The sequence below is a fragment of the Ascaphus truei genome, chromosome 2, assembly GCF_040206685.1.
Source record: "Ascaphus truei isolate aAscTru1 chromosome 2, aAscTru1.hap1, whole genome shotgun sequence".
NCBI classification, from domain to species: Eukaryota; Metazoa; Chordata; class Amphibia; order Anura; family Ascaphidae; genus Ascaphus; species Ascaphus truei.
Window position 1 is genome coordinate 463,292,050 of NC_134484.1, and position 66,623 is coordinate 463,358,672.

The 66,623-nt window shown below is 43.8% G+C and overlaps 1 protein-coding gene across 3 annotated transcripts; it reads left to right on the top strand.

Annotated features, from left to right (window-relative positions):
• Positions 1-34,328: 34,328 nt before the first annotated feature.
• Positions 34,329-59,700, top strand: LOC142487932 (cathelicidin-related peptide Oh-Cath-like). 3 transcript variants are annotated; one of them, XM_075588079.1, is made up of 4 exons: positions 34,329-34,783; positions 35,006-35,104; positions 36,460-36,537; positions 48,695-49,203. In XM_075588079.1, exons 1-4 carry the CDS (start codon positions 34,589-34,591, stop codon positions 48,791-48,793), a joined length of 471 nt encoding a protein of 156 aa, XP_075444194.1. In that variant the 5' UTR covers positions 34,329-34,588; the 3' UTR covers positions 48,794-49,203. The 3 variants fall into 3 exon arrangements, with proteins under 3 accessions (XP_075444194.1, XP_075444196.1, XP_075444195.1); XM_075588081.1 differs by lacking the exon at positions 48,695-49,203 and adding an exon at positions 59,173-59,700 and having other exon boundaries at positions 34,331-34,783; XM_075588080.1 differs by lacking the exon at positions 48,695-49,203 and adding an exon at positions 42,468-42,982 and having other exon boundaries at positions 34,334-34,783.
• The last annotated feature ends 6,923 nt before the right edge of the window (positions 59,701-66,623 follow it).

Below are 66,623 nucleotides of genomic sequence, written 5' to 3' on the forward strand. Positions count from 1 at the left end.
TTCTTCTCCTGAATCAATTTCAACATTTATTTGAACGTTTCTTTTAGAGGGGATATAAAATTGAGGATTTAAAACAGAAATAAACTAAAAGGAAATAATGTATGGGGAGTGTAGAAGATGGGTGTAGAGGTTGAAACTGAAGACTTATTGTAGAGGGATAAATATAGGTTTTTTATTAGCCGAATTTTAAACAACTTAAAATGCAGCTTATGTTCAGCATAAAGGAACAACAAAAAGAAACGCTTCTATCTGGAGTGCTAACTAACAGTGTTTTATTCCAATCTACAGGTTGGAGGGCTTAGCCCCTTACCAACGATAATATGCAAAGTCAGTGAGAGGTAACTTTACTTTCAGGGCCCTCGGCTTCCTCCTGGCTGCGGTAAAAGGGGAGGGAAAATCCAAGTGTGGCATGGTCTCAAGAGCGGTCCAGGGTGAGTACCTTCCTGGATCAGAGAGCCCTGAGACTGCTGTTATCTAGTCTTTAAATCCCTGCTAATGAGCCAGATGGAAGCTGGCTTATTGTCCCAGGCTCTGATTAATCAGAAACCTGCTGGACTCCGAAGCTACAGTAGATACTGTACATGCTTTCCCTGCAAAACTATCAGACAGGGAAAACAATCCTGTAACACTCCTCCCCTATTTGCAGGTAGCTAGGGCTACTTGTGGCCGAAGCACGTCACTACACTCCCTATCGAGGTTTCCTTATTTATTTCACAACACAATAGCTATAGTAATTATATTAAGTCAATTATACAGTACATAAACCTTGGGACTTATTACGTATGGATTCTAATTTCTAATTTGCGAAAATATGTTGTTATAGGTCCCAAATTCATGTTTAGATGAGCCCAAACCACTGCTAAGTACATATAACCAGGTTATGTGTGCAATAGGTTTTCTATCTTTGTAACAAAGGGAACTTTTAGATGTGGGAGCTGTAACGTTTGTTCCTTCATGAGGCCGCTGAACATTTATTTTTCTGATTCCCCTAAAATTTCGTACAAGACCAATACGTTCATTAAGTGCAATACTGAGTTTGTTATACGTCTGCTATCCTGCGATTGTGGGAAGTGGTATGTGGGCAGAACCTTAGGTTAATTAAAAATGGAGATACTGTATACAGAGAGAGAGACCAGTTTCTACACATTTTTCAACTTACATATTGGATAATACCAAGAATTTATTCTTTTTGGGGATTGAAAATATTGCAGATAAAAAATGGAGGAGGGGGGGGGTAGACAATATGTATGTTTTCAATCGTAGAGAAGCTTATTCCATTTAAGTTTTATGTACCCGTTCACCAAGTGGTTTAAATACCGATTGGAACTTGGGTCACTTTTTGAACGAAAAATATGTTGAATTAGTAATATGTTGAATTTGTAATATGGTCAATAATACTGTATATTAATCTTTTTGTGACTATGTTATATATGCTGTGAGAACCATTTGTTCATGTATTGTACTTTATGTGAAAGGAGGCTTTGGTTTTTGATATTCCCACTTGGAATGCACTTAATTATGTTGATTTTTTATTTCCTTTTTTTATTTATATCTTAAGTACAGTTTTTCATTTTATTACAATGTGTAGTCTATTGTTGTCCTAGATATGTTATGGTTATTGTAGAATTTTTCATATATTTATGTATTTTTATGAATTGTATGATTTTGTTATTTAATAAAATAAAATTATATATATATATATATATATATGTATTCCCCCTTACATACTCAAGTATAACATTCATTATCTAAGAATATCCTAGTTTTTTTTTTACTGTGGAGGTTACTATGATATCTATCTATCTATCTATCTATCTATCTATCTATCTATCTATCTATCTATCTATCGATCTATCGATCTATCGATCTATCGATCTATCGATCTATCTATCTATCTATCTATCTATCTATCTATCTATCTATCGATCTATCGATCTATCGATCTATCGATCTATCGATCTATCGATCTATCTATCTATCTATCTATCTATCTATCTATCTATCTATCTGTTTTTTGTATTGTGTGTGTGTGTGTGTGTGTATGTATATATATATATATCAATAGAAACACAGAAAAAACAGGCGCACTAATAGCGTAAAAAGGTATAACAATATTTATGGAGTAAAGGATTTAAAATGCACACTCACAAACATAGCTTAATAAAAAGCAATTTTGAGTATAACTCAGCCAGCCCGACACAGGAACCCGGTACCAGATGACTTCAGTGTCCGCTGTAGATTCACTGCAGCAGCCTCTATGGACGCCTCCGCAGGCCGGAGAGCACGAGGGACGCCACCTTCCTCTCAATCCGTCATCACACAGTGAGTTCTCAGCTCCAGGTATCGCGAGAACTCAGTGACGACAGTGGATACAGCCGGAACAAGTTCACATAAGTGTATCTAGTGGACGGCTGAGATAAATGTTTCCAAAGAAACAGCAAATGCTATGGCAAGCTTGTGAGTGAATAATTATTAAAATGGAACAGTACACCTCCACCAAACACTCTCTACGCGTTTCGTCTCAAAAGAGACTTCATCAGGAGTTGACAGCACAGGTGCGGAACATAGTTTTATAGTTAGATGAACCAATCAGAACATAGAAGACTACTAATTGCTAATCAGGTGCACAAGGTCAATGCCAGACTCAAATTAACCCCCATATGTTCCAGAACACATACGGGCCAAATAGACCAACAGTACTAGAGAAAGTGACCAAATAGACAGAAACAATTGATAACATACAATTTTACAAATAAATTAAAATGCATATAAATACTACAGCAAGATATAATATAGCATAATGTAATATATTATAGCATCATTGGCTTAGTATTGTACTAATGTAATAAACAGATGTTAGTACAGAAATATCAAAACTCCAAATAATTGGGGTCAATAAATCTCCACTAGATAGTACATATAAAGAGATAATTAAGATAATAAAAGATTCAGAGAGATCAGAGTACAAATGGAAAAAGGAGGGAAGGGGGGGAGGGAAAAAAAGAGGAAGGGGGAGGGGGAAAAAATTGGGGGGGAAAAAGGGGGGGGAGAAAAAAATGAAAAAAGGGGGGGGGAAATAAAAATGGGGTAAAAACAAATATTGGAAGGAATGGAACAATAGCACGGGGAAGGATTTTGGATCAATGGTGGTCACGCAAGCAAAGCTGGTACAGCCATATATACAATTTGTTTGTTTTAATATTTGTAGCATATCTAAACAACTGTCATAAAGGGACAATCAAACACATCATCTGAGACAGTGCGGTAATGCATGTGCCACCACAGAGGGAACGAGGTACCTCGCTCAACCCAGACTTCCGTGAAAGCACTGCACCCCACAACAGGCATGATGGGTGTAATTAGACTACTGTACTGATGTCTATTGTATCATTGAGACCCCCTGGACACAACGTACCAAGTACATATATCCAGTAGGTCTGCCTGAAATAACATTTTTCTTGATCCTATCACCATCCGAAAGGGAAGGTGAAATGGCCTCGATACCAAAGATGGACAGAGAGCAGGGATCCTTATTGTGTACACTATCAAAATGCCGTGATAAGCAGTGTGACTGAAGACCATGTTTCACATTTCTACCATGCTCGAGAAATCTGGTACTAACAGTCCTTGACGTGCAGCCCACATATTGTAGACCGCAACGACAGGGGACTATTATAAATCCAGAAAATATGGTAAATCTAATAGATATAAACAAAGAAGTAATAGTAGGGATTACACTAGACATAGATCAAGATCATATGAGAATACCATGAAAACTAGTTCCCAGGATAACTCTAAATCCAAGTGCATACCTGGAGACAAAGCTATGGCGATGTCAAAGGATCACTCACATGATCTTATAGCATCTACGATTAATTGCCCAGTCTCTAAAAGATTCTCTCCACTACAGAATCAAGAAGAGATATCTATTAATAGAGATTTGTTCACGGAACATCAGAAGGAAAGGGCAAAACCTAAAACAAAGTTAAATTTGGAATCAGATGATTTCACACCCAAAAATAAAACATCTTCTTCTGTTATTTCTATTTTAGAGAAAGGATATTAACACCCACCCATTGAAAAAGGGAAGAAATATCCCCTATGGGACAAACAGGAGTCAGCCCACAATCCACAAAGGAGAAAAAGAGATTCAGAGGGATCAGATGAGGAAAAAAGAGACAAAGAGAGAAGGAGAAAAGATTAATGGTGGCCGCGCCAGTGAAGTATGGTATCTATAATTTGTCGTCACATGAATTAACACCTTACCATGTCTCGCTTTTGGCGAAGGGACTTTCATTCTCACCGAGTAGCTTACCCAATCAGTTTGAGTTGTTTGTGGATCTTAACAGGTTCATACGCAAACTCACCCTGCTGAGACATTTTTCATACAAAGATAGGGAGTTACTTTATACTTCCAATGCCAATTTCAACACACAGGAACAGGAATGCATTTGTGCACATACCTCTATTCTTGCTGAGCCTGATGTATTAGATAATCTTACTACGAGTACACAGATTAATAACATGTATGATTAATTTGAATCACATAACTTTACCACACATTCTGAACCTGACTCTGTTGGGAGGCTGGCACATTCGAAGGCTCCCCAGCCTAGTCGCCTGAACCTATGTGGGGACATATCCCAGCATTTGGTTCAGGCTTCAGATCTGGCCCTGGACTTCAAGCACTCACCTTTCCATCCCATCTCCACATATTTCCCCTATCATTCTAAGGGAAACTTCATTGACACCTTCTACACCATCGTTCTAAAAGATCTTGAACAGTTATGTCAGACTAACACTCGTCTGACACACAGGAATCTGAGCGGGGGAGAAGAATTGGCTCTTAAAAACCTCAAAGAGAATACAGATATTGTGTTAAGACAAGCTGATAAAGGAGGGGCTATTGTCCTGCAGGACAGACAGGACTATGTGTGCGAAGCAGTTTGCCTTCTAATGGACAGTTCATCCTATCGTATACTGGATAAAGATCCGGTCAAAGATTTTCAGTTGGCCTTTCAAGAATTAATTCACAAAGCACTTAGTATGGGCATCATCACAAAAGCAGAGAGCACTTTTTTGTTTATTAGACACCCAAGAACACCTGTTTTTTATCATTTGCCCAAACTGCACAAAGACACCACACATCCCCGTGGTAGACCAATCATATCGGGGGTGGGGTCGATGACGTCGAACGTGTCCCAATATGTTGACTATTGTTTGCAACCATATGTGAAAATATTACCATCTTACATTAGGGACACGTTGCACGTCATTGATTCCACCTTCGAGATCATTTGAAAAGACACGTTCTGTTGGGCTACATGTGATATATGTTCTCTTTATACATGCATAGACCATACTAAGGGCTTAGAAGCCATCAATCACTTTTTACAATTAGATTTAAATTTGCATGTGTCACAAAAGGATTTTATTTTATCTTGTATTAAGTTTCTTTTGACACATAATTATTTCACGTTTGATGGCACTTTTTATTTGCAAACCTGTGGAACGGCCTTGGGTACCAGATTCGCTCCCAGCTATGCGAAACTCTTCATGGGGTTGTGGGAGAACATCCATGTTTGGGGTAATGCCCGGCTGGTGGCGGGTCTGGTATTCTATGGTCATTTCATTGACAATATTATTATAATTTGGGATGGTGAAAGGGGCCAGCTGAAAGACAATGATATAGGGTTAAAATTCACCCATTCTATACATCCAGATACGATGGTATTTTTAGATCTTGAGCTGTTCATTGATAGGTCGGACATGAGGATACATAGTAAAACACACTTCAAACCTGTCTCTACCAATGGGTACCTGCTGTACGGTAGCAAACACTATAAAAAGTGCCTTAATAACATTCCAAGAAGCCAATTCTTTAGGATCCGCCAGAATTGTTCTTTGAACTCGTATTTCTGTGCCCAAGGAGAGACTCTAAAGAATAAGTTTCTCCAAAAGGGTTATGACAGAACGGTGGTTCAGAGGGCATTTGATGATGTTAAATCTACTGATAGGAGTGCCCTACTTGAGAGGTCCAGGACCAGATCTGATCTTGCTGGCCTTGATTCAGTGGTGGACAGATCAAGCGGGAATCCTCTACATTCATTTCCTAAATTTATCACAAAGTACAACAAATTGGCCTACCAGGTTAAACATATTATCAATAGACATTAGAGCATTATCCTGAATGATCCTATTCTAGGCCCTAAGGTGCCACCACGAGCTCCAATTGTCTTTAGAAAAGCAAGGTGTCTGAAGACCATGATTGCCCCAAGTAGACTTAAGCCTATTATTGATCTACAATCTACAACATCCACCAATTTCCCCTCTGGTAGGAGCAGATGTATTACTTGTGGGCATATAAGTAAGATTCATTCTTTCAATCCTTTGCTAATGGTTCTGTACATGAGATAAAACATTATATAAATTGTTTGAGTACTTACATTATCTATCTCATTACCTGTCGTTGCGGTCTACAATATGTGGGCCGCACGTCAAGGACTGTTAGTACCAGATTTCTCGAGCATGGTAGAAATGTGAAACATGGTCTTCAGTCACACTGCTTATCACGGCATTTTGATAGTGTACACAATAAGGATCCCTGCTCTCTGTCCATCTTAGGTATCGAGGCCATTTCACCTTCCCTTTCGGATGGTGATAGGTTCAAGAAATTATGTGTCAGGGAGACCTATTGGATATATGTACTTGGTACGTTGTGTCCAGGGTGTCTCAGACATCAGTACAGTAGTCTAATGACACCCATCATGCCTGTTGTGGGGTGCAGTGCTTTCACAGAGGTCTGGGTTGAGCGAGGTACCTCGTTTCCTCCGTGGTGGCAAGTGCACTACCGCACTGTCTCAGATGATGTGTTTGATTGTCCCTTTATGACAGTGGTTTAGATATGCTACAAATATTAAAACAAACAAATTGTATATATGGCTGTACCAGCTTTGCCTGCGTGACCACCATTGATCCAAAATCCTTCCACGTGCTATTGTTCCATTCCTTCCAATATTTGTTTATACCCGATTTTTATTTCCCCCCCCCCCCCCTTTTTTTCGTTTTTCCCTCCCCCCCTTTTTTCCCCCCAATTTTTCATTTCCCCCTCCCCCTTCCTCTTTTTTTCCCTCCCCCCCTTCCCTCCTTTTTCCATTTGTACTCTCATCTCTCTGAATCTTTTAGTCATTATCTCTTTATATGTACTATCTAGTGAAGATTTATTGACCGCAATTATGTGAAGTTTTGATATTTCTGTACTAGCATCTGTTTATTACATTAGTACAATACTAAGCCAATGATGCTATAATATATTACATTATGCTATATTATATCTTGCTGTAGTATTTATATGCATTTTAATTTATTTGTTAAATTGTATGTTATCACTTGTATCTGTCTATTTGGTCACTTTCTCTAGTACTGTTGGTCTATTTGGCCCGTATGTGTTCTGGAACATATGGGGGTTAATTTGATCCTGGCATTGACCTTGTGCACCTGATTAGCAATTAGTAGTCTTCTATGTTCTGATTGGTTCATCTAACTATAAAACTATGTTCCGCACCTGTGCTGTCAACTCCTGATGAAGTCTCTTTTGAGACGAAACGCGTAGAGAGTGTTTGGTGGAGGTGTACTGTTCCATTTTCATAATTATTCACTCACAAGCTTGCCATAGCATTTGCTGTTTCTTTGGAAACATTTATCTCAGCCGTCCACTAGATACACTTATGTGAACTTGTTCCGGCTGTATCCTCTGAAGTCACTGAGTTCTCGCGATACCTGGAGCTGAGAACTCACTGTGTGACGCCGGATTGAGAGGAAGGTGGCGTCCCTCGTGCTCTCCGGGCTGCGGAGGTGTCCATAGAGGCTGCTGCAGTGAATCTACACCGGACACTGAAGTCATCTGGTACCGGGTTCCTGTGTCGGGCTGGCTGAGTTATACTCAAAATTGCTTTTTATTAAGCTATGTTTGTGAGTGTGCATTTTAAATCCATTACTCCATAAATATTGTTATACCTTTTTACGCTATGAGTGCGCCTGTTTTTTCAGTGTTTCTATAGATATCTTCAAGGAAGTGGGGTACCCTTCATTCGGGCTGCAGAAACTCTTTTGGATAGCAATTGGGGCATTTTTTAGGATTTGTATACGTTTTTTATATATATATTTTTCTGGACTTTTCATCTGATAATTTTTTTTTTTATTATTGTGCATGTATTATTATCTTTCCCCATTTTTGTACAGTATAGGTTTTTTTTCTTCATGTTGATGTGGTTATTCATATAATGGTTTAGGTTGGCGTCGTTTTTTCTTTCTGTTGTGCTATATATATATAGTTTTTTTAATTTATATATATATTATGTATGTTCTGCAAGCTGTAAGGGGTTAATTTTATGGGCTTGTATCCCCCACCCATGTTCCTCTATAATGGACAGAAGTAAGGTGGTGACTCATGGCCTTTGTAAGCCTATCATGGATAGGTATAGACCATGAGTCCTGTTCCTGCTCTGGAGGAGAGAGGAAGCAATAGAGCTATGAGACTCTCCCATGGCGAGATGAGTGTGCTCACCCCCAGCCTTTGGGTTGGGGAACATCTGATTCAGCCACAGATGCCCTATACTACCAGGGGCAAAGCACCATCAAGAGGTATGGAGCCTCTGAGACCTTGCATCGCTGTAAGAAGATCTGCAGTGGATGTCCCCAATAAAAATCTTGTTCATAATATACCTGTCTGATTATCAGTCCTCTGGAAGACGGAGAAATAGTGCAATATTGGGGGCTGATCACCGAACACCCTGGAGCCCACTACTGCTGGAGGCGCTAAGCACCATGAGAAGAGTTCAGAGAAGAACCTAAGCCTGTCCTGATCTCCCACCATCACAGATCAGACTCAGCTCTCCTGACCCTAACAGGAATTTGCACCACACACTAGATAACATAGGCTGTGTATCTCCCAGAGGGTGGGGGAAACAGTGCTACAGTACATATAGAAAGTCCTGGATTTGTAAGGAAGTGGTGGCATGACTTAAGGCCAAGGGGCCTCTCCCCTAGGGAGCAGTGATGTCACAACAGAAGGAGGGGTTATGTAAGATGTATGAAGAGGGAAGAGGAGAGGAGAGAAGAGGATAGAGGAGAGAAGAGGATGGAGGAGGAGGGAGGAGGAGAGAAGAGGATAGAGGAGAGAAGAGGATTGAGGGGGAGGGAGGAGGAGGAGGGAGGAGAAGGAGGCATGAGGATGGTGGATGAGGTTAATGTGAGTGGAGAAATCTGTCTGTGTCCCTAGTTGGGGATAAATATGAGATATTATCTAAATAAATAAATCTGTGGCGGTTAATTTCTCCCAAGAAGTTGCATGGTTGCTTATTGGGAATGGGAGAGGGGTTCAGCTCGAGGCATGGGCAAGTCCTGTAAATGAATTATTTGTATTGTGGATTCTAGGATTATTATCCATTGTATTGTAAATAGTAGGTGGTTTGGGGCACAGGTCCCAATAACAGTGCTCAATCCAATTCAGACTTGTTAACACTTGAATAGTTTAAATCAACATATCATGGTATAGAGGAAGCACATAAAGCCAAGAGGTAGAGCATTGAACCCAGTGTTGTGAAGTGCAGCAATGACACTATGTGATATGAAAGTCCGCGTGTTGGAGTAAATAAAGGGTTAGCATACCATCAATATGTATAACTCCGCCAAGCAGGCCATCTTTGCTGCAACACTGTTCCTGGTCATCAAGTTCCCATGTGAAGGAAAAATACAATACTCACAGGAAGCAGCTTCCTGTAGTGAGTGCAGCGCGCTCAGAGTTCATGTAGAAGAGAAATCCTGGGATTGCAGCGGTGCACAGCCAAGTAGGAGAGGGGACCAGCAAGGTGTGGGTTAAAATATATATTTATTATTGTTGCATAGTATCGGGGACAAACACTCTGACGCGTTTCGGACAAGGATTGTCCTTTATCAAAGAGCTGATCCACGTCATTCACCCTCACAGTCTTATAGAGCACTCCCCGCCCACCTATGTCATCGCGCTACGTGATTTTGGTGCAAAAATCGCCGAAGTATAACCTCATTGGTTGCAGTTCTCAGCGAATGGGACAGCATGATGCCATGGGTGTGTGTCAAGGGGTGGAGAGTGACGCGCTTCTCCCACCCGCACGCCAAACCCTCCGCTGACGCACATAGCAACGCTGCTTGGTGATATTCCCAAACAATAACATTGAACCTCCTGTCAGAGTGTACAGTAGGTTTCTGTGCGGTCTAACGGGTGGGCGGGATAGAAGGGGGGGAGGGGAAGGGGGAGAAAGAAAGGGGACCATGCAGAAGACTTGTGAGGAGGAATCAAAAAAGAATAAAATTAGCATGACAATACATACTAAGATGAACATATAGTAACATTTACATTAAAAACAATTTACCAATGATTTGCGAATCTGAAACTGAGATGGAGGTAATATATTCAGGTTGGGTGCAATATATACTCATATCATAATTTCCATTTAACCATATAATATACTGTATACTCTGACAGGAGGTTCAATGTTATTGTTTGGGAATATCACCAAGCAGCGTTGCTATGTACGTCAGCGGAGGGTTTGACGTGCGGGTGGGAGAAGCGCGTCACTCTCCTCCCCTTGACACACACCCATGGCATCAAGCTGTCCCATTCGCTGAGAGCTGCAACCAATGAGGTTATACTTCGGCGATTTTCGCGCCAAAATCACGTAGCGCGATGACGTAGGTGGGCGGGGAGTGCTCTATAAGACTGTGAGGGTGAATGACGCGGATCAGCTCTTTGATAAAGGACAATCCTTGTCCGAAACGCGTCAGAGTGTTTGTCACCGATACTATGCAACAATAATAAATATATATTTTAACCCACACCTTGCTGGTCCCCTCTCCTACTCGGCTGTGCACCGCTGCAATCTCAGGATTTCTCTTCTGTATTGTAAATAGGATTGTGTTCAGTTTGCCCACATTGAATAATTCTGTATGTGTATTATCTTGTCTTCTTGGGGCTGCCAGGATGATCAAGTGTCTTCTAGGCTGGCATTCTGCACCATGCGTCTGACATCATGCATTTTGATGCCCCATAGCCATCAACTGCATTGCCTTAGCAACTGCATTGCCTGCATTTACTGTATACTCACCTCTTCAAATAAACTAATTAGGATAGGTTGGCGAGACTGATCCCTCATTAATCCATGCTGGCTACTGTTAATAATTTTGTTATACAAAAGGTACTGTATTCTTAAATATTATCCATTATTAAACCTCTAGTACTTTCCCCACTATTGATGTCAGGCTTACCAGTCTGTAACTAACTGGTTGTTATCTAGCTCCCCTTTTTACTATAGAGACCACATCTTATTCACACCAATTTTATGGTAATGAACCTGTTTAAATGGAATCTATGAATATTATGGCTATGACTGAACTTGGCTCCTTAAGCACCTTAGGGTGCTTTTGCACTTCTTCCTGTGTTAACCATTTTTTTGTGCTTCCTTTTGCTGTAATATTTTTGCAATTGGTAAATACAGAGAACAATAATTTGTTTAAAACTTCTGCTTTATCCCAAATATTGTCCCTGCCCATCTCACACTGAAAGGGTCCTACTGTATATTTAACTTTGTGTAACTTTGTGTAACTTTGCAGTTCCCTATGTAATACTCTCCTGATAGTGATAAAGATGTAGTGGCTCAATAACAACCTACAGGGGGCTCCTGAGACTGTATGTGCAGAAAGTGCAAGTAAATAGAGAGCCGGGGACTGCAAACAGGAGGGGCAACATGACTTCATGCCAAGGGTCCATTCCAGAGAGGATGAGGTTAATTTTATTATGGGGGTGGTTAGTTCGGTTGTGTGGTAGGTGGGACAACAGGGCTAGTTTTGCGGATGGTATATAAAGGGGCGTACCTGAGAGTTGCGACATCTTTCATTTTGGTGCTGTCTTCAGGAGCAGTAACACTGGAAGCATGGTTGAGAGAAGGAGCACAAGAAGAAGTCATGGCCTGGTCAGTGGAGAGGCCTTTGGTGTGGGACAGATGGAAGTAGAAGGCGAGAGGAGAGCTGGAGTCTAGGATGGTGAGCCTGAGGGAGGAGGCATAAAGGAAATGCCCTGGCTGGCAGCGGAATTGGATCTGGGAGCTAAGGTATCAACCGGCCTGAGTTAAATCAGGTGCTACGGAGGTGCTAGGTGGCAGCTGAGATAACAGGAGAGCAGCAAGACTGGCAGTGGAGAAAGGGCCATTGGAGGCACAATGACGTTTATAGGAAAGACATGGAAAGAAGGGAAGGGGGGAGTGAGACAGTAGGGCTAGGAACTGTGGGCCTAAACAGGATATTATAGGCCCCTCTATTGCTATTTTGAGCCTGGGCGTGAAAAGTGGGGGTTTGTCCTGTGTCACCACCCAGGACAAGGCAGCAGAGGAGGAGGCTACTTGCAGCCGCAGGGCAGGTTTGGCAGAAGGGACTGCCAGAGAACTGCAATCACTCAGAGTCTGTGGATTCCACAGGTTTTCATCCAGCCAGGTATCCTGGGCATGGTACTATAGGAGATGGGGGTGGATGGGGTAGTGGGAGCGGGGGATGGGGTGTGGACTATGTGGAAATGCTGAGTGTTCAGAAGGCACTTTTAGTAAGGTTAGGCATCATGGGGGTTTGGAGTCAATCAATTTGCAATACATTCTTCAGTTTATCAAAGAAACTGACACCAGTATGCTTCTTAGTGAAGCCAGCAATACAAAAAGCAGTTTGCTTGTGAATGACTTTCAATCCCATGCTAATTGTCAGAGAGGAGGAGGATGATGATGAAGATGCTACTGAAGCTGATAATGACACACAGTTGGCGGTCACTGTCATGTTAGTTTGTTAAAATCACATAGCGTCTCTTTACATTTAAAAAATTCCATCAATCTAACCCAGAGGGGCTATTATACTGTATATAGGTATTGATCATGTCCCTCTTAGTTGTAAAGGGGGAAATATAATTAAAAAACTTTCCCAAAGAGAGACTATGTGGAGCCATAAACTCAGTACCCTTCAACCAATGGGTTTAAACATTGATATATATATTTTTAATTTAAAATGATTATATTGGTTGCACTAGTTATACATATTTTTTTTTTTTTTTGTAAGTTTCCAATCATTGTTCCTTTTTTGGGGTTTTCATCATATATTAATAATATATTTTTTATATTGATATTTTTTTATAGATTTTTAGATTTTCCCTGGACTTGTACATCTTCTATATGATTCCTCTTGTTGGTATCCTTTTAGATCTGGTTAATATTATTACATTAATTTCTGTAGTTACATGATTGTTTTGATGAGTTCAATATGTATTTTGATTACAATTTCCCACTGACCACTCGTTTCTTATGTATTCATGATTAACTTTTTGCTCTTATCAATGTAATTTCTTATTTTTAATTATTACATTTAGTTTTAGTATTTAGTTCTGCATCAAGACATTGGGGACATTTTAACCCCTTATTGATTCATATATCACTTTATTTTGTATGTCACTTTATTAATAATTGTCACTTATCATGAATATTCTGTACAGTGCACGTTTGTGCTTATTTTTTCTGTTGTGTAGTTTGACCATACAACTTTTCATGGCCTTTGTTACTGTACTTTGTACAATTGCAGATTGTCTGGCATTTATTGTTCTGCTTAGGGTAGAACACTTTCCAAACAGAAGAGATTAACTTGTTTGTCTTTCCTGAGAATGATAATGTGCTTCTCAGGGGAATGTGGTTGGCTGCTTTTCTCTTTCAAGTTTAGCATCCTCACCCATCCTCATCCACCCTCATCCACCCTCATCCACCCTCATCCACAATCTTCCTCCCTCCTCCTCCCTCCTCTTCCCTCCACTTCCCTCCACTTCCCTCCTCTTCCCTCCTCTTCTCTCCTCATCGCTGATCCATCATCATCCTCCATCCTCCATCATCCATCCTCATCCATCAAATTGTATCCTGGTTGCATCAGTGTCAGAAATACCACTACTTAGGAGTACTATGGTTATCTGCTTTAAACTCTTCCTAAGTTTCCATAAAATTCAAAGAAGAAGAAAAAGAACTCTGGTTACAGCCCTCGTATTAACCTCTAACAATCAATTAATGAACAGTGGAACAATAGTTGAATAAAGATGAGTGAGGTATAAGTAAATTAAAAAGAAACTTAAATACATAATAGATCAAATAAAAGTAGCAGCAATCTAATTGGCCACTAACAGGGAAAGTAACATTATTTATTTACAAATAAACAAGTAACACAAATGTATATTTAAAATTCAGTGAGAAGTCTGGCAAAATAAGGTGTTACTGTATTCTCTCATTCAGTAACAAAAGTATTAAAATATGGAGCCTATTGTAATTTCCTGGATTCAGAGAGACGTAGGTTTATTGGAAAATAATGATAATGTGAGATTTTCCCTAATAACTCTTAATTCGTTTTCAAAATGAATCCTGCAGGCTTTCATTAATTGCAGCATACTGAGAAGGATTAGACCAGCTGTCAGACTACTTAGAGAGAAGCTAGTGAGATATCAGCCACACAGCTATTCCTCTGCTGTGAATGATAGACAGGGCTTGTCTAGTGGAGAGCATATTCTGTTCGCCTACGTCCAAAGACCCGTCAGATATCTAGACTGTAATAATACTGCCAATTAGTCCCTAGTCTGTCTAGTTTAGTTTTTAAATACATCAATCAGATTTTGCAGTGAGCAGAGAGAAAGTGTCTGACTGGTTGTCAGGCTGCCTGTTACTGGAGCAGCTGACAGAATGACGTCAACCCCATAACGTGGCCTATTGTTCCGCTGTAATTTAATTGATTGTTAGAAGTTAATACGAGTGCAGTAAACAGAGTTAATTTCCTTGTTCTTTGAATTACATATTCTAATCCCTGTATGCAGCTTAACCTCCTGTTATATTTTGTGACTAGCTCAATAAGATCTGCTTTCAAGTGCTGCCTAAATCTATGTTTCCATGAAGACTGAGGTACAGGAAAAACATTTTCTTAGGGTGCTTATTCTTTGGTCTCTCAGACATGGAGCTGAGAGACCTGCACTCTATATCATCAGAGCCAGGAGAAGGTGATGGCTTGAGCACTCATTTGGGAACACTACTAATAGTAGTAGTAGTTCATCAGGCCCCTTTGTGGAGTATAATAGGATGTTTTTCTTCAGGCAAGTGGAAAGAGATATTTTTATAACGTCTTGGAGGGTCCTGCAATTCTCTTCGGTAAGACTAATCCATATTAGGAAAAAGTCACAAAAAAAGCTGCAGCTGAGTCAGAGTTCACAAGCGATACCTCAAACATTAAGTCAGTGTGTGTCGTAATTGTAATCTACAAATTTCCAAAAATCTGCAAAATCCATGAAATATCTGGTGATTATCTAAACAATTGCTATATTTGCCTAATGCTGAGACTATACTGTACAGTAAATAGGGCACCCACATCATATTTCTCTCATGGTCTGGCAATATTTTGCCGAACCCATACAAATTTGGAGACCTTATTAACCCTTTGAAGTTTGTTGAAATGTTTTGCAGGAAATCAAATTGGTAAAAAAAAACATGCTTGAAATGTAAATACAGGGGCCTTTTGTACATTTTTCACACATCTCTAACAAACACGATCCCTGCAAGCTCTAACCCCAACACCCACCACATCGTATCCTTCATATATTTGTGTCAAAAGGAGTGGCCAAATGTACACAACAAAAGACAAATATCCCAATGCCACATCAAATATGACAACACATACGGTCATACTGTATGAAAAAGAAAGTACGCCCTCTTTGAATTCCATGGTTTTACATATCAAGGCATAATAACCATAAGTTCCATAGCAGGTCTTAAAATGAGGTAAATACAACCTCCGATGAACAACAACACATGACATATTACACCGTGTCATGATTTATTTAACAAAAGTAAAGCCAAAATGGAGAAGCCATGTGTGAAAAACTAAGTACACCCTTACTGCTTCCATAGGAATTAAGATGCTAAGTAGCAGACAGGTGCTGCTAATCAAATTATTATTATTAATATTATTTCTAATGCACAATCATATTGTGCATTGCAGTACAATGGTTCAGAAGACTTTAACAATAAAATATCAAACATTAACATATATTGGTACAATAGATACAGTAAGGAGGGCTCTGCTCCAATGAGCTTACAATCTATTCGGAAGGGAGAGTAAAAACATAAGACACAAGAAGAGAAAAGGTTGGTGTATTTGCTGTTTGAAAGCGTTGGAGTTGGTAAAGAATTAAATGGGGGTTTACTGCTAGAGCTGTCAGAGCAATGTGTGAAGGGTGGAAAGGATTCATTATACATCTCTATCATTTTACCCAAATCCAGAACCAGGCAGCGGTAACATCATGAGCATCAGTGAACGGCAGCAAATGACTGACACCCTTTGGCCACCTTTGCTGCAACTCTGTGTTATTTCTAATACAATCTGAGGTGAAGTGAAGAAGGCTGTACCGGATGCCCTCCCCCCCTCCTCTTCTCTGCAGTTCGGAGCTGCAGGCTAAATGGATTGTGGAAGTTTAGGGGGAGACGTTGAGATTTCCAACAATCTGGACATCTTTAATAAATATTCTCTTTTGTTGTGAATAAATTAAGGATTCAGTTGAGAAGGGTATCAAGTTGAAACAAAATTTGAAGAGAGATGTGGACCCTGAGAGATTGAATGCATAACAACAATATAGTTCTCTTGCAGGCAGATATAGGATGAGGCCTAGTCATGCAGAACAAAGGAGATTTCTGTTTGATATTGATATATATTTTTTATACATGTGTTGTGTCAAGAATTGTATAATGTACAGTATGTCCATATTGTTCCTATTTTAGTTTAGTATCTGTTTTATCATACTTTTTTTAGGTATTCCCTTGTGATGGGTAAACAAGACCGGCTTTGCTATTGGTGGATGGCTTAATTTTTAAGTGTATAGTCCGATATAGTTGAACATCTCTTAAAGCAGCATTGTCCGTGAAAAAACGTTGAGTAGTCTTGTGGACCTTTTTAGGATTCGCAGCGAGACTACAAACAGACACGGGGAACCGCTGATGGTACACAGGGCTGGGAAGCAGCATTGACACATATATACAGTACAGTACGTGTAGTGATACTGCAGTTTATTATACTCTGAAAACTGCTCCCCTGCTGTATTCTTATTTTTTTCCACAAGACTCCCAAACATCCTAATTTAAAAAGAAATGTAGAGTATACAGTAACTGCATAAAGTACAGGGATTGTTACCTTACTGGATGTTTTAGGTTCATGACAATTGTTATTTTAATTTGACATGTATAAAGATGAAAGCTATAACATTGATTTAATCCATGGTTTTTAACATGTTTTGGATATTCTCGATTCTGAACCAGGTCCAGTTTTACAGGAACAACACTTTGTATGGTTCTTCTACTAACTCCATAAATGTGACATAAAAGGAAATATTATCTATTAAAAGGTTTCGAGGACAATGTTGTTTCAAGTTTCCATTTCATAACACTATTTAATGACCCCCTGTTTCCCTGTTTATAAATGACATCTATTGTACTGAAATGTTATAGGGTTTTTGAGGAACCCCATATGGCTTCATTTGTTACAGAATGTTTAGACAATTTGCAGTGATGTTTAAAAAGTAAAACCAGGTTATCATTTAGATTCTACTGCTGTATGATGACATCAAGTGGTCAAATATAGGAATTACACATAGATTAATTTACTTGGGGATGAGACTCATAGGGGCCTATTCACTAAACTGTGATAAAATAAGTGCATTACCGATTGACTTTGCATTGTTTTGTCGCGCTATAAAACATGTGGGTCAAAATGGTATTCACTAAGAAAAAACAAAAAATTTTAAAGTTCGGTAAAGAATGGCAGCATCGAACACTTGGTTTTTGTTTGTTTTTCTAAGTGTTATTGAACTATAAGTTTATCGATCGGCAACTGATTGTTAAAACTGCAGCCTAGAAGAGCTGCACAGAGATACTCCAATCTCACACCGAAAATAGTCAATCTGGACACCCCCGTATGTACTGTATTAAGTGAATGTGTTTTTATTGCTGGGCGTAGGTTCTCTTGGGCGCAGGTAAGGGATCCGGTTTGTATGCGTAAACAAGAAGAAAAACATACAGTATATAGTGTAATATGTGTAGCCCCCTGTAAACAGCCCGGGCTATACATATCTTTCTCCCACTGTGGTAAGTCCTGTTAAGGGCAGGCGCCAGTAGTAATAATGGGTTTTCCCCCTTCACGCCCTGCCTTGAGTGATAGATGCAGGCCCCTGACTCTGCTGCAGGCATGAGACAGAGGGGAGGTCCTGCTGACATCATGAGGGGTGGGGCTGACTCTATTTAGTAGCCAGTTCCTGTGAGTGACAGTAATTCCAGTCTGGTCTGTCCTGGGAGTTGGAGGTGACAGTCCAGTCTGTGCTGTCCTGGGAGTTGATGGAGAACAGGCCTATAACATTTGGAGAGTGAGCAGAGCTTAAGTGGACCAATGCCCCTCACCCTGATGAGGGGATGATGGGGAGAATCTATCCCCACCCAGAGGATACCCTCTGAGGTGGGCATTGGGGTATTGAGGCCCCCCCACAGACCATCCTGTCGGAGTACACACTTGGAGGGAAGGAGAGGAGGAAAGGCCTGTACAGATTGGAGGGTCTTGTGTACTGCTGCGGCTGTGTGCTGCCATTGCTGCTGTGTGGGAGCTACGAGAATAAAGAGACATTGCTGATTTTACCAGAGACTGTGTTGTGATTCTGGAGCATCCACCCTGGGATCAAGGTTATTTCTTCTTACCCCATATCCCTGGGAAGTTACCCTGGGAAGTCCTACCCCATATCCCTGGGAAGTTATAGAGGATGGAGGCACTGCACCACCACTAAAGAATGAGGCAACTACCCCAGACGCCTGGTCCTGTGTCCCCAACATCATCACGGGAAGCTCAGGCCCTCCCGTTACCGTCAGGTACGCACCACTCAAACACATGTAGCCAGCCCTCACACACCATAGATATAGCATATGTGTCTGGGGGGGAGGAATATGGGTTACATTTGGAGGCGCTGCTGAGATCCAGAACAGGACAGGCTTACAGCAAAGCAGAGCGGGAAGAGTGATGTGCACTCACCGTGCAAGCGCTGAAGAAAGTAGGGTATGCCAAACCGGGGGTAGTCAGGGGAACGTGGACCTCCGCTCCCACACAGTATGCCCTGGGTGCCCTAAGAGGGTGGCGTAAGATGGGTGCATAGCTATAGCTGTCCTAGTCCCTTGAGGCAGATAGTGTGATACTGCATCTCCATGCCCAGCTCTTACAGGCGATTGTGCAGTTTAAATATACATTTTGATACTTGTGTGCGGGAGCAGGGGGTCTCCTGAGTAGAGCCGCATTGATTTCATCCTCAGGGACCCACCACTTCCTGAGATACCCTGGTATGGGGTACCTGTATCCCCACCATTTTTAAATCCTCCACGTCACGTGACCGGGGGATTTAAATACTGCAGGCGATACCGGCACCCCATAATGGGGCCTGTAACTCAGGAAGTAGGGGGTCCCTAAGGCTGAAATCAATGCATTTCAGCTCAGGCGACCCCCTGCTCCTACACACTAGTATTAAAAAAAAAATACAAAATAAAAACCATTACTGTATCGGCTAGCCGCTAAGGTAATGAAGCTGCTTTAATGTAAATTTTACTAATAGGGTACAGGAGCAGGGGTCTCCTGAGCTGAAACACATTAATTTAAGCCTCAGGGAGCTCCTGCTTCCTGAGTTATAGATGCCGGTATCTCCTATGCAATTAAATCTTCCGGTCAAGTGACGTGGGAGATTAAAACATTGCGGGGATACCGGCACCCCATATCGGGGCCTATAACTCGGTAAGCAGGGGGTCCGCGATGCTGAAATCAATGCGGTTACAGCTAAGGAGACACCCTGCTATTGATATATGTGCAGGAGCACACTATTAGTATAAATCACATTAACGCAGCTTCATTAACTTAGCGGCTCGCCACTAAGGCAATGAAGGGGTTAAAGGGTTAGATTGTTTATTGGGGCAGAGGGGGTGAGTGAAGGAGGTACTTGGCCTAGGGTGGGTGGTTAGGCCTACCGGGAAGGTTGCAGGAGGAGTTAACCCCTTCATTACCATAGAGGTGGTAACCACTATGGTAATGAAGAGGTTAACCCCTCCCGCTACCCATCTGGTAAACCTAACCACCCACCCTGGGCCAAGTACCCCCTTCACTCAATTCGTCCACCCCCAATACACATTAAAATACCAACTACCTAGCAATACACAACCCTCCCACCCCCTGTACCCTCAACAACCCCTCCTCCCCCCTAACACATACAGTACAGTAATGGACAAAGTTACTATTATCCAGATATGGATACTAGTGCAATTGCACCTTAAAAATAAAACATTACCCAGACCGCATAAATTAAATAAAAGTTTGACTTATCCATGCAAGGATGAAGGCCACCCTCGTCTTCCTCCCCGTCCTTGTTTTCTGTTGGCAGGGACATAAAAAAAAATAAAAACGAATGGCCACAACCCCTTAATAACTGTAGCAGTTAGTAACCGTTATAGTAATTAAGGGGTTAATCCCCCTCCCTCGCTACCACCTGGGAGGCCTAACTACCCTCCCTGTGGCAACTACCCCCACCCTCTACCCATTGATTGGCACATGGCAGTGATATGAGCATGATTTGCCACTATGGCAGTCAATGGGCAACCTAAAAAAAACAAGCACCAAATATACACAAGAATTTTTAAAAAAAATCACCAAAATACATAGGAACTTTTAAAAAAATAAACAAGAAATAAAAAAAATCAACAAAAATACACAAGAATTAAAAAAATAAACATAAATACACAACAATAAAAAAAACAAGCACCAAAAATACATAACAATTAAATAAAAACAAAAATTTGCCAGAAAATGCATTGCTTGTAAAGCTTAACCCATGCAGCCAATCTACTCCGTGGGAATATTTCATTCCCCCTATCACGGGATTGCCACTACTTTGCAAACCTGGCAGAGGGGCTTCTCAGTCTGCTCTGGGCATGTGTCAACTTTGCACCTTGGCCGCATAGCATATGAGGCCCGTCCCCTCTACCTGGCGCAGCTCAGTCTGGGCAGAGCAGCCATTTGCCAGGGTGGCTTTGAAATTCTCTTTCTTGCTAACAAAAGGTTTAACACTCCCATATCCTGGACTGCCTTTGAAGCTTGCAGTAGCCACTCTGTCTCTGGCGTGTTAGATGAAAATCCACATATGCCTAACATGTTGGTACAATTAAAATAGGGGGACTTTAATTCATCCATTTTTAATATAACTCTATTAAAAATTGCGCAACATGATAGTTCCTGATTTTACCCGAACAGTGCTCACAGCAAATCTCACGGCGCTAGGAGCTTCCTAGCGAAGGTTAGCAAAAAGCCGCCTGCTATTCTGCTAGGTTTTAAAATCATTTTTCCTTTCACACGCTTACACGAAAACACTGCCACAGTTATACACATAATCTTAAAAATTATTTTTCTCTGAACCCTCCCTGGTTTTAGGGTTTGGGGGCATGTACTGGGGGACCTGAATTTAATTAATTCCTCTGCCTGGTCTTACTATTCTGGTCTGTGCTGAAGCAGGGAAATGTCCGCTGCTTAACACTCCTGGAATAATAAGACATACATATACAGTTTTATCACAGACACAGTGTTGCTGCCATGATTGGGTTGCAGAGCTGACATCACAATTCCCCAATATGGCTCAGGGGCACCCAGCCGGGCCAAATACCTTTATTTACTGGCCTGGGTACCCCTTCACCATCACAGCAAAGTATTAAAAACTCACATCAAGTAACAAATACATTGACACACCCGCGTAACACCACAACAAGATGCAGTGCGTGGTTGGTAGTCTTCTGACCGCCTAACATGGAATGTCCCACAAACGAGAATAGCAGCTGCTGTGTATTTGTTACTTGATGTGAGTTTTTAATATTTTGCTACTTCTTATTATATTTAAAACCAGAGACAGAACATGAAATACAGACAGAGCTCAGTGCACATCCAGTGAAACTTATACACGGTACAGTGCCTAAATATATAGAAATCTATTAAATAAAATGGTCTTTTAGTTTAACATTTTGGCCAAAGTGTTGTAAGCCTCTGAGCCACTACACGGCAGACCACATCTCAAGGGTCCCTAACACTAATATAAATTCTTAATAACCTGTGCATTACCAGGAAGAATGATTTATAATAAATCTGTCAAAATTAGTTGCATAGTTCTAAGTCTGATTGAAGCTTTTATTAACCTGTACATTACCTGGAAAAGCACTCTGTATTAGATTTGTCACAATCATACTGCAAGCAAGCAAGTTCCCCTGAGAGTGGGAAATGATATGGAGTGAGCTTTTAACCATTTCAATGTGGGAGGGGGTGAGCTTCAATTAGGTATGAGGTTGCCACGCTCCAATCAGCTAAGACCAGCTGAACAAGAATTGTAAAACATACAGGACACCTACAAGCTCATATTGAACCCCCAAAATAACCACAACATATATAAGCATATAAGTATATTGCCATGCTCAGTAGCACTCCTCTGTGACACTTATATGCTTATATAATATATGTTGTGGTTATTTTGGGGGTTCAATATGAGCTTGTAGGTGTCCTGTATGTTTTACTTCTTATTATAAACGATTTTTATACTTACCAGTCTCCTCGTTGCGCTCCTTCTTGTTTTCATTCTCTTTTGCCTCCTCCTCCTCTATCGATCTCTCCATGGGGTTACCCCAGGGCTCTATCTTGGGACCTCTTTTCTTTACACACTCTGAATGTCTCTCTGCTATATCATCCTGGATAGCCCTCCGCCAACTTAAACTTAACATGTCAACAACTGAGCTTATATTTCCTCCCAAACCTGGCCCTACTACCTCTGTTACATTACTCTTGGGAACACTATCATACACCTAGTATCACAAGTACACTGCATACTGTAGGTGTCATACTCATTCCTCTCTCACATTCAAAAGGTAGCTAAAACCTGTCATTTTTTCCTCCGCAATATTACAAAGATATGTCCTTTCCTCTGTTGTTCAACTTCTAAAACACTGACTCAGGCCCTCATTCTCAGCAGTCTTGACTACTGTAACCTCCTGCTGTCCGGCCTTCCTGCCTCTCACCTGTCTCCCCTACAATTTGTCTAAAACGCTGCTGCCAGAATCACTCTACTCTTTCCTAAATCTGTCTCAGCGTCTCGTCTGCTGAAATCCTTCTCCTGGCTTCCTATCAATCCCGTATGACATACTCAATTCTCATCCTCACATTTAAGGCTTTACACTCTTCTTCCCCTTCTAACATCTCAGGCCTAATTTCTACTATACACCATCCCAACTCTTGCATTCTGCTCCAGGATGTCTTCTCTATACCTCTTTTGTGCCTACAGCCCTCTCCCGCCTTAAACCTTTCACACTGACATCCCCACACCTCTGGAATGCCCTCCCCCTCAATATCCGACTATCATCTTCTCTATCCACTTTTAAGACCCATCTTAAAACCCACCTCCTTAACGAAGCATATAAATAACTCCATCGCTGATACTACTGATTGGTCTTCTTGTTACTCCCGTAACCGATGTTGGGCAACAGGAACTGTCCCTTGAACCTCGTGCGTACTCTGTTGTCGATACCCCTGGGCTTACGCCAGTTACGCTTAATCTTGACATAGCGATCTGACTGGTGGCGGATGAACTTCTTTGTTCCTCATATATCGGCCTTTGGCCCTTTGCAGATGCACTTACCCAAGCACCTTCCTACTGTCTCTGTAAATTATTCCTACTTACCAATTAGATTGTAGCTCTTTTGGGCAGGGACTCCTTGTCCTAAATGTTACTCTTCTGTCTGAAGCACTTCTTCCCATTATGTGTTATTTGTATTATTTGTTATTTATATGATTATGTCATGTGTATTACTACTGTGAAGGGCTATGTACATTAATGGCACTATATGAATAAAGATATACATACATACACACTGTACCACTATCTTTTTTTTGGCACTGTAAAAGGTCAGATTAGACAATTCTAGTGACATTGTTAAATTGTACATTATCTTGAATAGAAACACGAAGGAAGTACTTTGCAGGTGCAACATGGCATGGGTAAAGATACTAATCTACTGTACTCAATGCACCACCTGCCTTCCATACAGTATGCAATAATTGAATCATTAACATTCAAAACTCTCCCTCCCGTACAGATGTGGCCAGATTTACCGTTTCCTTTGCTGTTTTCTTTGCCGTTTTAATCAAAACCGTTGCACATTTTCAGTCATCTTTTTTCAAAAATAAAAAGTAGGAGTTCACTATAATGTATAATTTAGAAACTTTAATAAGCAGCCCTCTCGGTTGTGTTCTTGCGGCTCCAATCTCACACCGAAAATAGTCAATCTGGACACCCCTGTATGTACTGTATTAAGTGAATGTGTTTTTATTGCTGGGCGTAGGTTCTCTTGGGCGCAGGTAAGGGATCCGGTTTGTATGCGTAAACAAGAAGAAAAACATACAGTATATAGTGTAATATGTGTAGCCCCTGTAAACAGCACGGGCTATACATATCTTTCTCCTACTGTGGTAAGTCCTGTTAAGGGCAGGCGCCAGAAGTAATCATGGGTTTTCCCCCTTCACGCCCTGCCTTGAGTGATAGATGCAGGCCCCTGACTCTGCTGCAGGCATGAGACAGAGGGGAGGTCCTGCTGACATCATGAGGGGTGGGGCTGACTCTATTTAGTAGCCAGTTCCTGTGAGTGACAATAGTTCCAGTCTGGTCTGTCCTGGGAGTTGGAGGTGACAGTCCAGTCTGTGCTGTCCTGGGAGTTGAAGGAGCACAGGCCTATAACATTTGGAGAGTGAGCAGAGCTTAAGTGGACCAATACCCCTCACCCTGATGAGGGGGTGATGGGGAGAATCTATCCCCACCCAGAGGATACCCTCTGAGGTGGGCATTGGGGTATTGAGGCCCCCCCACAGACCATCCTGTTGGAGTACACATTTGGAGGGAAGGAGAGGAGGAAAGGCCTGTACAGATTGGAGGGTCTTGTGTACTGCTACGGCTGTGTGCTGCCATTGCTGCTGTGTGGGAGCTATGAGAATAAAGAGACATTGCTGATTTTACCAGAGACTGTGTTGTGATTCTGGAGCATCCACCCTGGGAACAGGGTTATTTCTTCTATAAGGGTGCTACCCCATATCCCTGGGAAGTTATAGAGGATGGAGGCACTGCACCACCACTAAAGAATGAGGCAACTACCCCAGACGCCTGGTCCTGTGTCCCCAACATCATCGCGGGAAGCTCAGGCCCTATAGTTAATGTCAGGTACGCACCACTCAAACACATGTAGCCAGCCCTCAAACACCATAGATATAGCATATGTGTCTGCAGGGGGGGGGGGGGGAATATGGGTTACATTTGGAGGCGCTGCTGAGATCCAGAACAGGACAGGCTTACAGCGAAGCAGAGCGGGAAGAGTGATGTGCACTCTCCGTGCAAGCGCTGAAGAAAGTAGGGCATGCCAAACCGGGGGTAGTCAGGGGAACGTGGACCTCCGCTCCCGCATAGTATGCCCTGGGTGCCCTAAGAGGGTGGCGTAAGATGGGTGCATAGCTATAGCTGTCCTAGTCCCTTGAGGCAGATAGTGTGAGGCAACTGGGGGGGTTAGCCTGCTAACATGTCCAGGGACCATGGCCCAGGGCCCGCACTATGAGTGACCAAAAGTAGGGACGCCCGTACTTAGGGAGATTCCCGGTACACTACCTAGCACCCACATAAAACGCACCACAGCGCATTTGCCGGAACAGTCACCGAGTACAGTGCACAGGGAAGGAGTTCTGCCTAGCCTGGGGTATGCCACCTCATACTAGTGGACAACAGAGAAAGCATGCAGAGAGAATCAGAAAGTGTCAGTGTGTACAGTCAGCGTCTAGGAATGTGTTACACCCTAGACACTGAGAGTAGTGCACATTTACATGTGGTGGGCTCATCGAAGATGGCAGCCGTCACTACATGTGCTCCGTGGAGCAAAGAAGAACTAAAATGGCATTTCCCGCCAATCCTGGAGCGCGCACATGAATCGTGCAAAGAGACTGTACGAGAAATGTGGCGGGAAATGTGCAGGGGTTTGGTGTCAAACCCAGATCCCCTGCAAGAGGAGCGGAGTGGCGCGAAAGCCGAAAGCCCACCCACCTGTGCTGTGACTGGCCCACAAACCAGGCCACGTCACACTGAAAGAAGGATTGTCCCGCCTCTGAATTCCACCAGAGGGAGGGGGCACAAGGAGAGCCAATCAGAAGCGTCCTCCCCAGCAAAAGGGAGGGACAGGAAGCAAGAGCGAGGAGCTTCACTTCTGCCTGGCATACCGAGGAGCAAGGAGCTGAAACATTGAACTGTTCCACCCCTGAGCTAAAGATGTCCGAAATGAGCACCACGATCTACCAGCTACAATGAGGCTTACTGGTAGTGGAGGTGGAGGGCCACGAGTACCTCCGGTGCCTGTGCGTCCACTGCGGGATACCCGGAGCGGTCCCAAGCACCAAGGCACGATGCCCTCAATGCGGCACGTTTTACCTGTGGCCTAACGAGCCATGGCCACTGATCGAGACCCCGCGGGGTGCCTCTCTGGGAACACTAACGGAGGTGCGGAGATGAAAGATAAGGCTGCCCTAGTTCCCCGTTGCAACCAAGCGGGAAGAACCAAGGCCCAGCCTGCTACAGAGCCGAGAGAACCGTCGGCGGAGAAGAGCGCGACCGCAGTGGGGGTACCGGAGCGAGACCGTTTCGTACCCATACCCACTGGTTGTATCGCCCAAGAACCTGATGACTCCCTTGCGGAGGATCCGATCGTGATATCCTCGGAGTAAGAGGTTGGCGTACCATCGGTGGCGATGCGCCTACCGGCGAACCACCCCAGCGGTAACAAAGAGGAGCAGACGAGTCCGGACACCTTCCGACGACGAGCGCTGGTGCGGCCTGAGGCCCGTAGAAGTCCCACGGCCGTAGTGACTCCCAGTGCGGCGGAGATGGCATCCGAGACGACTCCGGAGGACCCCAAGATCACCAAACAGCAGCGGAGCGGTAAGGAGACTCCACCACCCCCTTACTCCCGCCAGGCGAAGACAGCAACCGCGGAGGATCAGAAGGAGAGGCTTGCGGCTACTTGTCCGTCCGCGAACCGGATGCTCCACCACCACCACTTCCGGTCCTCGACGCACTTCTGGTGCGTGACCACGGAGCGGATGGAGATTCCGCCGGCACCGGCGATGACGTCACTTCCGGACCCGACGGGAAGAGAGGCCCGGGAGCGCTGTTCTCCCCACGGAGAGTAGCCATGGCCACTGCAATGGCCACCCTGAAGAGCCAAGGCCCATCAAGAGAAGCGCGAATTATGGCGGAGAAAGCACCCAAGAAAGCGTCCTTTGGTCGCGGTATTACCCGCTTGCTGGACACTAACTTGAACATTGCCCCAACCCCTAGCTCCATCGCCCCAGCCACTGCCCCTACCCCACCACAAGTGTTGTCACCGGGACCTAGCGGGGATAAATTGGGCAAGTACCCCAAATATTCCAGAGATTGGCGGGACTGGGAATTGAGCGATGAGGGGTCTGATGGGGAAATACCATATGCCAATGTGATACGTGTGCCTAACCCTGTGCCGTTTTCTCCTACAGCTAGGGGGAGAGCCCGAGGGTCCCACACTCCAGCAGAGGCTGGGTCTGTCAGTACGGTGGTTCACAAGATGAACCCTACCATTTACATCAATGCCAAAGGGAAGAGAGATTGCTCACACTCTACAGAGGCGGGGACGTCCGGTGTCTCATCCAAGCAGAATCAGAGGTAGAGAACACTGGCCATTCCACAGAGTACTAGCACCGTGACAAGTGGTGGGCACCCCTGTTCACTGGGTACCATGAAGGTATGGACCGTACGCAGTTCCTGATCATTAAGAACAACATAGTTGATTATTGGTGGGCGGCAGGTGCCTTTACTCCCCAGGAGGTGGAGGACAAGATAGATCACAGGTACCGGGAGATAGAGCAGAAACTCATTCAGCCAAAAGGCCTCAGTATATTGTATGACCAGATTGCTCCTATAGAACCAGAGTTTTGGGTACTGCCAAGCAGGGCGGGTCACCGTAAGCTCACTAAGTTGAGCCGAGCCGACAAAGCCATAGTGGCTAGGTACAGGCAGTCCCATGGAGTACACACTTGGAGGGAAGGAGAGGAGGAAAGGCCTGTACAGATTGGAGGGTCTTGTGTACTGCTGCGGCTGTGTGCTGCCATTGCTGCTGTGTGGGAGCTACGAGAATAAAGCGACATTGCTGATTTTACCAGAGACTGTGTTGTGATTCTGGAGCATCCACCCTGGGACCAGGGTTATTTCTTCTATAAGGGTCCTACCCCATATCCCTGGGAAGTTATAGAGGATGGAGGCGCTGCACCACCACTAAAGAATGAGGCAACTACCCCAGAAGCCTGGTCCTGTGTCCCCAACATCATCGCGGGAAGCTCAGGCCCTCCTGTTACCGTCTGGTAAGCACCACTCAAACACATGTAGCCAGCCCTCACACACCCTAGATATAGCATCTGTGTCTGTGGGGGGGGGGGGGAGGAATATGGGTTACATATGTTTCAAACATATATTGCACAATTCGGTTATGGCGTTTACACTCACATTTTAGCTATCTTGAGCTTTGTGCATACAACATGAATGGTGCAAACTAAATGGCCACTCTGCCTTATCCTTGCTTCAGGTCTGCTTATTTTCATTGTGATGATTCAAAGTGTACATGCAGATCTTTTCCTGTGTGCTTTTGTTTCATGGAAATTTTCTCCCTGAATGGAGTGCCCTCAAGGTAAGCAGTAGACAAAAGTGTCTGGCAATGTGAAATATGACTACCAATCTCCTTTGGGTTGGATGCCTAATGGGTCTTACCCTCACTTGAGCACCCCCAGGTAGATTATTGAATTCAAAAATGATTATATAAAAAATGAATCTTTTTATTAAATATATAAGGAAAAATAGTGGGACTGGATGTCCCCACAGGAGTAAACCAGTCCTGATCTAAGTGCTGTCGCTCAGGATCTTTGGAGGGGAGACATTCTCGTAGGTTGCAGCATCTTACACACACACAGCTGCTTTCTTTGAGTGTGTGCAGCTCCCCCTTGCCGGTTGTGGATTGATGACATCACTGTTGAAACTCCGTCGTGTCAAATCCCTCTCCTGCCCTTCACAGCGGAAAAATAGCAACCTACGCGTTTTGGGTCCCTAAGTGGGTCACTTCATATGGGGTAGTCTACCTTGAGGGCACTCCATTCAGGAAGAAACTGTACATGCAACAAAAGCACACAGGAAAAGACCTGCATGTACACTTTGTGATGATTCAATGAAAATAAGCAGACCGGAAGCAAGGATAAGGCAGAGTGGCCGTTTATTTCGCACCATTCATGTGGTTTGCACAAAGCTCAAGATAGCTCAAATGTGAGTGTAAACGCCATAGACCCCATCAACCGAATCGTGCCGTATATGTTTAAAACATATTACACTATTATATGTTTTTCTTCTTGTTTCTGCATGCGATCCGGATCCATTACCTGCGTCCAAGAGAACCTACGCCCTGCAATTTCCACAGAGGGTTTTTTGAGAGCAACACAGGTTTTTTAGGATGCAGGACATTGCACCAAATAATGAGACTTTGTTTTTGGACATTGCACCACTTAAGAGACTTTCATTTATTTTCGTACACTTTTTATCATATGTTTTTGGTTATCACTGGTTGACCCTTTAATTAAAATTTTAGAGGGACTGTATACTTTAGTGTTAGCGCATGTGTAAGCTATTTTCTTCCTAATTTATTTTTATGCAGCGTATATAGCTCTTGATATCATGCATGTACTGTATGCACAGTATTAATCTTATATGTTTTTACATAGCACACATGGGTAAGAAGATCAATACGCTGGCGAGGCAGTCGTGGCACTAGAAATGAGCCTTGCTCTTCCATTACTAACTACGGTGGTGCAGGGAGTAAAGGCTCCAGAACAACATAGAGTAAAACAGAATAATCTCCTGATTTCCGTGGTGAGGAAAGCCATCTCTGGATTACACCAGCTTCATGTTACCATATCTACAACGTACACGGCCAAATCTACAAAGTACCCGGGTATGCTGTGTAAAGTTTAATACTCTACATATGATATCATGAGTTGCATATGCTGCGTAAAAACAAATTAACTTAATACTTTACATATGTTATCATATCATACTTTACATATGTTATCATATCATACTTTACATATGGCATAAGTCGCGTGAAACTTGCACAGTAGATTTCTTCACTGAGCCGGAAGTTCATACAATTGTGGTTGACTTGCAACACTGTTATCCGGAGGTGCATTTTTCAAGTGAAAAACCGCCGCACGGAACATTATTTGAGATTTAAAAAAAAAAAAAAAAAAGTGCTTGGAAGAGGCTGTCCCAACTATGACCAAAATATTATCAATTGCATGTTTAATGGGTTTAATAAAAGTGACTGACAACTTGAAAAAAAAAAATATGTTACAAGAATAATAACTATTATACAAATATATAATACTATCGTACGTTATGCATTAAGTGCATACGCCTGAAACGTCTCGCCTGAGGTTGTGAACCATGTTAATTTGTCCCTTTTTAATTGGCAGATGACTTTTCAAGCATTAAGTCAATATTAATTGCAATTTTATTACATCTGTTTATTTGCTAAATTATCTAAAATCACACAATATGTTTGTGAACTACTTAAAAATGGCTAGATTTTACTAATGCTAATTTACTATTACTCTCCACTGAGCCTGCGCAACTGTGGGCAGACCCTACACTCCTAAAATGGCTGCCGCTAACATTCTGCGCATGTGCGAGTCCGCGCCTGCGCGAACACGCACAAGATGGGGGCGCCCTGTTGCTGAGGTCACAGGAAGCCCCCGGCAAAGCGCTCGCCCCCGCAGCAGCACACACGTAAGGGGAAAAGGAACCGGGAGACAGGGGGACCGGAGAGACCGTGGCTACATTAGTTTATGGGAATAAGTGGTGGTTTGCAGATATAGACAGCTTCATAGACAAATGTGCTGCAATACATGTGCTGGTGAACCGCAGAACAAACGTGGCATGTTCACTGCACAGTTCATTACAGGGGGGAATAGCACATCAGGATTAACACAGCGGGGGTCCCTGCTTCTTAATGGGACTCCTGCTGTTTGAATTCTACTGGGCAGCATCAGTCTAGAAGAGATGCGTAGTGAGAGTAGACATAATTAGTCACTCTACCTGCACACCTTAAGTAGCCTTGTGGATGGTTGTGCTGTCCTCACAAAATCTACCATGACACCGTCTTAGCACACGTGCGCTCACGGAGTCCCAGTAAGGAAACTAATGGCCGATCAGAATTACCACAGGGGACTCCTGCTGTGTGAATCCTACTAGACTGCACCAGTCCCTCTCCATGTGAGCCTCTAACAGGTGATCAGGCAGCTTTTGTTTTCTTTAAATAACACAGTATTGAAGCAGGGGGTCTCCGGAGCTGAACTGCATTAATTTAATCCTCAGGGACACCCTGATTTCCGAGTTACAGGCCCCGGTATGGGATGCTCATATCTCCGCCATGTTTAAATGTCCAGTGTCGCGTGACCGGGACATTTAAACAATGCAGAGAGATATCGGCACCCTATACTGGGGCCTGAAACTCAGGAAGCTGAAATGAATGCGGTTCAGCTCCGGAGACCCCCTGCTACAATACTTTGTTATTAAAATAAAACAAAAGCAGCTTCAATACCTTAGTGGCTGGCCCTAAGGCAATAAAGGGTTAAGCCAGAGTTCCTGGTTTATTGGTGGTATAAGGGGTGGGTGAAAGGGGTAGTTGCCCCAGGGTGGGTGGTTAGGCCTACCGGGAAGATTGTGGGAGCGCTTAACCCCCTTCATTACATTGGCGGTAGAATCCACTATGGCAATTACCCACCCGAGAGGCCTAACCTCCCCCCTCCCCAACACATACAGTACAATAATTAACAACATTTCTATAATCCAGATGTGGATAATAGCGCATTTGCCCATTAAAAATAAAACATTTCCCAGCCAGCATATAGTAAATAAAAGTTGTACATACCCCTGCCAGGATTAAGGCCATCCTCGTCCTCCTTGTCTTTAGGGGGCACCTACAGTAAAATAAAAAAAACTAACTAATAGCCACTAACTCTTTAATCAATTTAGTTGTAATTAACTGCTATGGTAATTAAGGGGTTAATCCCCTCCCACTACACACTCAGGTGGCCTAACAACCCTCCCCAGGGCAACTACTCCCACGCCCTTTACCCATTGATTGTGACAGTGGTATACCATAAATGGGCAAGATAGAAATGAAAAGAAGCACTAAATAAAATACATTACAGTTAAATAATAATAAAAAAATAACATTTGCCAATAGACTCATTGATTGTCACAGTGGTAGAAAATACCCACAATTTGGGCATGGATTGTCAGAATGGCAAGGACTGGGCAACCTAAAAATTAAAAAGAACCACAAAATAAAATACATGACATTTAACTAAAAACAAACATTTAAAAAAAAATGCATTGATTGCCAATGTGCTTATCTATACCCTCAAAGGGGCATAGATAAACACTTTGCCAGCCAATGGGCATCCTAAAAAAATACACAATTAAATAAAATACAATCAATGTGTTTCTAATCTTTGCCGGGATGATGATTCATCCTCATCATCCAACAGTGACACCAACTATTGCATGATGCAAAGAAGTCCATGATCCTCAGTAGATTGCAGAAGAGGACCCGGTGAGTAGTTATTTCTTCTTTCTTTTCTTCTTATCTTCATCCTTTTCTTCTTTCTTCTCCAACATGTGCAGGAGATGTTTATTCGACTGCTTCTTGGTGTAAAATGAGATGTTGCAGATCTTGTATAAGGCATTGTCATCACCTTTGACTGACAAATGGTACATCACCAATCCGAGATGTGCATGTGCCATGTGATGGCTTCCTTTTTTTAATGATGCGTCATCATCTAAAAGGGAGTGAAGCTAGCCAATCAGGTAGTATATGCTTCCCTCCCTTTAAGATGGCTTAACTTCAGCTACAAAAAAAATGGAAGCCATCACATGGTACATCCACCAATCGGATTGGTGGACGTACCATGTGATGCCTTTCTTTTTTGGAGTGATGTGACATCACCAAAAATGGAGAGAGTTATGCCACCTGATTGGCTGGCTTCCCTCCCTTTAAGACGGCACGTATCTTACAGACTGATGCGGCCTGGTAGGATTCACACAGCGGGAGTCCCATACAGAAGCAGGGACCTACCGCTCTGTTAATCCTGATGGGCCATTCCCCGCTGTCAAGAACTATGCCGCGGATGGTGAACTCTTGGCAAGCTGTGCACCAACACAGGCTCTGTGGCTGCTGATTGATAGAAGTGGCTGCATCTATCCCTGAGTATGGAAAATAAGGGGTAGACACAAACACTGTGGTCCCAGTGACCACTGCTAGCTCCAGTATAAAACTCAGGTGATAAATGCAGAATTCTACGTTCAGTAGAATAATTTTTTTTTTTATTTAGATGGGAAAAATAGCCTTAGTTTTGAAGGGTAGGTACTCACTTATTCTTGCTCTGTATTCATTTATTCCTCACAAGAAGAATTGGAGGGGATATCCAGCGTGTAAACCACAAGTAGATTCAAATATAGAAAAAAGTCACCAAACAAAGACAGCAAGGTAGTGCACTGCCAAATAAATCAGGATAAAGGTGCTATAGCATATAAATTAACAAAGTTATTCAGCCTGGTAAAAAGGAGGCTTGCAGAACTCCAACGCATTTCGCAAATAGAGGTGTGCTTTATTAAATTATGAAGCAGTATTATCAATGCCTGGAGTGCAATATGCACAGGTATTTACCAAGTCGTTAGTACCAAGAGTCATTATTTTGGATGGTGGTATTAACAGCATATTCTCTTCTCACATCATGGCCACTAACATGATCATTTCTTTTCATTGTAAGTGACAATGTTTCAGACTTGTAAATATCCATAAATGTGTCTTTAGCATATACTGTAGTTGTGTACAATAAAACATAATTTATTGCTAGATAAATGAGGAAGATGTAGAATGTTTGATTGCCCCAGAGGAAGTGAATGTGCTAATTACTTGTTGATGAGCAATGTGGTTAAGAAAGTAGTTATTGTACAGATGGAAGGGATTTATACTAAACACTGTATCTCCATTTTCTCCATCTGAAGCTTTTCACTAAAAGAAACTCCCAAAATCTAAATGTGACATAAAACTTCCTTTAATCATCTTGCTCTGGGTAAAGTTGCATCGAGCTGCTTGAAAAGGCAATACAAATTGTATAAGAAGCACACATACAGTACATGACAGACGTCCTTCAAACAGAGTAAGAGGAAGTAAGAAACTAAATAAAAAGGGCATTGCAAAGACCTAGGAAATAGAGACCCGCAGAATTTCATCTAAAAAGCCATATGATGGAGAGCTGGTGGAAGGCTATTCTGTTGCTGTCTGTGGCCACAGCAGTAAACTCTCTATCACTGCCCAAAGAAATTAATAGTATCCGGGTTGCTGAATATATTAAAAGGGCGGTAGACATCTACAATAAGAAGGAACATGTAAACTATATATTTAAGCCACTGAATGACGACCCTGACACATACCCGCAGGTAAGAATGTATTCTTCACACTATAACAGATCAGTAGCATGGGCTAAAGGAAATGCTTAGTGATAAAGACATTACCTTTGAAGTAGATGGACACGTTACTGCCAGATTTGTCATTGTGAACCATTCATTCATCAAGCCTGCATTTTGAGTTTTGTAAAAACGTTACTATTGATCTTATTAAGCAGTACACACATGTTCAAAATACGTTTGTTTTCTTCTCAGGTGGATGAAAACCTACAGCTGGTGTTCAAAATCAAAGAGACTGTATGTCCAAGATCAGGGAATTACAATATTGGGGAATGTGATTTCAAACACGATGGGGTAAGTAAATGTTACACTATTTAGAATAAGAGACCTAGAAAAGATAAATCACTAATTACAAAGTATTCTATACAGAACATCCATCACCCAATGGAAGGAATTTGTGTTCTGGATATGTACTGTATGTATGTATGTATATCTTTATTTATATAGCACCAAAAGTGTACTCAGCGCTTCGCAAAGAATACAGTACAGGGAATTATAATAATACAATAAGCGCAGCAAAGTCAGAAAATAGGAAAGGAAATCCCTGCCCAGAAGAGCTTACAATGTAAGAACTATGATGGGAGATTTACAGAGAGCAGAAGAGGGAATATTTGCTGTAGATGTCAGTGCTTGGCCACAATGAGTGGTAGGAGAGACTGTGGGTGTGGGACAATAGCCATGAGTGTAGGCTATTGGGATGCTTGATTTGTGGGGCGAGTTTTAAGGTTAGTCAGTATTAAATCAGAAGGTTAACACTATTTGCATGGGAGGAGATGGCAGGGAGGCGTGGGGGAGAGCAGGTGTGTTTATGTCTGGGTTCAGGATTAGGAGAGATCCCCATCAGCAGGAAGGAGTAGAAAGAGAGTGTTAACTGAGGATTTGTGTGGGTGCTTTTACATATATACATTTGTTATCACCATCTTGTAAAGAACTTCATATTTATTTATTTCGCCTACAGTTTTTGTACAGTAATTGATATGGCAAGTGATTAATATTACAGTATGTTTCTTATGCATCGTGTTCAGTGGTATATAGTAAGTGTATTGTGGTACTTTATAACCTGAAATCAAATGCACTTCTTTAATGAACTCTACTGAAATATTTTGTCAGTCATATTTTTGACATTTCATTGAAGTTCCTTTAAAATAAATGTACTGTATGTGAATTCTAATATTTAAGAGACATCAATAATTTGTTGACTTCGGGCTTGGAATGAGTTCTTTATTATAAGCAAAATAATTGGATGTATATCCCATTATTGTAATCATTTCCCCCACTGACTTGAGCTGGTTTCAAATACAGCAGGGACCCGCTTCTCGGCGCTGTGCTTTTCGGTGATCCGCTGATACGGCGGCACCGAGAAGGGGGCCGCCATGTTGAATTTGAAATCGCGCATTTGCAGAACAGGCGGTTGCGCCCGGTGCGCATGCGTAGAACGCAGGTTGCGCACGCAGACCGCAGGTCGCACATGCGCAGAACGGCGAAAATGCCGGTTTGCGCATGTGCAGCACTGAAAATAGCCGGATCCGCTATCCGGCGATTTTCACTATACGACGGGCCTCTGGAACGCAACCCGCCGTATACCCGGGGCTCTGCTGTATACAGTATTCAACAATCCCTCAGGTAACCTGTTCTGTGTATTTTTGCAGGAGGTTAACGTCTGTAATACATACCTGACTGTCCAGAACAATGAGGACGACATAATTTCCTGCAGCCCACTGTCTCAGGTAGTTATCACCATTATTTCTATGTGTATAAAAGCCCATATTTACAAAGCAGTGCTATTCCATCAGGCACCTTCCAATGCCATAACCCACAATATGGCCCATTATATGCGAAACCAAATCCATAAAGAAAGAACTGAAACCCTCCTAATAGGGCACACAAACAGGTAACTAGTGCAAAAAATACCACCAGTTTTTACAAAGAATCTAGCAATCCATAAGAAATGGCGTTGCACATTAAAAACAATCAAAAAGCTGCATACTAACATTTGAATCAGTGGCTACCATAAATAGCAAATAATATAGGATATGCACAGGTATAGTAAGGATCAAAAAGTAAAAGAGTGCACAGCCACTCACAGAAACTTATTTACTAAAGTTTGATAAGTTTATTGCAACATCGATGGGGTTGGGATATTCTTACTGAACGCTATGAAATTTGTGTAGAATTGGTATTCACTAGGAAAAATTGCAATTTGTTTCGCATTTGAGAAAACAATTCCCATACCGCACGAGTTGCTTCATACGCAAAATGAATGTAACCTTCGATTCCACTCCGGCCGTCTGTAAGAGCTGCACAGAGAAGCTACATCTCCCTGTAGAACTCTTAGGCTCGTTATATACTGCGTGCGGTCGCGCGTGCACGTGCCGCACACTTTTTGTGTGTATACTGTGCGCAAGTGAGGTACTGTATGTGTATGTGTGTGTATGTGTCTGTATAAGTGTGTGTATGTTTGTGTATATGTGTGTGTATGTATATGTATGTGTGTGTGTGTTTAAATAAGTTTTCAAATAAATAAATGAATACTTTAATAATTTTTTTAATAACATTGTACACACATACATACATACACACATACACACACATATACACACACATAAACACACATTTCAGCGGCGGTAACGGCACAAATTCTTTATTTCCTCCATCTTCCCCCCCCCCCCCGTTGGCCGGTTCCACGCTCCCTGCCGTGCGCACGCGCGGCACCACTGACTAACCTCAGCCAACTAAAAATTGCCTCTCGCACACGCAATATAGAACCGGCCTTACAGGCGATTGTGCTTGTTTTTGTATGTATGTGTATCTTTATTTATATACAATAGCACCATTATTGTACATAGTGCTTCACAGCAGTAATACACGCGACATAATAATATAAGTAACAAATAATATAAATAACACAAAATGGGAAGAAGCGCTTGAGACATAAAAGTAACATTTAGGAAAAGGAGTTTTAATTTTAATGTCATAGTATTGAAGCATGGGGTCTCTGGAGATGAACCCCATTCATTTCACCCCCAGGGACCCTCTGCTTCCTGAGTTACAGGCCCGGTGTGAGGTGCCAGTATCTCTGGCAAGTTTAAATGTCCCGGTCTCGTGACGCCAGAGAATTAAACTTACAGGAGATACCGGCACCCCATACCGGGGCCTGTAACTCGTGAAGCAGGGGGTCCCCTGAAATGGTTCATCTTCAGAGACCCCCTGCTACAATACTGTTATTAAAATTTAAACACCCTTCATTATCATAGTGGGTAACCGCCAAGGTAATGAAGGGGTTAAATAACTCTACCCAGTTTATAGGTGGTAGAGGGGATGGGTGAATCTTGTAGTTGCCCCATGGTGGGTGGTTAGGCCTCCAGGCATTGTTATGGGAGGAGTTAACCTCTTCATTACCTTAGCGATTACAATAGCTTAAGTAATGAAGGGGTTAACCCCTCCTTTGAGGCCTAACCACCATACTGGTTATAGTATGTGTTTTGTGGCAATGTCTCTAGCCACTTCATCAGGGATTGAATATTGGGAAAAAACTTACCTTATGTACCCCAATCTAGCACATGATTGGCTGGCAGCAACTAACCAGAAGCTTACTCTTAATAGAGTTCAGCTGGGGGAGGCTGGCAGTCAACCAAAAATTGCTACAAAAGGCACATAGAGAAGTGTGCTAATGCACATTAATTCAACAAACAATATTATACTTTAATAGTGATATCATACTAAAATATCTATCAATGCTAAGATTGACAGATTTGAAAATCAAGTTTTTATCATAAACCAATTAGTTTAACACTTGTAATACAATAGATTTGTATCAAAATATCCACTTTTAAAACAACCAGAACATTATATACATACAAATAATAATTATTCACTGGTTAAGAGTTAAGCCTTGTAACATACTGTATATAGCATCAAAGTTAACTAAAGCAGATATTGGATTCAAAAGGTAGGTGTGACTATTAATTTTGACATCCTGAAATGTACACAGTAATGAGTACAAAGAAAGAGAATACCTAGTAATCCCGATCTACTAATATAACTTCTATTGACTATTAAGCATTATTATTTTGGCCTCAGGAAGGGTGTCATATGCTGCATTATGGAATAACTTTGTGCACGTGTTTTTGAATTTTTTTGCATTGGTTGTTATGCTAGTTTCCTGTACTCGGCAATATTCTGTTTACTATGAGGTATTTACATCTATTTCAGTTCCGGGTACTATTGCTCATTGCGAGATTACAATGGGAATCCCTTGTGAGATATTACAGTCATTATTATATGTGCATATACTTTATAATGTGATCATTAGGGCCCCCCACTGATGCAATGTTACTGTAGGGTTCAATGTTAGTTTTTAAGGATTTTAATGTGCAGCGCCATTTGTAATGAATTGATATATTCTATGTAATAAATGTTTTTGCACAAATTACCTGTTTGTGTGCTCTGTTAGGAGAGTTTTGGTCCCTTTTTGGGGAATTTGGTTTTGTATATTTATTCAGATTAACGGTATATACCCTCTAGGTGCACTTATTGCATATAGAGCATTAGTCATTTATTCTAGTTATTCGCATGTTTTTAGTTATTATTTGTGGGTATTTAAGGTGGGGTTGTATTTAGTCTACTATAGTTTGACCTTATGGCCCGTGGAAGTATCTGTAAGGTGTGTTATGGCAAATTGCCGTTTAGTAAATATGCCCCAAAATCAATTGTTATAAAATGTGCTCCTTCATGTCAATAGTCTGTAATGTGTTTTCTGGAGCAGGGAAGTGTCATGAGTAATAAGTATTGATAGGTTGGGCTTTATTTGATAAAATAAAACTAAATATTCAAAAAGGATTCTCTCAAAAGATTGTACACAGCTCATGAAGGCTTCGTGCTTAATTCTAAAAATATTTTATAGCGGTCTTTTTCTGCCCAAGGTTTATCTAGTAGATACATATACTGTAAGTACATTTTTTCCCCAGAATGTTTGAATGATCTCTCTTTTAATTTAGATGACATACACTTCATTTTTTTCCCGAAGAACAGAGGCTGGTAATTTAGCATCTGGGCTACACTTGCATTATGCAATATAAAGATGTAGATTAAAACTCTATACAGCACATAGAAATGTTATTTCTGAGAACATTCACATGTCTCACACAGGTACACAAAGCTTCCTTTCCCCATTGTATCTCAGCATACAATGCTTCCACTGCAGCCAGGGAATCTGGGTAATGACATGCAAATGAGCTCTCACAGGCTGTCACTTTCTGCTTCTTATCAATTTTTAACATGGATCCCTAAATTTATGCCTGCGGTTTTACACAGCATTGTCAGCACTGCCTAGGTAGGGAGATATATACATACAGTATGCCTGCATTTAGACTGAAGAGACCCTCATAGATTGTGGATCCTAAATGGCCCATGGGATTAACACAGCAGGGGTCCCTGCTGTGTTAATCCTACCGGGGTCTACTTGTCTGTAAGAGACGCGGAGAAAATGATAGGCTGAATCAGTCACTCTACCAGAGCGCCTCAAACAGGTGATTGTGGGGGTTTTATTAAATTTGAACACTACAGTATTGTAGCAGGGGGTCTCTGGAGCTGAACCGCATTGATTTCAGGGTAGACCCTACTTCCTGAGATACAGGCCCCGTTATGGGGTGCCGGTATCCCCATGTTAAAATTCTGTGGGTCACGTGACCGTGGGATCTAAACAAAGCAGAGAGATACCAGCTCCCCATAAGGGGGCCTGTATCTTGGGATTTAGGGGGTCCCCGAGACTGAAATTAACTTTTTATCAACTCAGAAGACCCCCTACTACCACACACTAGTATCAAACACCCCCCCCCCAAAAAAAATAACCTGGAGGCCCCCAGACATCCGTGGAAACCACCTGAGGACCCCCAGACACCCGTGGGAACCACCTGCAGGCCCTCGTAAACCCGCTAGAACCACCCGAGGAGCCAAAGACACCAACTGGGACCACCTGAGGACCCCTATGGGGCCCCCGGACACCCATGAGGGCCACCTGGAGGCCTCCGGACACCTGTAGGAACCACCCGAGGAACCCTGGACACCAGCGGAGCCCCAAACCGCCAAACACCCGCAGGGACCACCTAGAGGCCCATGGACACCTATGGGAACCACATGAGGACCCCAGAGACCACGAGGACCTCCGTGCGGCCCCCAGACACCCGAAGGATCCTACTGGAGGCCGCTGAACACCCACGGGAAGCACCCAGACACCCACGGGAAGCACACCAGGGCCCCAGACACCCACAGGGACCACCTGGTGGCCCCCGGACAACTGTGGGAAACACCTGAGGAACCCCAGACACCCACAGGGATCATCCACAGACCCCCGTGGGGACTCCGGAAACCCATGGGGACCACCTAGAGGCCGACAGACACCCACGGGAACCACCTGGAGGCCCCAGGACACCGGCGGAAACTACATTGAGGCCCCTGGACACCCACAGGAAGCAGCCAAGGATGCCCAGACACCCACGGGAACCACCTGGAGGCCCCAGGATACCCACGGGTACAACATGAGGACCCCTGCTGGCCTCTGGTATCAATACTGTGCAGAAAAAATATTATGTGGGGGCACAGGTGGTGGGTGGTTAGTGTATTGGTGGGTAGTACAAATTGTAATGTTAATATGGGGCAAGGGGTGAGCGAAGGGCCAAGTACCCTCTTCACTCACCCTCTCTGCTCCCAATAAACATGCTATTGTGTGAAGCTGCTTACATTTTATTTTTATTTATAGTGTGCGGGAGCAGGGGGTCTCCTGAGCTGAACAAATTTGATTTCAGCCTCAGGGGACCCCCTACTTCCTGAGTTACAGAACCCGGTATGGGGTTCCGGTATCCCCGCCATGTTAAAATCCATGTGGGAGCTAAACAAAGCAAAGGGATACCGGCACCCCATGCCGGGGCCTGTATCTCGGGAAGTAGGGGGTCCCCTGAGGCTGAAATCAACTTTTTTCAGCTCAGAAGACCCCCTGCTCATGCAAACTATGAATAAAAATGAAATGTAAGCAGCTTCATTACCTTAGCAGCTATCCGCTAAGGTAATTATTTTTTATTTGGGGGAAGGGGTTTGATACAAGTGTGCGAGAGCAGGGGGTCTTCTAAGCTGAGCAAAGTTGATTTCATCCTCGGGGACCCCCTACATCCCGAGATACGGGCTCCGTTATGGGGTGCCGTAGCCCACAGGATTTAAACATGGGGATAACGACACCCCATAACGGGGCCTGTAACTCGGGAAGTAGGGGTCCCCGGACCTGAAATCAACGCAGTTTAGCTGTGGAGACCCCCTGCTACAATAATGTAGTGTTTCAAATTAAATAAACCCCCCACGATCACCTGTTAGAGGCGCGCAGTTAGAGGGACTGATTCAGCCCCTCGTACTGCGCGTCTCTTACACACCGGCAGACCCCGGTAGGATTGACTCAGCAGGGACCCCTGCTGTGTTAATCCGATGGGCCATTAGTCTGCCGCTGCAAATTTTAAAGAATATCGAGGGGAAATCTCGAAAACCAATTCGATAAATGATCGAATAAAGCTGTGCATCTGTAAGTATGGTTAATGACAGCCCATGACTGCCAGTTCTATTGTAGTAGTGAAAGTGAATCTTTTTTCACAATCTATTTTTGTTTCCCTATCAGCACTCTGATACAAAACGAGTGGGTAAAAGACGTCCCTGCAAAAATCGTTATTGCAGACCCCCCGGGGCTGGGAGCCCCATAGGTGTTATCTAGCGCTAGAAACCGCATAATCGTCTGAAAAATGCAGATGAAGCATGAAGGAGAAATAATGTGATGAATTTTGAGCTCTGTTGGCATCATGAAAAGTTACTCCAAACAGCGACTGTTTTTCAAAAACATAGAGAATAAGACATAAATGAGGAAGGAAGCCCAGAATAAGCATTATGAAATTTCTTTATTAGCACATGGCTTCATCACACAGCTGCTAAAGGGTTAACAGCACTTCTGCTCATTGACTCAATCTGAATATATGAACATTCAGTAAAATAATTCCTCAGTCACAAATATGCCTTTTACATAAATCTCATAATTAACAATGCGACCTTATCCCCACGTCTATTGTATTCGTTCAGAAATGTAATATACTTCAGCTGTTCCTGATGTACTTCAAGGCAATAAAAACAGATGAAAGGAAATTGTATGTTTCACTTCTTTGCATTTATTTCTGTGTTCATTGTGTGTTTGTATCGGGATGTATGGAACCCTCTGAGGTAGCATGGAAACCCACAATAAAAGGAGACCGAAATATATAAAAACTGATGGAATTTAAGGTAACAAAAATAATAAGACAAGGAAAACCAAATGGAGTCTGCAAAATGTGCAAGAGGTGTAAGGTCTTGGGTTTCATAGGACATCTCCGCACAACATGCACTAGCTTCCCACATCTAGACACATACAGGCATACCCCGGTTTAAGGACACTCACTTTAAGTACACTCGCGAGTAAGGACATAACGCCCAATAGGCAAACGGCAGCTCGCGCATGCGCCTGTCATTACGTCCTGAACAGCAATACCGGCTCCCTACCTGTACCGAACCTGTGCGCAAGCAGGGAGACTATAGAGCCTGTTACACATGCGTTATTTACATCAGTTATGCATGTATATAACGATTACAGTACAGTACATGCATCTATAAGTGGGAAAAAGGTAGTGCTTCACTTTAAGTACATTTTCACTTTACATACATGCTCCGGTCCCATTGCGTACGCTAATGCGGGGTATGCCTGTATTGTAAATCTTGCTTTCAAATTCTTTCCTTTTCCTCCTTGGAAAGGGATCTCTGGGTTCCCCTTATTTGTATAGTTTCGGGTGAAGGTTCCCTTATATGACAAACATTATTTTCATGTCGGAGTGAATATAATAATTGATAAATAGTTCTGGAGCCCTTGCTCTGTCTTTCTCACTAACGTTCTGTTAAACGATGTTCTAATTGAAAACTAAATCCACTAAGCCTGAGTAGGTAAGGGGTTTCAGAACAAACGGGGACAAAATACCTTTAATCTCATCTGTGAGACCTCTATAAAACAAGGAAGCCTTTTAACTTCATGCCAAGCGGATTCTAGCCCTAGACAATATGATATGCCAAAATGTCTTTGTTGCCCTGCCAAAGCACCAGCCGCTGTTATCTGCTGATTGTACAATAGCTCGTCTATCAAATATTCGCTGATCATTAGAATGGGAAGCCTGAATAAAAAGGAGCTGGGAAAGTCACAGTGCTAGGGGAAAAGTATGTAACCCCTCTTTATTTTACCTGACTATAGGGTCTGTACTGAATTGGGGTCCTGAGTCCTATGGGTTATGGTTTAACTCTTATAGTATTCCTCCTCTTATAGTGTTCCTCCTCCATTCCCTCCTGTGGGGAATGGAGGCGCTGCACCGAATGATGAACTGGGAAAGAACAGTAAAGCCTGCCCTGTTCCTCCCCAATACAACTGGCAGATGCTCAGGGCCTTTCTGTGAACCAAAGGTAGCACCATCACATGGTATCACAGTGATTCTCCCTTGTGGTGGGGGAACATGGGTTACATTTGGAGGCGCAGCTGAGATCCCTTATCAGGACAGGCTTTCACAGCAATGCAACTAAGAGAGAGGAGGTACGCTCCTGTTAAGTAAGAGAAGAAGAATGAGGGGGGAGTAGGTGTAGTGTCCAGGGGACTCTTGCCCAGCAAGGGACCAAATTCCCCACTAGTGGAACTGTATCCTGTGCTGCTCCCTAAACTGTGCTAGTTCATACCATCCTAACGACTGATGTGTAGGGCACCTGGAGTGGATCCGGGGGACCCAGAAACCTCAAGAATCATGGATGGTGTTCACAGTATGTGTGGGTAGTGTCCAAGGGGGGGCTCTTGAAAGTAAGGAGGCCAGAACATATGGTTGAGGAGCTACAACAAGAAGGGTCTGTTAGGACAGAAAGGTCAGGAACACCCTCTATCGTATCTTCCGAGTCGAATGTGTCTGTGTGTAAAGCAAATGTTGAGAAGGTATTGCCGTGGTGGGACCCAGTGTTTCAAGGGTATGTCCATCATTTGAACTGTATACGGTTCTTGCTGTTTAACGGGAACATTGTAGATCATTGGTGGGAAGAAGGAGAGTTCTCTGTGGAAGAGACGGCAGAGGCCCTCAGAAGAAGAGTTAGGGAAACTAAACTAGGGTTGATACAAACAACCGATTAAACCCTAACCTACCAAGAACAGGCATCTCAATGTGCAGCACCATTTGTAATGAATTTATATATTCTATGTACTAAGTAATGTAATAAGTGTTTTTGCACTAGTTATCTGTTTGTGTGCCCTGTAAGGAGAGTTTTGGTCCCTTCTTTGGAGATTTGGTTTTGTATATTTATTCAGATTAACGGTATATACCCTCTAGGAGCACTTATTGCATATAGAGTATTAGTATATTATTCTCATTATTCAGATGTTTTTAGTTATTATTTTGGGGTATTTAAGGAGGGTTTGTACAGTATTTAGTCTACTATAGTTATCCCTAGTTTAGTAAATATGCCCCCAAAAATTTGTTATAAAATGTGCTCATTCATTTCAATAATCTGTAATGTGTTTTCTGGAGCAGAGAAGTGTCATGAGTAATAAGTATTGATCGGTTGGGCTTTATTTGACCAAATAAAACTAAATATTCCAAAAGGATGCCCTCACAGGATTGCAAACAGCTCATGAAGGCTTTGTGCTTAATTCTAAAAACATTGTATAACTAGCTATTGTCTTTTTCTGTCCAAGGTTTATCTAGTACATATATACTGTATACCATACAGTAAGTACCTTTTCCCCCCAGAATGTTTGTACTGAATGATCTGTCTTTAAATTTAGATGACACACACTTCATTTTTTTCATGAAGAACAGAGGCTGGTAATTTAGCATCTGGGCTACACTTGGATTATGCAATATAAAGATGTAGATTAAAACTCTATATAGCAAATATAAATGTTATTTCTGAGCACATTAACATGTCTCACACAGGTACACAAACTTGCCTTTCCCCATTGTATCTCAGCATACAATGCTTCCTCTGCAGCCAGGAATTCTGGGTAATGACATGCAAATGAACTCTCACAGTCTGTCACTTTCTGCTTCTTATCCCTTTTAACATGGATCCCTAAATTTATGCCTGCGGTTTTACACAGCTTTATCAGCACAGCCTAGGTAGGGAGATATATACATACAGTATGCCTGCATTTAGACTGAAGAGACCCTGATGGAATAGTGGATCCTCTCAATGTTCCTGCACAATTGTTCAGTGATAGAGAATTGTAATATGTTGTCAAAGTTCTAGGTAAACAGGAGAATCACAAAATGATCTCACTATGATAATTCAGTGTCACATTCCTTTCCAATTTATACATACAGCTGCAGTGGCCGTTATTCGATCATTTACCTTGGTGAATCATGCACTATAGTGCATGGTGGTCTGACATGGTCCTCTGCAGACTAAATGGCCCATGGGATTAACACAGCAGGGGTCTCTGCTGTGTTAATCCTACCGGGGTCTACTTGTCTGTAAGAGACGCGCAGAAAATGATAGGCTAAATCAATCACTCTACCTGAGCGCCTCAAACAGGTGATCGTGGGGGTTTTATTAAATTTTAACACTGCAGTATTGTAGCAGGGGGTCTCTGGAGCTGACCCGCTTTGATTTAACGTCCCCATAACGGGGCCTGTATTTTGGGATGTAGGGGGTCCTCAAGGCTGAATCAACTTTATTCAACTCAGAAGACCCCTGCTACCGTACACTAGTATCAAACCCCCCCCCCAAAAAAAACACCTGCAGGCCCTCGGACACCCGCGGGAACCACCCTAGGAGCCCCAGACACCCGCTGGAACTACCCAAGGGCCCCCGGACACCCGTGGGGACCACCTGGTGGCCCCCGGACACCCGTGGGAACCACCCGAGGAATCCTGGACACCCGCGGGGACCACCCAAGTACCCCATGGGGCCTCCGGACACCCACGGGAACCACCTGAGGACCCACAAACACCTGTGGGGACCACCTGGAGGCCCCCGGACACCAATGGGAACCACCTGAGGAACCCCAGACTCCTGAAGGGGACCCCATGGGGACCCCGGACACCCATGGGAACCACTTGGAGGCCCCCGGACACACGTGGGAACCACCTTGAGGGCCCCGAACACCCACGGGAAGCACCCGAGGACCCCCAGACACCCACGGGAACTACCTGGAGGCCCCCGGACACCCACAGGAACCACCCGAGGACCCCCACAGGCCTCCGGTATCAATGCTGTGCAGAAAAAATAAAAAATGTTTTAACGTGGGTGGTTTGTTTATTGGTGGGTAGTACATATTGTAATTTTTTTGAGGGTAAGGTGTGAGTGAATGGCCAAGTACCCCATTCACTCACCCTCTCTGCCCTCAATAAACCTGCTATTGTGTCTTCACACCCTTCAATGCTTAGCTAGCCGCTAAGGTAATGAAGCTGCTTACATTTAATTTTTATTTATAATGTGCGTGAGCAGGGGGTCTCCTGAGCTGAACAAAGTTTATTTCAGCCATGGGGACAAACTACTTCCCGAGTTACAGGCCCCGGTATGGGGTGCCGGTACCCCCAATGTTAAAATCCAAGTGGGAGCTAAACAAAGCAGAGGTATACCAGCACCCCATACCGGGGCCCGTATCTCGGGAAGTAGGGGGTCCCTGAGACTGAAATGAACTTTTCTCAGCTCAGGAGACCCCTGCTCATGCACACTATGAATAAAAATGATATGAAAGTGTGACAGGGTGAATGAACGTCACCAGCCATATGCCTGTTTAAGCTTGCAGTGCAGCAGTGACGAGGTTAAGTTGAGAAGGGCTGCTGAATTAGTCTGACCCCATCTGCATAATCAAGGTGTTAAAACCCAGGCTGTACACACATGCAGGAGAGCAGGTGAGGAGACAGGACAGAAAATGCTGAAGAGATTACTGCTGTAATGTCTGTGTTGCAAAGTACATGTGTGATGAACTGTCTGTCTCCTGCATACAAAAGAGAAGCTGCCTTATTTTTGTTTTGTCTGCTAAAGAGAAGCTATTTTGTTCTGTCTGCTAAAAAGAAGCTATTTTGTTTTGTCTGCTGAAGAAGAAGCTATTTACTTTTGTTTTCTGATGAGAAGCTATTTGTTTTTGGTGTGCTGTACTGTATGTTTTAAGGCTCAAATAAATAAGCCTTATCCAAAGAACCCGCGTGTGTGGTTGCATGTACCCTGCAACAGAAAGCAGCTTACATATTTGGAGGGGGGGATGTTTGATACTAGTGTGCGGGAGTAGGGGGTCTTCTGAGCTGAACAAAGTTGATTTCATCTTCGGGGACCCCTACTTCCCGAGATACAAGCCCTGTTATTGGGTGCCGTATCCCTCTGCTTTGTTTAGATCCCACGGTCACGTGATCCACAGGATTTTAACATGGGGATACCAGCACCCCATAACGGGGCCTGTAACACGGGAAGTAGGGGGTCCCCGCACCTGAAAACAATGGGGTTCAGCTCCGGAGACCCTCTGCTACAATAATGTAATGTTTAAAATTAAATAAAACCCCTGCGATCGCCTGTTAGAGGCGCGCAGTTAGAGTGACTGATTCAGCCTATCTCTTACTGCGCGTCTCTTACAGACCGATAGACCCCGGTAGGATTCACACAGCATTGACCCCTGCTGTGTTAATCCGATGGGCCATTAGTCTGCCATGGCAAATTTTGAAAGAATCTCAGAGGAAAGTCGAAAACCAGTTCAAGAAATGATCGAATAACCCTGTAAGCAGGGTTAATGACAGCCCATGTCTGTCAGTTCTAGTGTATTAGTGCAAATGTATCTTTTTTCACAATCTATTCTTGTTTCTCTATCAGCACTCTGATACAAAACGAGTGGGTAAAAGACGTCCCTGCAAAAATCGTTATTGCAGACCCCCCGGGGCAGGGAGCTCCATTGCTGAAATAATCATCTGAAAAATGCAGATGAAGCATGAAGGAGAAATAATGTGATGAATTCTGAGCTCTGTTGGCATCATGAGGATTCTACTCCAAACAGTAACTGTTTTTCAAAAACATAGAGAATAAGACATAAACGAGGAAGGAAGCCCAGAATAAGCATTATGAAATTCCTTTATTAGCACATGGCTTCATCACACAGCCGCTAAAGGTTTAACAGCACTTCTGCTCATTGACACAATCTGAATATATGAACATTCAGTAAAATAATTCCTCAGTCACAAATATGCCTTTTACATAAATCTCATAATTAACAACGTGACCTCATCCCCACGTCTACTGTATTCGTTCAGAAATGTAATATACTTGAGCTGTTCCTGATGTACTTCAAGGCAATAAAAACAGATGAAAGGAAATTGTATGTTTCACTTCTTCGTATTTATTTCTGTGTTCATTGTGTGTTTGTATCGGGATGTATGGAACCCTCTGAGGTAGCATGGAAACCCACAAAATAAAGGAGACCGAAATATATAAAAACTGATGGAATTTAAGGTAACAAAAATAATAAGACAAGGAAAACCAAATGGAGTCTGCCAAATGTGCAAGAGGTGTAAGTTCTTGGGTTTCAGAGGACATTCCCGCACAACATGCCCTAGCTTCCCACACTAGACACATACTGTACTGTAAATCTTGCTTCCAAATTCTTTCCTTTTCTTCCTTAGAATGGGATAACTGGGGTCCCCCTATTTGCATAGGTTCGGGTGAAGGTTCCCTTATATGACAAACATTGTTTTCATGTCAGACTGAATCTAAGCATTGGTAAATAGTTCTGGAGTCCTTCCTCCGTCTTTCTCCCTTACGTTCTTTAAACGATGTTCCAATTGAAAATTAAATCCACTAAGCCTGAGTAGGTAAGGGGTTTCAGAACAAACGGGGACAAAATACCTTTAATCTCATTTGTGAGACCTCTATAAAACAGGGAAGCCCTTTAACTTCACACCAAGTGGATTCTAGCCCTAGACAATTGAACTGTGTATGATATGCCAAAATGTCTTTGTTGCCCTGCCAAAGCACCAGCCGCTGTTATCTGCTGATTGTACAAAAGCTTGTCTATCAAATATTCGCTGATCATTAGAAAGGGAAGCCTGAATAAAAAGGAGCTGGGAAAGTCATAGCACTAGGGGAAAAGTATGTAACCCCTCTTTATTTTACCTCAGGTCTGTACTGAATTGGGGACCTAAGTCCTATGGGTTATGGTTTAACTCTTATAGTGTTCCTCCTCTTATAGTGTTGCTCCTCCATTCCCTCTTGTGGGGAATGGGGGTGCTGCACCGAGTGAAGAACTGAGAAAGAACTGTAAACCCTGTCCTATTCATCCCCACTACAACCTGCAGGTGCTCAGGGCCTTTCTGTGAACCAACAGGTAGCACCATCACAAAGTATCACAGTGATTCTCCCTTAGGGTGGGGGAATATTGGTTACATTTGGAGGTGCTGCTGAGATCCCTTATCAGGATAGGCTTTCACAGCAATGCAACTAAGAGAGAGGAGGTACGCTCCTGTTAAGTAAGAGAAGAAGGATGAGGGGGGACGAGGTGTAGTGTCCAGGGGACTCTTGCCCAGCAAGGGACCAAATTCCCCACCAGTGGAACTGCATCCTGTGCTGCTCCCTAATCTGTGCTAGTTCATACCATCCTAAGGACTGATGTGTAGGGCACCTGGACGGGGTGTTTTAATCAGGATATTTATTTATTTTTGATAAACGTGCCAGGTTTACACTGAAGGGGACAGGTCTGGACGTTGTACTCGAATAAGGGTCGGAAACTGGAGCATCCTGTGCTGCTCCCTAATCTGTGCTAGTTCATACCATCCTAAGGACTGATGTGTAGGGCACCTGGACGGGGTGTTTTGGGATCCTGGGGACCCAGAAACCTCAAAAAGCGTGGATGGTGTTCACAGTATGTGTGGGTAGTGTCCAAGGGGGGAATCTTGAAAGTCAGGAGGCCAGAACATACGTTTGAGGAGCTACAACAAGAAGGGTCTGTTAGGTCAGAAAGGTTAGGAACACCCTCTAAGGTATCTTCTAAGTCGAATGTGTCTGTGTGTAAAGCAAATGTGGGGAAGGAATTGCCGTGGTGGGACCCCATGTTTTGGTATGGTATGTCCATCATTTGAACTGTATACGGTTCTTGTTTAACGGGACATTGTAGATCATTGGTGGGAAGAAGGAGAGTTATCTGTGGAAGAGATGGCAGAGGCCCTCAGAAGAAGAGATAGGGAAACTAAACTAGGGTTTATACAAACAAATGATTAAACCCTAACCTACCAAGAACAGGCATCTCATAAACCACTATTCTGGGTGCTACCGGGCCTGGCCTATGGCCATAAATCAACCAAACACAGCCGGGCTGACTGATTGATAGTGCAGAGGTACAGTACCATCAGGCCCATGGGTATGATTATCCCTATGTCCCTGAACCAATTATGAGAGAGATAGAGGCCAACAGAGAGGAGTGGTTGAGGGATGCGGTCCTAGAATACATAGCCTCCTAGAGTAGTATCTCTATGTATTACAACAAAGAGAAAATATGTTATTTCATGCAAGTATGGAGGGTAGGGAGAAACATCTATATGGACCGGGTGGAATATATTCCCGAGCGGGGTCCAAAGAGGGTGTACTCCACTACTGTTCCCAATGTGTAGGGCAGGTTAGTTAAGAAACGTGACCCAAAACATTACTATTACAGAGGGTATGGATTCTCCATGTTATGGGAGGGATCCAGACATACCTCACTGGTTTCAAATGTTATGCCATAAAATATTATTCATTGTCCCATGTTATCCAATTTAAGCATAGTTTATAATTTGGGTTCTCAGCGGGGTCCATGAGATTCCACCAGGTGGAGTGCATAGCCATGTATACTCTTGGCTACTAATCTGCCCCGCCTAACACATACGCCCTGGTAAAGCGCAGGCAGTGTTAGGTTAAATCTATACCAAAAAGTGCTCGTGGCGCAAAGTGACCATAAATAGACAGTAACATGTTCAAATAAACCCAGTGATTAATAAACACTGAAAACACATATACTGTTACTCCATATGTATGTCCTCTGGTTCATAGGCTCCTTAATGACCTCATATGTAGAAAAAGACACAAATGCAGAGGGTATAGTGCATTAACATTTACTGAAGGTGACAACACAGAGGGGAAAAGAATAAAACTCACACTCTCCCCACTGGTATAATCGCAAGAAGTGACTTTGGGCGCACTTCAACCCTCCTCCTGAACCCGCTGCTCGGCGTGCACAAAACCACATATGCTGGTCTCCTCCGTCAGCGTCTCTCACCGCGACCGGAGCCTCCCGTCTGTTAGACGCGCAGCTGCCACCTCAGCATTCTCAGCCAATCAGGGTATCACCCTGATGCAGGGTTGTTACGGTGGCCTCAAACTGTCACAAAGGCCCTGTGCGGCAAGAAGTACTTGACGGTACCTCTCCGATAGGCGTGAAAACCATTTGCCAATCACATGTGACATCACAGGCCATATTTAAGGCCATGATGGCTCATTTGAGCTCAAGAAGCCGGCCAGACAACATCGTGGATTTAACAGGGGGTTTATTTATTTATTTTTTAAATATTTTACCAGGAAGTAATACATTGAGAGTTACCTCTCGTTTTCAAGTATATCCTGGGCACAGAGTAAAACAAATAGTACATGGTTACAAGTACAGTTACATAAATGAACAGGGTATACATTATATACAAGACATTGCGTGCACAGTTAAAGATAATATATATTATGAGCGTATGAAACAGTTACAGACCAGGTTAAAATGTGAGACAGCCTTAGATTTGAAAGAACTTAAACTGGTGGTGGCTGTGAGAGTTTCTGGTAGGTTGTTCCAGTTTTGGGGTGCACGGAAGGAGAAGGAGGAACGTCCGGATACTTTGTAGAGCCTTGGGACCATGAATAGTCTTTTGGAGTGTGATCTCAGCTGATAAGTGCTGCAAGTGGTAGGGGTGAGGTAAAATATGTTACCCATATACACTAATAAAGGTTACTTTTAACTATTTGTACTTACCAATATATGAGTGCTTGGTTATAGGGTTTTTTTTCTTGCCTAGGCAAGTGCAGTTGTTGTCGCATGTCCCCTTCACCCCTGGCACCATCTCACAGACAGTAGCTTGAGCCCATCCACCTCTCTCCCCCCGCTCCCTATTATTGCCTGTTTACGGTACAGATGAATACAGTAATAGCCAATTATTTTTTTTGGCAAATACATTTCTTCTGTTGACTGTTATATTTTCTATGTATGTTTATTGTTTTGATTAAATTGTGTTTAATTGTGATAGCTTGTTTTGATTTGCGTTTAATGATGTACTGTAATTTGTTGACTAATGGTTTAATTTATGTGTTGCCTAGTGGATGTATTAATTAATTGATGTGTTGGCTACTGCTTTTATATGGAACGCAATGTTTGGTTAGTGGTGTGAATTCTTTTATTAATTGTCTAGTGGTGTGATTTATTTAATTGATTGGCTAGTGGTTTTATTTCTTTAATTGATTGGTTGCCTATTGCTTTTAATTTTAAAGTTTGGGGGTTTAGGTGTTTGTTGTTTACTGTAGGTTTTATTATTGTGTATTTTGGATAGTCAGACTTTTGTATTAGAGTGACAATTGACTGCTATAGTAGCTTTTCATGCCATATTATATGGGTATGATGTACTACTATAACAAACAATGGGTGAAGAGTGGTTATAGTGGGGTCCGGTGTGGGTGGTTAGGCCTCCCGGGTGGGTAGGGGGGCAGGGTGGGTTAACCCCTTAATTACTATAGCGGTTATTAACTGCTAAGATTAAGGGGCTAGGGGACATTAGATGGTATTTATTATGTATGCTTTCTGGCAACGGAGGACACGGACCTGCAGTTAGCTGACGAGGACACCCTTCACATTGTCAGGGGTAAGTAGAACTGTTTGATTTACTTTATTTATGCTGCATGGCTAATGTTGGGTTTAATAATGGGCAAATAATCTATTATCCATATCTTTAATATTTATTTTGCCCATTAATGTACTGTGTGTGTTTGGGGGGGGTGTAATTATTGAAATGTAGGCCATGTTTATTTTTTTAAATACAGGATTGGTACCACAGGCCTGTGGGGACCCACTAGGCCCACCTGTGGACCCACGGGTACCACCTGAGGACCCACAGGGGTCCCACAGCTATGGGGGCACCAGGGACCCATGGGGACAACCTGAGGGCCCCCCAGACACCCATGGGAACCACCTGAGGGCCCCCAGACCCCCATGGGAACAACCGAGGGCCCCCAGACACCCGTGGGGATGACCCGGGGACCCCCAAACACCCGCGGGGACCACCCATGGAACCCATTGGGGCCCATGGGGACCCACAGGGACCACCTGGAGGCCACAAAGCCTTGCGGGGACAACCCGGAGGCCCCCAGACATCTGTGGGTACCCCCTGGGTTGCACTGTGGGGCCTGCGGACACCCGTCGGGACCACCCAGGGAACCCTGTCGGCCTGGTATATTAATCATGTGTCTATAAAAATAAATATTGGTTTTACAGTATGTGAGGGCACGGGTTGTGTATTGGTGCTTACTAGATATTTAATTTTAAACATTGCAGTAATGTAGCAGGGGGTCTCCGGAGCTGAACCGCATTGGTTTCAGGTCTGGGACCCCCTGCTTCCTGAGATACATGCCCCGTTATGTTGTGCTGGTAACTCCTATGCATGTAAATGTCTCGCGTCACGTGATCGGGACATTTCAATGCATAGGAGATACCGGCACCCCACAATGGGAACAGAGAAAAGACAAGGCGCACAACGCACATAGTGAAATACAGTTTTAAAAAGTAAGTATTACTAGATAATAATAAGTTCTGCGTACATCAATATGTATAAAATCAAGCATTTGTTAAGTGGGGTTACCACACAAGGGAACAGCTGGACTCATCAGTCTTCACCCACTGTGAAGAGAGGAACCGGAGACCCACGATCATCTGACCAGGTGGATAGGGGGGGGGGGCTCTGGATCCGTGGAGGGCACTCACTCCGTTCCTGGATGCTGGGGGGTAAAATCCGCCGTGTAGATACACAAACCAGTCCTTGCAGCACGTGCTCAATTACCGGGTCTGCCTTCATAGAAATGCATTACAAACCACTCTAATACATTTTAATACAAAATGAAAACTTGGGCTCTACAATTTGGTCCCTACAACTTGGTTATAGAACTTGGAGTCTAAGAATATGGTCTCAGAACATGGTCCTAAAACATGGTCTGAGAACATGTTGGCGGGGCAAGTTTTACACAGGGAAAAGACTGGGACATGTTACCCCCGCGTACCCGCAAAACAAGCATGATTCGCAGCTACAATTATAGTACTACCGGTAACTCCCGTCAGCGACATTTCATATGGGTTTTAACACTTTTTTCTCCCCAACATCCACCCTCAAACTCCTGTTCCCAAAGTCCCTGTTCTGCAGCTTTTTCCCATAAGGGGTCTAACACACACAAGTTTACCCAGTTTATGAGCTTACAGTGGCGACTAGGGAAACATAATTTACAGGGGATACAGTTAGAACACTATGGCCTTACAGCAGAGACTGCGACTAATCTAACACAAACCAGTGGCAATCGCCAAAAAGACCCAGGTACACCCAGGTACATGCTGCATACATGCCTTAAACTTGCCTTAAACTAGACCCAGCATTTCTAATGGCCCATCAGATTAACAGCGTGGGTCCCTGGCAATCCCATTCAAACTGAATGGTACTGCCAGGGACCCCTGCTGTGTTAATCCGATGGGTCATTAGTCAATGCAGAAATGCCTTAAACTTGCCTTAAACTTGCCCGGTTACACCCAAGACATACGCAGAATGTAACCGGGCTAGTTTAAGGCAAGCTTTAGAATAGTCGTGGTCTCGTCTGTACATAGACAGCCCATCACACACTGGTTTAGGGGCAGCAAGCCAGGCTTGACCTTTATTATGTGAGGCCGGCTACGCCTACCGTGACAAGCAATATTTTTTGCGACCTCAGTAAAAGTGCAATACGCTGCATTATAAAATAACTTTGTGCACATGTTTTTGCATTTTTTTGCCTTGGTTCTTATGTTAGATTCCTGTACTGGGCAATATTCTGTTTACTATAAGGTATTTATATCTATTGGCAGTGTTCGACAAACCTATACATTTGCTCGCCCCGGGCGAGTGGATTTAACCCCCGGGCGAGTAAATATTGGCCCAAGCAGCACACGTTTGGTACTAGGTGGCGAGTAGATTTATTTGTGTGGCGAGTAGATTTTTTGGTGATTTGTCAACCACTGTCTATTGGAGTATCGGGTACTATTGCTCATTACAGGATTCCAATGGGAATCCCCTGTGGGATTAAAAAGTTATTATTATACTAACTATACATGTGCATATCCTTTATAATTTGATCTTTAGGGTCCCCACTGATGCAATGTTAGTTTTTAAGGTTATTAATATACAGTGCCATTTCTAATGAGTTGATATATTCTATGTACAGTAATATTTGTTTTTGCACTAGTTATCTGTTTGTGTGCCTGTTCAGAGAGTTTTGGTTCCTTCTTTGAGGATTTGGTTTTGTATATTTTTTCAGATTTATGGTATATACCCTCTAGGTGCACTTATTGCATACAGAGTATCAGTATATTATTCTCATTATTCACATGTTTTTAGTTTATTATTTGAGGGTATTTTAGGTGGGGTCGTATATAGTCTACTATTATAGGCTAAACAGGGAGAGGAAACGGCTCAGTGAGTAAAGACAATGACTGGCACTGAGTTTGACGTAGGGGAATCTGGTTCAATTCCCACTGTTGGCTAATTGTGACCTTGGACAAGTCACCTTATCTCCCTGTGCTTCAGGCACCAAAAATATAGATTGTAAGCTCTACAGAGCAGGGACTGTGTCCGCAAAATGTCTCTGTAAAGTGCTACATAAAACTAGCAACGCTATACAAGAACAAACTATTGTAATTATTATTATCACCTTATGGCCCATTGAAGTACCTGTAAGATGTGTTATGTCAAATCGCAGTTTAGTAAATATGCCCCCAAATCAATTGTTATAAAATGTGCTCATTCATTTCAATAGGTCATAATGTGTTTTCTTGAGCAGGGAAGTGTCTTGAGTAATATGTATTAGCGGTTTGGCTTTAGTTGACAAAATAAAACTAAATAGTCACAAAGATGATATCAAAAGATTGCAAACAGCTCATGAAGGCTTCATACTTACTTCTAAAAATATTTTATGAGCCCAATATTTTTTTATATTGAGCCCAATATTTTCTGTCCAAGGTTTATCTAGCACATACATATACCAGAAGTTTGAATGATCTCTCTTTAAGTTTGGATGACACACACTTAATTTTTTTCATGAACAACAGGGGCTGCTAATTTTTCATCTGGGCTATACTTGCATTATGCGATATGAAGATGTAGATTACAACTCTATATGGCAAATACAAATGTCACTTATGAGCACATTCACATGTCTCAGACAAAAAGAAAAAATGGGGGGTGCAGACATAGTATAAAATCCTTTATATGTTAAAATATTCAAATAACAAGTGAAAAGATTGCACTCACACAAAAATGCAAGCGAATAAGGGTATAGTCGCCTGTGTTAAGAGAGGTGTTATCCCGGAACCAGGGTCACGAATGGTGTATGATTAGTTCCAGTAAGCTTAACTCATGTCTCACCTCTTCCAAAGCACAAACAAGTCCTTTTCTCTTTCTTAATTTTATTGAGGGAAAATCACAGGGAGATAGGTGCTTGTAGATGTAATGTTGGTAGAGTGCTTCTCTGTCTGAAGTGCAGTGTATCAATGATGAGACAGTGTAAAACAAAAAGGCCTTGCTGGGGTAAATAGCAGGCAGTTACTCACTCAGAGTCCAGGGTGAAAAGGAAGTGAGGAGCAAGGGTCACACTAGATGGGAAGTGAGACTATAATAGCTGTCAGCAAGGACAGGGGGTAAATGGGAAAGCCCATTACCTAGGAGGACTGGAGAGGCTACAGTAGCAGTTCACTGATTACAAGCCCAGAGGCGAGAAATGCAACATTGTTGCATATCATACAGGCACAGTATGTGTGTGCAAACTCCATGCAGCTGAAAATAAGAACTGACAGGCAGAAGCTGCAAAGGAGAGAGGGGGGTGAATCAGAAATGCAGTTCTTGTTCCATGACAGGTGTTCTGTTGAAGGATGGCGACCCCCGTTTATTAGTAGCGGTTGTTCCTCTGCTGTGTTGTATCCTCTCCTTTGCCCGATCAGCGTCCTCGTTGCTGCAAAGACCTTCTGGATGTGACATCAAAGTCCCAGAAGTAGATCTTCCTTGTACACAAACCTGCCTTTCTCCATAATCTCATGGCATCCAATGTTTCCACTGCAGCCAGGGATGCTGGGTAATGACATAACATGGATCCCTAAGTTTATGTTCTGCAGTTTTACAGAGATTTATCAACACAGCCTTGTTAGGGAGATATATACATACAGTATGCCTGCATTTAGACTTAAGAGACCCTGATGGAATTGTGGGTCCTCTCAATGCTCCTGCACAATTGTTCAGTGATGGAAAATTGTAATATCGTGTCAAAGTTCAAGATAATCAGGAGTATCTCAAAATGATCCCACTATGATACTTCAGTGTCACATTACTTTACAATCTATAAATAAAAAAAAACAAAAATAGGAGCACATGAAAATGAAACCAAAGGAAGCCAAAATGAATACATATAATTTATATCAGGAAAAATAATTCATCATACAAACATACATATATCATAAATACATAGTAAAACTTGTCTATAATGACACTAATAAATTGCACCAGAGCCCTAGCCACGTAAGAATAAAGGGTGTAAACACCCAAGTACACAGGCCCTAGTTGTGACAGGGAGGAAGAAGTGCTAGGAAAGCTAGATGACAAAAAGAAAAACAGACCTTAAGCGCTTGAAATCTTCCGTGTACTACTCGTGACAGGCTGGGCTCCAACAGCAACACAAACAGACCGTCGTCACGGCCGTAAGTCGCTGCGTAATGACGTCATTATTTTCCCTGATATAAATTATATGTATTAATTTTGGCTTCCTTTGGTTTCATTTTCATGCGCTCCTATTTATGTTTTTTGGATTGCTGAGTATGCCCCGCTGATTACGGGAGATTGGGAGCTGCGGGGTGGAACCCGGGTAGCCGAGAGGGTGGTCGTTTGGAGGGACAGCGCGCTCAAATACAACATTTTCAATCTATAAATAAGCAGGGTTAATGACATATCCCATGCCTGCCAGTTCTAGTGTATTAGTGAAAATGTATCTTTATTGACCATCTATTTTTGTTTCTCTATCAGCACTCTGATACAAAACGAGTGGGTAAGAGACGTCCCTGCAAAAATCGTTTTTGCAGACCTTTCGGGTCTGGGAGCTCCATCGCTGGTATCTAGCCCTAGAAACCGCATAATCGTCTGAAAAATGCCAATGAAGAATGAAGGAGAAATAATGTGATGAATTCTGAGCTCTGTTGCCATCATGCTGATTTTACTCCAAGCAGTAACTGTTTTGCAAAAACATAGCGAATAAGACATAAATGAGGAAGGAAGCCCAGAATAAGCGTTGTGAAATTCCTTTATTAGCACATGGCTTCATCACACAACCGCTAAAGGGTTAACAGCACTTCTGCTCATTGACTCAATCTGAATATATGAACATTCAGTAAAATAATTCCTCAGTCACAAATATGCCTTTTACATCAATCTCATAATTGACAACGCGACCTCATCCCCACGTCTACTGTATTCGTTCAGAAATGTAATATACTTCAGCTGTTCCTGATGTACTTCAAGGCAATAAAAACAGATGAAAGGAAATTGTATGTTTCACTTCTTCGCATTTATTTCTGTGTTCATTGTGTGTTTGTATCGGGATGTATGGAACCCTCTGAGGTAGAATGGAAACCCACAATAAAGGAGACCGAAATATATAAAAACTGATGGAATTGAATGTAACAAAAATAATAAGACAAGGAAAACCAAATGCAGTCTGCAAAATGTGCAAGAGGCGTAAGTTCTTGGGTTTCATAGGACATTACCGCACAACATGCCCTAGCTTCCCACACTAGATACATACATCTTGCTTTTACCTTCTTTCCTTTTCCTCCTTAGAAAGGGATTTCTGGATCTCTGGATTCCCCTTGTTTGCATAGGTTCGAGTGAAGGTTCCCTTATATGACGAACACAGTTTTCATGCTGATCCTATGCTACATATGTTTTAAAGATTTCTATTGATGTATGCCTCGATATTTGGAGGGTCTCATATTGTATATAAAATAACCTATTACAGTACCATCTACACTATTGTTGTTTTTCTTCTCTGAGATAACCGGAAACAAGTGTACACCATTCCCATCCACTTCTGCCACAGTTTTGGACATACCTAATTACTCTACTGGTTTGTGAGTATAAACTTTAAAGAATTATCATCTGCTGCGCATCCAGTTATCCTTACAATACTGCTTTGTGTCAGTTTCTCTTTCTCCTTTGGTTGCATTCCCCAGCTCTCCTGCTTTATGGATACCGAACACTTTTTTCATGTCAGTCTATGCATTGATAAATTGTTCTGGATTCCTTCCTCCACCTTTCTCCCTTATGTTCTGTTAAACGATGTTCCAATTGAAGAACTAAATCTACTAACCCTGGGTAGGTAGCAGGTTTAAGAGCAACCTGAGCCAAAATACCTTTAATCTCGTGAGAAAAGCGTAAATAAAAAACACAGTCTGAGGTTATTTTGAAACAGAATAACACGTGAATTTATTCAAGTCAAGTGCACAACGGAGACAGCTTTTGAAAAAAAGCTCTCTAACAATAACACGTATGCCATATATTTATACCCTAAAACCTAAAGCTCCACCCCTTTATGGGGGGGCTTGCACGTCACTAATATTACCTCATTTTGTAATATATAACAATACTAAAGCTGATGTCATTTTGGAATACATAATAATACTGGATAACTGTCTGTCAGCTAAAAACCATTATGGGGTTAAATGGGATGTGCCTATTCTGCCACTTGGCACATTGTATGAGAATCAGTTTCTCTGTAAGAATCTGAGCTTATCTCAAGGGTTCTCACAACTTCTAGCCTGTTTACACTTTCAATTTGAAGCTGATTGGATGAGGAAAGATCAATAAAGTCAGCTAAGAGCGAAAACATTCCATGCCGGTTTCACACGTTTGTTTATACCGAAATGAAACACAGAAATTAAGACTCACTGGGAGAAAACAAGATGGCGGATTGAAATATTCAAACAAAATGGCTTCATCCTAAATGCTGTTATGTTGTTATGTCAGACCCCCTAATGTCTCAACTTCGTCTCTCCTCTGTGAGACCTCTATAAACCAGGGAAGCCCTTTAATCAAGGGCTAGATAATTGAACTGTGTTAGATGCCAACATGTCTTTGTTGCCATGCAAAGCACCATCCGCTGCTATCTGCTATCTGTGCAATAGCTCGTATTTCAAATATTCGCTGATCATTAGAACTGGAAGCCTGAATAAAAAGGAAGAGGGAAAGTCACAGCACTAGGGGAAAAGTATAACCTGACACTTGACCTGTAACCAGACAGGCAATCTCTCTGTGCACAGAGAGAGCTGCATCTCCCTGCACAGCTCTTACAGGCGATCTCCCTGTGCACAGAGAGAGCTGCATCTCCCTGCACAGCTCTTACAGGCGATCTCCCTGTGCACAGAGAGAGCTGCATCTCCCTGCACAGCTCTTACAGGCGATCTCCCTGTGCACAGAGAGAACTGCCTCTCCCTGAACAGCTCTTACAGGCGATCTCCCTGCGCACAGAGAGAGCTGCATCTCCTTGCACAGCTCTTACAGGCGATCTCCCTGCGCACAGCTTGCACAGCTCTTACAGGCGATCTCCCTGTGTACAGAGAGAGCTGCCTCTCCCTGCACAGCTCTTACAGGCGATCTCCCTGCGCACAGAGAGAGCTGCATCTCCCTGCACAGCTCTTACAGGCGATCTCCCTGCACAGAGAGAGCCGCATCTCCCTGCACAGCTCTTACAGGCGATCTCCCTGCGCACAGAGAGAGCTGCATCTCCCTGCACAGCTCTTTCAGGCGATCTCCCTGTGCACAGAGAGAGCTGCATCTCCCTGCACAGCTCTTAAAGGCGATCACACTGTGCACAGAGAGAGCTGCATCTCCCTGCACAGCTCTTACAAGCGATCTCCCTGTGCACACAGAGAGAGCTGCATCTCCCTGCACAGCTCTTACAGGCGATCTCCCTGCACAGAGAGAGCTGCCTCTCCCTGCACAGCTCTTACAGGCGATCTCCCTGCACAGAGAGCTGCCTCTCCCTGCACAGCTCTTACAGGCGATCTCCCTGTACACAGAGAGAGCTGCATCTCCCTGCACAGCTCTTACAGGCGATCTCCCTGTACACAGAGAGAGCTGCATCTCCCTGCACAGCTCTTCTATGCGATCTCCCTGCGCACAGAGAGTGCTGCATCTCCCTGCACAGCACTTACAGGCGATCTCCCTGCACACAGAGAGATCTGCATCTCCCTGCACAGCTCTTACAGCTGCATCTCCCTGCACAGCTCTTACAGGCAATCTCCCTGTGCACAGAGAGAGCTGCATCTCCCTGCACAGCTCTTACAGGCGATCTCCCTGAGCACAGAGAGAGCTACATCTCCCTGCACAGCTCTTACAGGCGATCTCCCTGCGCACAGAGAGAGCTGCATCTCCCTGCACAGCTCTTACAGGCGATCACTCTGTGCACAGAGAGAGCTGCGTCTCCCTGCACAGCTCTTACAGGCGATCTCCCTGTGCACCGAGAGAGCTGCATCTCCCTGAACAGCTCTTACAGGCGATCTCCCTGTGCACAGAGAGAGCTGCGTCTCCCTGCACAGCTCTTACAGGCGATCTCCCTGTGCACATAGAGAGCTGCGTCTCCCTGCACAGCTCTTACAGGCGATCTCCCTGTACAGCTCTTACAGGCGATCTCCCTGCGCACACAGAGAGAGCTGCATCTCCCTGCACAGCTCTTACAGGCGATCTCCCTGCACAGAGAGAGCTGCATCTCCCTGCACAGCTCTTACAGGCGATCTCCCTGCACAGAGAGAGCTGCATCTCCCTGCACAGCTCTTACAGGCGATCTCCCTGCACAGATAGAGCTGCATCTCCCTGCACAGCTCTTACAGGCGATCTCCCCGTGCACAGAGAGCTGCATCTCCCTGCACAGCTCTTACAGGCGATCTCCCTGTGGACAGAGAGAGCTGCATCTCCCTGCACAGCTCTTACAGACGATCACTCTGTGCACAGAGAGAGCTGTGTCTCCCTGCACAGCTCTTACAGGCGATCTCCCTGTGCACAGAGAGAGCTGCATCTCCCTGTACAGCTCTTACAGGCGATCTCCCTGCACAGATAGAGCTGCATCTCCCTGCACAGCTCTTACAGGCGATCTCCCCGTGCACAGAGAGCTGCATCTCCCTGCACAGCTCTTACAGGCGATCTCCCTGTGCACAGAGAGAGCTGCATCTCCCTGCACAGCTCTTACAGACGATCACTCTGTGCACAGAGAGAGCTGTGTCTCCCTGCACAGCTCTTACAGGCGATCTCCCTGTGCACAGAGAGAGCTGCATCTCCCTGCACAGCTCTTACAGGCGATCTCCCTGTACAGCTCTTAGGCCTCGGACATAGTGCACTGAGCGTCGCTGAGCAGTGCTCTCGCTTGCTGACGCTCGCGCTACCAGGAGCTTTTTGCTGTCCTGACAGAGGAGACAGCAAGCGCGCTTGGGAGGCGGGTATCACTGTGTGTGTGTGTGTGTGTGTGTGTGTGTGTCACTTGGTAGCTGTCAGTGTGTGTGTGTTTGTGTGTCACTTTGAAGTGTTCTGTGTGTTTGTGTGTCACTGGGGAACGTGTGTGTGTGTGTTTGCATATTATATAATATTTTAAAAATTAAAAAAAAAAACATGTGATGAGAATAAATTATTTATTAACATTGTGCAACTTTGATAAATATATTCACGCACGCACGCACGCAAACACACACATACACACACATTATATATATATATATATATATATATATATATATATACAGTGCTCGACAAATAATGATAACCAGTCGCCCGTTGCGAGTGGATTTAGGCAGCTGGCGACCCGTGCTGCAGCTCTATGAATTCCTCTGCTCTGCCAATTTTTTTTTTTTTTAAATAAATAAATAATCCCCCTCCCTGATTGGGTTAACGCGGGGAAGAGACCCTTCCCCTGATCTCCTCCCCCTCCTGATCTCCTCCCCCTGATCTCCTCCCGTGAGTCAGGGGAGGCCCGGCCGGGTCCCTGTTAATGACATTTAAAAAAAAAGTTTAAAAAAATGGCGGCGATTCCTGTGGTCCCGGCGCGGGTGCACAGGGCAAGCAGAGTGTCCTGCCATTTGCGCTGCCTGTTCCCCCCAGCAACCCAGAATCCCCCGCATCCCTCCCCCCCTCCCTCCCCACGTGGGACGGAGGGTGAAGCCCAAACCAAGCCCCGCGCGCAACCCAGCCCCCCCCCCTCCGCTCCCCATGTGGGACGGAGGGGGAAGCCCAAACCAAGCCCCGCGCGCAACCCAGCCCCCCCCCCACACCCTCCCCCCTCCGCTCCCCACGTGGGACGGAGGGGGAAGCCCAAAACAAGCGCCGCGCGCAATCCAGCCCCTCCCACACCCTCCCCCCTCCGCTCCCCACGTGGGACGGAGGGGGAAGCCCAAAACAAGCGCGCGATCCAGCTCCCCCGCACCCTCCGCTCCCCACGTGGGACGGAGGGGGAAGTGCCAACCCAGCTTCCCCCGTGCGCGCCTCCTGCGCCAGTCCGCCTCCTGCCCATGATCTCCCCCTAATCACCTGCCCCCGATCCTCGCTTGCTGCCCGGGGGTGTCCGGGGAGCGTGCTGCGGCGTCGGCCGCTTCGTGGGGGATGGGGGGGGGGGGACCTGCTGCTGCTGAGGCCCACGCTGCGCTGTGTGTCCCATGTCTTGGAGAGGCACCCCAGCCATGTGGAGGGCCCACTGCCGTGCGGAGACCCTACTGCTGCCACGTGCGTCGGTGAGTGTGTGAGTGACAGACTGAGTGTCTGTGAGTGTGTGTGTGCCTGTGTGTCTGTGAGTGTGCCTGTGTGTCTGTGAGTGTGCCTGTGTGTCTGTGAGTGTGCCTGTGTGTTTGTCAGTGTGCCTGTGTGTCTGTCAGTGTGCCTGTGTGTCTGTCAGTGTGCCTGTGTGTCTGTCAGTGTGCCTGTGTGTATGTGAGTGTGCCTGTGTGTCTGTCAGTGTGCCTGTGTGCCTGTCAGTGTGCCTGTGTGTCTGTCAGTGTGCCTGTGTGTCTGTCAGTGTGCCTGTGTGTCTGTCTGTGAGTGTGCCTGTGTGTGTGTCTGTCAGTGTGCCTGTGTGTGTGTCTGTCAGTGTGCCTGTGTGTCTGTCTGTCAGTGTGCCTGTGTATCTGTCTGTCAGTGTGCCCGTGTGTCTGTGAGTGTGCCTGTGTGTCTGTCAGTGTGCCTGTGTGTCTGTCAGTGTGCCTGTGTGTCTGTGAGTGTGCCTGTGTGTCTGTCAGTGTGCCTGTGTGTCTGTCAGTGTGCCTGTGTGTCTGTGAGTGTGCCTGTGTGTCTGTGAGTGTGCCTGTGTCTGTCAGTGTGCCTGTGTCTGTGAGTGTGCCTGTGTGTCTGTGAGTGTGTCTGTCAGTGTGCCTGTGTGTCTGTCAGTGTGCCTGTGTGTATGTGAGTGTGCCTGTGTGTCTGTCAGTGTGCCTGTGTGCCTGTCAGTGTGCCTGTGTGTCTGTCAGTGTGCCTGTGTGTCTGTCAGTGTGCCTGTGTGTCTGTCTGTGAGTGTGCCTGTGTGTGTGTCTGTCAGTGTGCCTGTGTGTCTGTCTGTCAGTGTGCCTGTGTATCTGTCTGTCAGTGTGCCCGTGTGTCTGTGAGTGTGCCTGTGTGTCTGTCAGTGTGCCTGTGTGTCTGTCAGTGTGCCTGTGTGTCTGTGAGTGTGCCTGTGTGTCTGTCAGTGTGCCTGTGTGTCTGTCAGTGTGCCTGTGTGTGTGTCTGTCAGTGTGCCTGTGTGTCTGTGAGTGTGCCTGTGTCTGTGAGTGTGCCTGTGTGTCTGTGAGTGTGCCTGTGTGTCTGTGAGTGTGTCTGTCAGTGTGCCTGTGTGTCTGTCAGTGTGCCTGTGTGTCTGTGTCTGTGCCTGTGTGTCTGTGAGTGTGCCTGTGTGTCTGTCAGTGTGCCTGTGTGTCTGTGAGTGTGCCTGTGTGTCTGTGAGTGTGCCTGTGTGTCTGTCAGTGTGCCTGTCAGTGTGCCTGTCAGTGTGCCTGTCTGTGTGCCTGTCTGTGTGCCTGTCTGTGTGCCTGTTTGTGTGCCTGTCTGTGTGCCTGTCTGTGTGTGTGTGTGAGTGAGTGTCTCTGAGTGTGTGTGAGTGTGTCTCTGCGTGAGTGTCTGCGTGAGTGTGTCTCTGCGTGTCTGAGTGAGTGAGAGTGAGTGTGTGTCTGTGAGTGTCACCCTCTCCCTGTGTCGCCCTCGCCTTCTCCCTGTCGTCCTCTCCCTGTGTCGCCCTCGCCCTCTCTCTGTCTTTGTCTCTCATTCTCTCTGTGTGTGTTCTGTGTCTCTCTTTTTTTGTCTCTCATTTTTGTGTGTCTCTCATTTTTGTGTGTCTCTCATTTTTGTGTGTCTCTCATTTTTGTGTGTCTCTCTTTTTTGTGTGTCTCTTTTTCTGTGTCTCTCTTTTTCTGTGTCTCTCTTTTTCTGTGTCTCTCTTTTTCTGTGTCTCTCTTTTT

Excerpts from the sequence above, each read along its gene's own strand:
- LOC142487932 (XM_075588079.1), top strand. The coding sequence starts at position 34,589 with ATGATGGAGAGCTGGTGGAAGGCTATTCTGTTGCTGTCTGTGGCCACA. Across the intron at positions 34,784-35,005 it reads ACCCTGACACATACCCGCAG|GTGGATGAAAACCTACAGCT; the intron begins GTAAGAATGTAT and ends TTTTCTTCTCAG. Across the intron at positions 35,105-36,459 it reads GTGATTTCAAACACGATGGG|GAGGTTAACGTCTGTAATAC; the intron begins GTAAGTAAATGT and ends GTATTTTTGCAG.